The 72,089-nt window shown below is 36.6% G+C and overlaps 4 protein-coding genes and 2 long non-coding RNA genes across 18 annotated transcripts in view; 2 read left to right on the forward strand and 4 right to left on the reverse strand.

The window, feature by feature from the left end:
* Window positions 1-12,599: 12,599 nt before the first annotated feature.
* LOC103441647 (serine/threonine-protein kinase-like protein At3g51990) lies at window positions 12,600-14,582 on the reverse strand. Its single transcript, XM_029107189.2, has one exon. The coding sequence runs from the start codon at window positions 14,255-14,257 to the stop codon at window positions 12,701-12,703; it is 1,557 nt and encodes a 518-aa protein (XP_028963022.2). The 5' UTR covers window positions 14,258-14,582; the 3' UTR covers window positions 12,600-12,700.
* A 10,210-nt stretch (window positions 14,583-24,792) lies between these two features.
* LOC139198115 (uncharacterized) lies at window positions 24,793-25,281 on the forward strand. The gene has a single exon (XM_070826379.1). It carries the CDS (start codon window positions 24,793-24,795, stop codon window positions 25,279-25,281), a length of 489 nt encoding a protein of 162 aa, XP_070682480.1.
* A 10,027-nt stretch (window positions 25,282-35,308) lies between these two features.
* LOC114826598 (uncharacterized) lies at window positions 35,309-38,016 on the forward strand. Of its 2 annotated transcripts, XM_029107190.2 has the most exons (5): window positions 35,309-35,444; window positions 35,742-35,834; window positions 35,983-36,025; window positions 36,366-36,535; window positions 36,878-38,016. In XM_029107190.2, exons 1-5 carry the CDS (start codon window positions 35,442-35,444, stop codon window positions 36,911-36,913), a joined length of 345 nt encoding a protein of 114 aa, XP_028963023.1. In that variant the 5' UTR covers window positions 35,309-35,441; the 3' UTR covers window positions 36,914-38,016. The 2 variants fall into 2 exon arrangements, 1 of the variants encoding a protein (XP_028963023.1); XR_003775552.2 differs by lacking the exon at window positions 35,983-36,025.
* A 7,306-nt stretch (window positions 38,017-45,322) lies between these two features.
* LOC103410902 (uncharacterized) lies at window positions 45,323-46,408 on the reverse strand. The gene is made up of 2 exons (XR_011583490.1): window positions 46,100-46,408; window positions 45,323-45,986 (listed from the first exon to the last, which is right to left on the reverse strand). It is a non-coding gene; the product is annotated as an uncharacterized lncRNA (long non-coding RNA).
* An 11,532-nt stretch (window positions 46,409-57,940) lies between these two features.
* On the reverse strand, window positions 57,941-58,825 carry LOC114826373 (uncharacterized). The gene is made up of 2 exons (XR_011583491.1): window positions 58,524-58,825; window positions 57,941-58,215 (listed from the first exon to the last, which is right to left on the reverse strand). It is a non-coding gene; the product is annotated as an uncharacterized lncRNA (long non-coding RNA).
* A 4,389-nt stretch (window positions 58,826-63,214) lies between these two features.
* Window positions 63,215-72,089, reverse strand: part of LOC103410938 (protein ALTERED SEED GERMINATION 2-like) — an 11,979-nt gene continuing 3,104 nt past the window's right edge. Inside the window, exons 7-21 of one of the 12 annotated variants that reach the window (XR_011584004.1) lie at window positions 71,075-71,190; window positions 70,866-70,983; window positions 70,190-70,295; window positions 69,719-69,864; window positions 69,423-69,590; window positions 69,217-69,327; window positions 68,181-68,292; window positions 67,155-67,507; window positions 66,286-66,376; window positions 65,031-65,126; window positions 64,870-64,940; window positions 64,643-64,770; window positions 64,141-64,245; window positions 63,538-63,568; window positions 63,215-63,247 (exon numbers count right to left, since the gene is read on the reverse strand). Coding sequence is in view for 6 of the 12 variants with exons in the window: in XM_029107192.2 (XP_028963025.1) it covers window positions 64,164-64,251; window positions 64,643-64,770; window positions 64,870-64,940; window positions 65,031-65,126; window positions 66,286-66,376; window positions 67,155-67,507; window positions 68,181-68,292; window positions 69,217-69,327; window positions 69,423-69,590; window positions 69,719-69,864; window positions 70,190-70,295; window positions 70,866-70,983; window positions 71,075-71,190 (1,704 nt within the window). In the remaining 6 variants the exon portion in view is untranslated. Of the gene's footprint in view, window positions 63,569-64,140; window positions 64,252-64,642; window positions 64,771-64,869; window positions 64,941-65,030; window positions 65,127-66,285; window positions 66,377-67,154; window positions 67,508-68,180; window positions 68,293-69,216; window positions 69,328-69,422; window positions 69,591-69,718; window positions 69,865-70,189; window positions 70,296-70,865; window positions 70,984-71,074; window positions 71,191-72,089 lie in introns of all 12 variants that reach the window. The other 11 variants (XR_011584003.1, XR_003775554.2, XR_003775553.2 and 8 more) reach the window with 11 other exon arrangements.

The following is a 72,089-nucleotide window of genomic DNA, read 5'->3' on the forward strand; positions in this document are numbered from 1 at the left end:
TGGATAAGTATGTAAATGGATAGGGACAAGGAAGCAAACACAAGATGTACGTGGTTCACCCAGATTGGCTACGTCCACGGAGTAGAGGAGTTCTCATTAATTGTGAAGGGTTTACATAAGTACATAGGTTCAAGCTCTCCTTTAGTGAGTACTAGTGAATGATTTAGTACAAATGACATTAGGAAATATTGTGAGAGAATGATCTCTATTTATAGAAGAGAGTTTCTAGTTTCATTCTGACATTGACACGTGTCGTGTTGTGATTGGCTTCTGATGTTGACATGTGTCGCGCTATGATTGGCTTCTGATGTCGACACGTGTCGCACTGTGATTTGCCTCTTGGTTGGAGGGAAACTCTTCTGGGTCCTTGACGGTATAACGTTGACCGGTGCTCAATAGTTTCAGAATTGGTCAAGTATGGTACAAACACAGTTAAAGTTCTACAAAACTCTAAACCGAGAAGTACTTTTATTTTGGTTACTATATATATATGTATATATTTATAAGTATTATTATTTTATTAGTTATCGTTAGAATTATGGGAAAAAGAAAGATGAAGGCGTCGGGAGGAAGGAAAAACAGAAGATAGAAAGGGATTGGGCAAAGCTGCCCAATCTAGGAAAAATAAGGGAGAGGCCGAATGAGGAGAGGAGAAAGGAAGGTGAGTGACCAACCAGGAGAAGGAAATAAGGGAAATGAGGGAGAAGGAAAAGAGAGGATCGACTCGGATATCTCTTAGACCCATGCGCCAGCCCGATTTCTGGGCAGAGAAATCCGACGAAATTCTGATGAATTTCTGGAAAATTAAGTCGAGTTATCACATAGAAATCTTTCACTATCAGTCTGCCTTCCTTTATCATTCAAAAATGAGGTTGTTTGGCCTCGGTTTTGGAAGAATCGAAGTCGTAGGTTTAAAGGACACCCGACGGCAATCCGCCATTTTCTGCAACCATTGTACTAATCTCCACCACCATTAGACTTCCCTAGAACCCAGGAACAAAGCCTAGGCAGTGGTGGAGGCTTTGGAGCAAGTTTGGAGGTCAAATCGAATCACACCCAATTCTAGGATTCTGACAGGTTTGAGCAAAAATTGGAGCTCTTTTCGCCCAAATTGGCCTTGGTCACAGGCGACGATAGTTCATGATGTCTCAACATTCGTGCGAGGGAATCGTAGCGCGGACCTAAGGTGAGTAGGTCTTTTCTCTTCTATCATGTATATATATATATAAAAGATTGCCATCTCCTCAAACGTTCATAAATTGAATATTTCATAAATTACTGTCAATGTCTTGAAGTACTAATGTGAACTACGAATGGCTTGATCCCTGTTTAGGGTATGTAGGTAGTCTAACAAGACGCTAAATGTAACCATATAATAAATAAGACTAAATAATTGGGATAATAGCCTTGTTTGGGGAATTGAACAATGTGAGGGACATTGGTGGAAAATGTGAGAATTAACCTTATGATTTGGTAGTTAATTGTTGTTCATAAATCAATGTGTGAAGAATCAAGGAATTGAAGTAAGGAAACGTAAGTAATGTTAGTTAATTAAACTAATGTCTAATTTGGCTTATCACCAATAATTATTCCCAAAAGTAAATGGTTCAAGAGTGGGGTGTTATAGTTATTGCATTTTAAGCCATTGGTTTATGTGTTTATATATCTGGAAATATTATGATATGGTTGAAATTCAGATTTACATCCTGATATATCCATATGTATATTCCTTGCACATAATTATTGTGAACGTTCTAGAGTGCAAGAATGAACGCAGAACACACAATTAAGTTCAGGTAAGTATACGGTATTAGTTGAATTGATGGGGTTATGGTATGACTACATTTATGTTTTAAGTAACTCTGACACGGTCGTACAGGTTGCAATAGTAGGCAACTCCGGCATTGTCGTACAAGTTGCTTATGAGTCGTACATGTGGTATTAGATGCATTTAAAGCTCATAAACCTGCACCCCAGTGTTAGTGCTCCCACTAGTCCACTAGTGGCTAGGGCACAGTCCTTCACATAATGTTCACCTCATGCACCATACGCTCACCTTGAATTCAAGGTAGGTGCACAGGTCTGTCGTACAGACCACTATAGGTGGTTCCGACTTGTAGGTGACTCTTCACGTGATCGTAGCACTTGAGCGTATTCATTTACACCCAGTCCTGTTATACAGACCACTACAGTGGTTTTGACTCGTGTGCAGACGTAGTGCTATATAGGTCACTAAAGGTGACTCCGGCTAGATTGAGATATGAGATATAGACTTAGCCATACAAGCCACAAGAGGTGGATCCGGCTGACATATCATTTGCATATGCGATGAGATACGAATATGTCATACAGGTCACTATAGGTGACTCCAACTTATATGCTAGCAATGATTAATGAAATATATGAGGAAATATGGATAAGTCGTATAAGTCACTAGAGGTGACTTCGACTTATAAGGTAGCATAGGTGATGAATATGTGATGAGCTAGCATATGTGATGAGTATATGATGAGCTAGCATATGTGATGAGTATGTGATGAGCTAGCATATGTGATGAGTATGTGATGAGCTAGCATATGTGATGAATATGTGATGAGCTAGCATATGTGATGAATATGGGATAAGCTAGTAGATGTGATGAATATGTGATGAGCTAGCACTAGCATATGTGATGAATATGTGATAAGCTAGCAGATGTGATGAATATGTGATGAGCTAGCATATGTGATGAATATGCAATAAGCTAGCAGATGTGATGAATATGTGATGAGCTAGCAGATGTGATGAATATGTGATGAGCTAGCATATGTGATGAATATGCGATAAGCTAGCATATGTGATGAAATATGTGATGAACTAGTATATGTGATTAGATATGGGTAAGTCGTACAGGTCACCATAGGTGACTCCGACTTGCGTACTAGTATGAGTTATTAATCACATGATTATTTGATATTGCTGACGAGATGCTGTATTGTGGTATATTTATGATATTTTCTAGAAATTATACAGGTGTTGTTAGCAAGAGGTTATAATGTTTTATATGGGTTCTATTAAAATTTTATTTACCGGGCCACTCACCTTTGTCTTGTCTTCACCCTTCAGGTCTTATTAGCTGAGCTTTCGTATCGTCGAAGATTCGTGCCAATTCTTAGTATTGGAGATTACTTCGAGGGTACGATTCTTAATTCACTCTTCTGTACTTGCTTATGTTCTAACGTCACGTGTGAAGTGGATTTATTCCCGCTCACCGGTGCACTCTAGTATTTAGGCACTCTTAGGTTTAAATTTATTCACATTTTTCCACATCATCACACTTTATGGCTTCGTCACCTTTCAGGTGTCGGCCAGTACAGCTCGATTCGGAGTCCTAGTGGACATTCCGGGTCGGCGTGTGTCAAATAGGATGCCACCACGTGTAGGGTAAAACCCTAACACTATGGTCGGCCTTATCCCTATAAATACTTCATATTCTACCAAATTTCAGTAGATTTTGCTACCCTAAAAAAACCCTAAACACTTTATTCTCCTCAAACAAATTGACTTAGGCATCGAAGATCCATTGGCCTAATCCCCCCCCCCCCCAAACCTCGTGGGCGCGTGAAGCTTAGGTCCTTGATCAAATGTGTTAATTGCTTTGCAGGTGCATTGGCAGAAATTTACATCGACAATCACTATATTCGATTTTAATTTAACGACGAAACAGGAAATACAATAATAAAAGTTTAATAACTATCTATCGTTAATTGAACAATGAATGACTACAAGATCTAGAAAAATAGTGCTTTAGTGAGATGAAATATCAATGACATGTTATTTTCGTAAGTTTTTGGATTTTTAGCCTGTAACCCGTTTCCTGTTTGTCTATGATTTTGAGCAAATGCTCTGCACATTTTTCTTTTTTAACGTTTTGGACATTTCGTATGTAAAAATAAGTTTTTTATGCTTTTATAAGATGGTTATATATATATGAGCGCCTTATTAAATTACTAATTGGTTAACTCTTGAGCATTCATATATATATATATATATATATATATATATATATATATATATATATATTATAGTTGACATTATTTGGTAGTATATTTATATTTTGGAGTTCTATTGACATAATAATTTTACAATAACTAGTAGAAGAGAGAACAAGGTAGATCCTTAATGTTGAATGAGAATTAGTTTGTTTATCATGTCTCTTTGCTTGCGCTTGCGTAATCTACATGCATGTTTACATGTTAAATTTTGAATTCTCAAGCATGAATCGTCCTATGAGATGGATAAATTTTCTTGAAAAGAAAATTTTAAGAATGAGTTTTGGTTCACGTATCAGGACACCATAAGTATAGCAACCTGAGTGTCAATTTATGATAATTTCTCATAACACGAACACATTAAAATACAACACGTTGCTAGGCCTAACATAGGTTATCTTCCTAAGTTATTCTTTGTACACTCAAATTTTGTCTTTGGACACTCCTCAATTTATTTAAAAGAAAATGACTCTTATACCTGTAAAGAAAATTACCATAAAGGACTTTAGTGATTTCTTTAGAACAATAATTATTTTCTATGGGCACCCATATGGTTTTGGAAAAAAAAATTTAAAAAAAAATGTTGTATGCCTATTTAAGTGAGCTATTCTAAGGGTATAGAGAGAGGGAGGCCGGCGGCAACAAGAGAGAAAAGAAAGATTTAATTGTTAGATGTGTGTTGTATCACCCCATAGGTTATCTTCCTGAGTTATTCTTTGTACACTCAAATTTTGTCTTTGGACACTCCTCAATTTATTTAAAAGAAAATTACTCTTATACCTGTAAAGAAAATTACCATAAAGGACTTTAGTGATTTCTTTAGAACAATAATTATTTTCTATGGACACCCATATGGTTTTGGAAAAAAAAATTAAAAAAAAAATGTTGTATGCCTATTTAAGTGAGCTATTCTAAGGGGATAGAGAGAGGGAGGCCGGCGGCAACAAGAGAGAAAAGAAAGATTTAATTGTTAGATATGTGTTATATCACCCCATTGTACCTTTATTTATAATAGTATGATAGGTTAAATCATTATACTTTTAGGATTACAACTCTAATAGGATATTAACTACTAAAGGAAATATTCAAAGATATCCTTAGATATACTAGGATTTACACAATCACATTTCTATTCGAAATATAACTACAACAAAATCATTATTTTTAAAACCAAAAAAAAACATTTTTTTAACAAGAAAAAATGATTTCCAAGCTCTTCCTTCTTCCCTGATCGTCACCGCCGTATCTCCCTAACCAAAGTTGTGATAATCTAAAATATCCAGTACCCATCCACCCACTTAAATCAAAATTCACAGCTTTGGCAACTCCTCGAAGATCTAATCGGAGGTTGGCGCTGTAACGAGGCCGTCTTTGACTCGAGAGGTTGCAGAACTTTGACCTTCAGAACCACCGCGTGGGTCTGGTAGCTCCTTCCGACATTGTCGATTCCGGTAGCAGACTGACATCCATGTTCTTTGCATTTCGGTAAGCTAAAGTTGAGGCTTGGAACTCGCATCCACGAAGATGTCTTGGCAGGGCCAGCCCAGGCCCAGTGCAGGAGGGTCGACCGTCCAGGGCCCAAAAAAATTAGGGGCACCAAAATTATTAGGACGGTATATTTATATATGTTTTTTTAAGAGTATAAATTTATAAAATTTGATTCAAAGACACAGAAATTTAACTAGAAGTTGTGGTTTGTCATTTGAAAATAATAAGGAGGTCTTGGGTTCAAAACACCATGTGTCCTTATTTACATTCCTTTTTTTTACAAATTTCTTTTTATAAGAGTATAAATTTAGAAAATTTGGTTAAAGGATCAAGAAGTTTAATTAGAAACAATGATTTTTGTTGTTTAAAATTAACAAGAGGTCCTAAGTTCGAAATGCTATGTGCATGTTTATTCTTTTCAATTTTTACAAATTTTTGGTTGGTTGGTAATTTATTTTTAGTTACTATCTAGTAGCTATGTGAGTTGTTATTTTTAAATATTCGTTTTAATTTAAGTCTAATCTTCAACAAAGAATAATACGTAGACCAAATTTGCAAATTATATGACGTGTCATCAAAATGTTTAATTTAGTGCCCATTCATTAATAATACATATCAATTAAAGACTCGAAAACATCATTATTTTTTAGTCGCATGTTGACAAGGTTAGTAAATAAGAAAAAAACACCTCACGATTTATTCAAAAACACATTCAAAGTTCAAATGGAAAACAAAACTCATCATCTATCTACTTGTAAGCCTGAAGTTTTTTTGTTTCCCTCTCTCAAAACAAAATAAATTAGTCTTTCTGTGTTTCTAAATTATTGAGTTTGAAGTGTTTTTCTAAGTATAATTTTGTTGATATCTTATGTGTGAAAATAAATAATTTTCTTACATAAAGTTAGGGCACTTTTTTTTAGGTCGCCCCGGGCCTCAAAAATCTCTGGACCGGCCCTGTGTCTTGGTATTCACATACACGAAGAAGGCTTGTATATGCAAGCAAAGTGGAAGGAATACGATCACTCCACATTCGAATTGCCAAATGGGTTTATTAGAAACCAAATCTAGCTTTGACCCTAAAAATTATAAAGTCTATGTAACGCGCACGCCAAGTAGTGAGGAGCTAATTGCGACCTTTGGTAACTTAAATGTTGATACAGTAGGTCGAATAACTTGAATGCACTGCTGACTTCTAAATCGAGTGAGTTCAGGCGAGAAATAAACATTCTCGGTCTTCACTTTAAGACATGAAGAAAATGCTATGCAACTCACTACGAAGTTCTAGATCTTGTAAACTAGATTCAACAGCCTTAACTAAATTGGTAAAAATATCAGTCCACCAAGAAGGTACCAAATTATATGGCAAAGATATTCAAAGAAGATTAATGTTTTAATCATAAAAATAGTTCTACTATCTGTATGCCGAACTCTAAATGTGACCTGAGAGTAACCAATCATAGAACACCTCACTTTTCCAAGAAGGCTGATGAAGTGACATCTTTCAGCGAAAAAATTAAAGACTTTTCAGCGACTGAGGCTTAGGATAAATAGTTAGCCATAGACTTAGAGAGAATCTTCATCTATACAGTTGGTTGAGACTCCTAAGACAAACTGACTCTAAAGCTCTGGCCTTATCTATCCATCGGTTGCCTTTACTAGTTGCTTTTGGAAAATTCTGTCTATCTAGTCGGTCATCATCTATGGGATGCCAACCCAAACCTGTACCCAGTCGAAATTTGTGCTGACAGTTAGTGAATCAGTTAGTTTTTACAAAAGGGTTTCGCATAGAACATTAATTTGTGTGTTGAGTAAAAAGTCATTTTATGGTTACCAATAGTCTTGTATTTATAACACATTACTTGATGTTCAAGTTGTAAAGTTTTAATAGTACTGCAACTCCTCGGCATATTATCTGAATACACTTGAAATTATCTTCACAAATTCTTCTTAAACTTTATCACTACCGAGCCTCTCCTTCTCCGACTCAAAACAAGATTTTGAACCTAGTTCTATTATGTGATCAATTCAGAATTTATCTGGGTCTTGATCCTTAGGCAATTACTCAAACGTTATCACAAAACGATTCTAATCCTCAATTAGTCCTATTTCGTCCAGGACTCGGCCACGCTACCAGCAATACATTACTGGCCAAGACTTGCAGCCTCATTTCTAGGTTGTCAACCAACTCAGCCCAAACCCAGGTAATTTTATAAAAAAATTTGTCTCTTGGACTTTGGTCCTACCAAAGGGAATTTTCCGGTTCATTCTTGTATATATGAAAATTAGTGAGATTGATGTCTGACGAGGAGGTGGAGATTATCTGCAATTTTTTGGAATTTTTTTTTTAATTAATTTTGGCGGGTGCTAATGAGATTCCTGAGGCTCCAGACCAAAACCAGGTCTAACCTGAGGCTCGGCGAGTCGTTGAACGGTGAGGCCGAGAATGTGGTGCTGGTGGTCGAAACTCAACGACAAAATGGGTGTCCAGAGAAACATAAATTGATAAATAGTAAAAGAAGGTATTCTTGTAAGTTTAGTAAATTATTTTGGATGTACAAAGAGATGTGTGAGAATAAATTGGGTGTTCAGAGACGAAACTTGGATTTTACATAGAACAACTTTGCACATTTGTCAACCCATTCTCTTTCCAATTCTACCTTATTATTGGGCCTTGCTATTGGATTTAAATGTGTTGTTCATGTAAAAGTTGAGGTATTATTTTTTTTTTTTTATGTTTTTTTATTATAAGTGATGTTATTATTCTAAATTACACAAATGACAGAGAGAGAGTTTGAATTCAAAATATAATGGATTAAAAAGAAATACCATATCCAACAGAACAACATAACACCTGCATCAAAGCATTATTTAATCATTGTAACGGGAGTGAGTGCCTTCAAGACCAAATGAAATTTCTGTTTTACCCTAAAAAAAAAAAGAGTTTGGGGTTTTGCCCATGCAGAGCACCCCCAGTTCTGCATAACCTAAAGCTTTAACCTCGACAATTATTGAGAATACTTAAAGGCCACAATATGACGGCAGCCTCATCCTGTCACCCAGTTTTGGTCAGTCAGTCCCAGTTAAGAGTTCACATTTTATGACAAATATTAATGCCTTTTCTATTTCAATGTCTACACTACACTGACTGAGCTGCTCAAATAAAGGCAACTAGACTCAACTCCATTCATAATATACAACCCTGTCTCAAGTACACATTTCGCTGGAGTTCATTGATCGTGTACTTCTCCATGTCAGTAAATGATTATTTATCCTGTGGCTTCAAATCACATATAATTCTGTGCATATAATAATCAGTCGTAAAGGATAAGAAGGATTATTTATCCTGTCTTGCACAACCTGAAATAACTTCAACAGAAGAACAGCAAAATCACGGAAAGAAATACCAAGGCATGTGTGATGGAAATGTATCCCTACTCCCTAAGGAAGATAAAGAAATTAATGGTGTGGTGTGGGGAAGTTTTTAAGATTAGGACGGGCTCGAGACTTAGATACAACAAGATATACTAGCATAAAATTTCATTAACTGGATAAAGGGCGGCACATAAACATTCATGAACTATTCAACCCCAAAATGATCTTTGTAAACTAGATTTAAAAAATATTACAATGAAGCATGACTAATTGCAAAGTAATAAGCAGACTTCAAGCACTTCGTTGAAAATTGAGCTTACCATAAACTACAAGATTACAAAGATCAGTATATATAATCGTTAAATCTAATGTTCCATGAAGATCATGTGAGAACAAAAACTTTCATATTGTATTAGGATATGGAGTACGATGCCCACATGTCTAACCACATCACCTAATCACCTCCATGACCTCATGAAGTAGATGCATCAAATCAGATAGCTCCACCCCTTCACACATAGTTTTGAACTGAAAAATTAAAAAGAAAAAATCTCCTAAGAGAAAAATCAAAACCGGCAACCTCCTAGCAAGAATGTGAAATTATTAAACGTAATCAAAATTTAAAAACTAAACACTTTCGGCAAAAAAAATTATTTTTTTAATTATTTTTTTATTTTTTATTAATAAAACAGCAAATAGAAAGAAAAATAAAATCACTACACAAATAAAAAAATAGAAATCGAAAAATAAAATTTAGTAAAGAGCAATCAACAAGCCAAATTGGGATTAAGGGGCAATCCCCAGCAACAGCGTCAAAAACTTAATGTAAATTTAAACTAATCTAAATAATAAATTAATTTAAACCAAATTAAACTCGCAAGCACACAAATCAATTGTAGTAATTTATGCAAATACGAAGTCGATCCCATAGGGATTGCTTTAACACCAATTTAACCGATTAATCAAGCTAGACTTAATTAAACAAACAAGGGATAGATTGAATTGAATAATTGATTAAGACTATAATTAACAAGAAAAAGAAAAGACAATTAATTAAAATAAACACACAACACAAAAAGAAATTGAGAAACAATGGAAGTCTAAGGTTATGAATCCACCAACAACAATCCTATTTACTTTTCCTAGAGCCAACTATGATCCAATTACCATGCCAATGTTACATGTGGTTCTTTCTAAGATATGAATTAATCCGTGGTCAAACATCAACTCTTGTATCTCTACATGATAATCATATCCTATTGGTTAGGCATACAATTAAACACATAAAAACCCATTAAGCATAGAAGAATCATGTCAACCAAGTAGGACTAGCTTGATATTGGTCATCCTCACTAGTTTGTCTACTCTTCTTAATCTTAGTTCCAATAAACCTAATTGATATTGGTCATCCTCATAGATTTATCTAATTAATTAGATCCAAAATTCCTAAAGGTGATCAATCATTAGAAACTCGAACCTAGAATAAAATACCCACAAAGATTAATAATATAACATGGCATATAATCGGATAATAATTAACAAAGTACTTCGTAAATATTCATGTCATGGCTTCATCATAAACCTTAGAAAATAACTTAGTTACACATAGAAATAAAAATAAAAGAAAGATAGAAACCGGAGTCCATGGCAAAGCACGTCCCTAAGCTCTTCTTCACAAATTGCGGAGATGGTGAATGGTAGTACGGTAATATGGGTATGCGGGGGTGGATGGATGCGGTGTGAATGGATCTCTTAGAGAGAGCTTAGGGCACCTTATTTATGCTAGAAAAAAAAAAAAAAAAAAAAAAAAAAAACCTTAAAAGTCTGGGAGAAACTCTCCTAAACAATTAATGACACAAACTAGGAAAGAATCCTTCTTGGCTTGGGAAACACGGAATCTGTCTTGCACGCTAGTTTTGGGGTCGATTTATCTTCTGGAAAATTCTGTAAAAATATGGAAAACGTAGCTTTATCTCTTATCTTTCCAAGCATATATCGCATGCCACTAGGAAAAATCAGGAAAGCCTCAAAACCTTCATTCTTCCACAACCACGCAATTCTGACGGAAAAACAACTTCTGCGGGATTGATTCGTAAAACTGGAATGAATGGCTTCATGAAAAATTATGAAATTCAGACACAACAATCTTCAACCTCTTAGCTTCCTTCTTCAATTGGCCTTGCATCAAAACTCCTCCGACAAGTCGAATTATCACTAAAAACGTTTTAAGTGTGCAGAATGGCTGAAACTGAGAAAAGGAAAGTAATAAGGCTCTTTTATAATCAATTCCTTAACAAAACTTAGGGATAATTAATATGAAAATATGATAAATAATGCACCTATCAAATACCCCCAAACTAAGTTTTTGCTAGTCCTTGAGCAAAACAAAATAAAAGACAACAATGAAACAATAGACCTTCCATAAATTAGACTCAATGCAACCGAGTGATGGTCACCAAACTTAAGAGAATTAAACATTTTTTAAAATCAAATTAACCAAACCTTACACAACATTCTCAAGCGTAATAAGTGAAATAACCAATATCAATTAACTTACTCAACCCGGATAGGTATATGCAAACCAAAGCTTCCACTTCAAATCATCTACCATGAATATCACTCAGAAAGAAATCACACATTAAAGGCTAGAGTGTTTCACTCAAAACATGATAAGCAATATAAAACCCCATAAGCTTGCTCTTCATATCATGTCTCCACTAATGTAAATCAATGTAACACCAAAGATCAAAGGTCTTTACAAAGGTTGTCCAAAAGCAGGGATATGGGTTATCTAAGATTCCGCTTTCAAAGACCGACCTAATCCAGTTACCAAACAGTCAATCTTTCTTGGTTCGACGAATGCTGCTATCAGCTGGCTGATTTACGCATACGATGCATGGGCTTATGTATGCTCAAGGTTCGCACTCGGATCTAGGATTGTAACATGATTTCAATATAAAAGTTTTAAAAATAAAATTAGAAGAAAAATAATATTAAGAAATTAAACGATAAACTACAATTTTTATTTATAATATATTTATTGTCAAATTTGAAATACATTTTTTATTTTTGTGTAGAAAATACTACGCAAAAATATGGTTTAACTTTATTTATGGCTTTTATAAATGTACAATATTTATTAATAAGATGGTATCCGTACGAGAGAGAGTATCGTGAATAGAGTGGTCTCATTAAACCATAGTTAGAGATTTGAATTCAGTTAGAAAGTAAAAAAGTACAACACCAATACTGTAACTAAACTACTTACAACAACTAAACTAAATTGTTTTCTCATACACACACATATATATACACAGCTCACATTAAATTCAAGTTTGACAAACCAGTTGACATTTTAGTACAAATCTTTGACGTTTCAAGTTCGACGTTTTAAGTGTCCACACATGCATCATCTTCAACTAATTCAATCACATGAATTTTCACTATTTTTCTAATATCGAAACATTCAATATTTTAGAGCGGGTAATGTTAGAAAATTAAATTTTATAAATTAAATGATGTGGTTATTGATGATTAGATTGTTACTCAAATGTTAATTAATATACATTTTTCATTGAGCACACATCATCTATTGCAAATTTGGTTTAAAATTTCGGTCTCTCTAACATTATGTTTTTTTTAGCACCATAAAATTTTCATGAAATCCTAATACAAAAATGCAATAATTTTTTTAAAAAATAATAAATGTGGCATAATTCTAATTAATTCTAATTCTTTTCCTCGATCATAATAAAGTACAAACATACAACATGTTGAGTAAACAACACAATAATCCCAAATTAATTCAACTAGTCAGATAGAAACCAGTGGTTTTGGAGCATTTTCTTGTCAGATTTCTCACTTCTATCCAAACTAATCATCCACTTTGACATATCCAGTTCCACCGAATCAACCTCCCTCCCTCCAAATTCAAACACAAACCCTCTTTTCTGATGACGCACCACCCTCGGACTACTCAAATTCAACACCCCCGTTGACCTCGACTTGTTCAACCTCACCACTGACGGCGCCACCCTCACCGCCACCCCTCCTCCTGCTCCCTTCCGCACCTCATTCCCTCCCCCGGCTGCTTTAATCTCATTCACCGACCCAATTGACTTTGACCTCCTCACGCGCCCACCAATCATCGCCTCGCTCTCACCCTCGCACTCTGCGCCCATCACACTCGCTACCTTCCCGTTCAACCTCCTCCTACTCCCTCCTCTCACGCTCTTCACGTTTACAACCTCTTCGTACTCGGGTTGGTGAATCTGATGATGATTGTTTTTATCCTCCACCCTCTTCATGTTCACGCGCCGTTTGAAGCTGCTCCAGATCGGCGTTGCGTGAATTTTCTTCCTCGCGAGCTTCAGACGCTCAACGACCTCAGCCATTGTGGGCCGCCTCTCGGCAGACGACCGCACGCACTTCGCGGCCAACAACGCCACACGGCGGATGACGGCGTGGTCCGACGGCGGTCCGATTCTCGGGTCCAGAATCCCGGCGATGTCTCCGTGCTTTATGATCGGCACGGCCCAGTCCACCACCGACGGCGGACTGTAATTCACGTCTATGGCGTTTCTCCCGCTTAAAATCTCCAACATGAGTATTCCGAAGCTGAAGACGTCGCTCTTGGCGCTTAGATCCCCCGGCGCAAGATAGCCCGGGTCGAGGTACCCTAACGTCCCCGCCGGCGGCGTACACTTAACTAGAACATCCTCCACGTGTCCCCTCAACGCCAGCCCTAAGTCGCCGAGCCGCGCGTTCCGGTCCTTGTCGATTAATACGTTGGAGGACTTAATGTCGCGGTGGATGACGGGAGGGTTCGACGAGTGGAGCGCCTGAACCGCTTTCGCCACGTGCAAACCGAACTGGACCCTCCGGGACCAACCCGGAGGTCGGGAGTTTAAGTGGAGGAGGTCGTTGAGGGAGCCGTTGGGCATGTACTCGACGACGAGCAATTTATTGTTGTTTCTTCCATCAGCGCTGAACCCGATTAGATTGACGAGCCTGGGGTGGTGGACTCTCGAGAGGATCTCGATCTCGTTCTCCACATTGTGAAGACTCGCCGACGAGGACGGCGCCGTTTGCGATGGTTTCGTGGTTTTCGTTTTCTTAACGGCGGCAACGAGGCTCCCGCCGTCGAGAATGGCCTTGTAGACGCTTCCGTGGCTTCCTTTGCCCAGAAATCTGTCGGCGGCGAAACCATTGGTGGCGGCGACGAGGTCGTCGTAGTAAAAGTGTCTGATCTTGATGGGCTTGTTATTGGGTTTGGGTTTGCGGGTTCTAGGTTTTCTCTTGCGGTCCCAGTTGAAGGGATCGCAGGTGGCGATTGCCGACTCTGCTTTGCACAAGAAGTAACCCATGCTGTTAATCTTTCAGTGGATTTTTCGAGGAAGTGAGGAGGATGAGAGGGAGGTGATAAAGGTAAAGGTGGGAGGGGAGGGAGGAGGTGGTGTGAAGCTGCAAAAGCCACTAATAATATTCATGTATTCATTTTTACTTCACACTATTTTTTAATTTTTAATTTTGACAATTGATTTTTCTAGAAATTAAAAAAAGTATTTAAAATAAAAATAAATGTGTGAGTAACACTATATAATGCATATAGAGAGGGGAGGTTTGTTGTGAGAGGTTAGAGCACAAGAGTAATATTTAGCTCTAAATTACAAAATTTAATTTTTAATGAGATATATTTAGTTTAGGTTAAAATAGTTCATTACTTTTTCAGGCTCCACAGCTCTTACCCAGGATCAATTTAGAAGGAAACTCATAGCCAATAGAAGTTAGCCATCTAACAAACTTTTTACCTTAACCTCTCACAATATTAGAAAAACAAAAATTTAAAGAGCTAAATTTCATGAATAAATAAAGCCTCTACCCCTTAGCACTTTCCCTTTCTAGTAGGAATATGTTATCCACACACTCTATTTTACTTCTCACACATCCCTTGATAATTTATGTCCGTTGATCTTCTTCAATTCATTTGATTTGACGGTAGAAAATTAAAAAGATATGTAAGAAGTAAAATGAGATGTGTAGATGTCACACCCCTTATACTAAACTGGCTCCTAAAGTCTTTGAATATGGTAATGTGTTGCACAGCTTTTGGTTTTGGGGTAAAGAAAGGGGAAGATGTGAAAAAAATTCAAAAGAGGTGTGCTGCAAATTTTGAACTTTGGCAAAGGTAGGTTTGCATTATTTCTAATGTTTTTTACATGCAAAAGTATGCAGCTTTGAGAGGAATTTCTTGGGGTTGTTGGTCTTTAACGATTTAAAAGGTAATACTAAGAAGATCAAGTTTTTAAATTTAATTTTCAAATCAAATGATGTGTTACTAATAAAAAAATAAACACATTAATCAGTACTTAAGTAATAATTCATCATCAACAATCACATCATTTGATTTATAAAATTTGATTAAAATTTTGTTCTACCACAATACCCTTTAAAGAGAGAAGTTGGGGCCTTGTGGGACATGAATTTTTGCTTCATCTATTTTTCCTAAAGACACCTCATGATGAACTCAAATTTTAAGCTTAATTATTGCCATTGTACATGTAACTTGATCTTTAGTCTCAATTCCCTTAAAATTCAATTGGTTTCATTTTCTTACAGGATTGAATTTCCGTTTCATATATTATTTGGATTTTACCTTTTCTACTAAACTTTCTTAGGTAGCAATAATATAGTAAGCACAGCAACAGGTAGGTCTCGCTCATGCTACATAAGCAAAATTAACAAACATTTAACGAACTTGACACAATCTAAACAATATGGGAAGAAAATTAAGTTTCTGAGAGAAAGTGGAACAAATTTAGTTTTAGTAAGAGAATGAGACCAAAATAAAGTTTCTGGTCTTTCCAAGAAAGAAAGAAAAATTCGAATTATAGTAAGCATTGCAAAATATAATACTAATTTTGGCCTAATGTGAATTCAAATTTCCTAGACGATAATTGTTAAATAAAAAAGAGAAAACACATTGAAATGCTTTTTTTTTAGCTTATATTGAACTATAACTTTCTATGATTCAACAAATAATTTTTTTTTTTCCTTTTTAAAAGGGGGACAATTGGTGCCAAGTGACAATTATTCACTCCTTATGAGGATTGGAAAGATTTACAAACGCATTTCAGCATCCCTTGCCCACATGTCTGGCTTCCACACCAACAACGGGTTTCGAACCCAAGACCGCCAGTTTTTTATTTGAAGAAAGTCTCGCAATCCGGCTTTTAGCCACTAGCTCAAGGTGGATTCAACAAATAATTTGATTGATAATCCATCTTACACCTTTTTTTTTTTTTTTTGCTATATTTTCTTAAACCACCACTCATAAAAATTCAAAGTTCGAACAAATGAAGCTATCACTTCCATTTCAGCATGTTAATTACTTAATTTGGTTTCATTATCTGCTTTTGTATATACTTGATAGCGTTATAGGCAGCAGTCAAGGATAATTTTGGAACCTGCTGAAAAAAAAATTAAGGAACTGTTATTGGCTCTTTAAATTTTGTATTGTGCATTACTCATAAGTGTTTTATTCTTTCTAAATATAGAAAATTTGGAGTGCACATTAGAATTTTAGAGTGCTAATAACAATTCTCAAAATTAATTAAACTTCTAAACTGTTGTTGCCTATACTTAACTGACAAGGAGAGGGGGCCGGCGGCACAGAGAAAATATAGAGAGATATGTGTTTGTAGGGTTGTGTATAGTATTTGTTATTCTCCCTACGCAGTACCTGAAAGAGAAGAAATCCTTCTCCTCCAAGGAATACAAGTCCTAATAGGAAAAAATACTAGAATCAAATTTAATCTAGGATTTACACAATCACACTTAATAAGAAGTTTATAACACTCCCCCTTGAGTTTGTAAATACTTAAGTCGATTCGACATCATGTAGAGTTGCGGAAGTCGACTCGTCGGCACTGATTTTGGGAACACGCTATTCTCAAATAAGGTAGGAACTTGCATAAGATAGTAATCTCACAAAAAACCCTAAGGCTATGACAAAAAATCGAGTAGGGACAAAATCCATAGTCTAAGGAAAAATGTATGAGTAATGCAAAGTCAAATGAAACGTCTACGGGACGTCATCAGGGATAAGATCAATCCAAGGTGGGTGCCTCGTCAAAACCTCGTTAGGTATCAAAAACCCAGTGGGAAAAATGCTCCTAATTGTAGGGACAAAGAGTACATTTCAAGAAAGTATACTTCAGGATACTCCCCATGAGTTTGACATAACTCCAAAGAGAACTAGCAATGTTACAACTCAGAAAGTTTACGCATACCAATTCCTTGAACAAGTTTCTAAAACGTCCCCTTCAGTAGTGATTTGGTGAAAAGATCAGCTAGTTGTCTTGTGAATGGATTTGTGTGACTTTAATTTTCTGATGCTCTTGTTATTGATGTGAGAAGAAGAACTTCGACGCAATGTACTTGGTGTTGTCTCCTTTGATGTAACCCTTCTTAAGTTGTTTGATGCATGCTCCGTTGTCTTCATAGATCATTGTCGGGACATCAACGACGAGGTAAAGATCACAGAAGCTTCAAATATGGCCCATAATTGCTCGATGCCAAAAACATTCATGAGTTACTTCGTGAAAGACAAGAATTTTAGCATGGTTAGACAAAGTGCAACTAAGGTTTGTTTAGCTAACCTCGAAAAGACATAACCCGTTTAAGAACGAACCTTGTGCGGATCAGATAAGAATCATGTGTCGGCATAACCAACAAGGCGATAATCAACTCAAGATAAATGGGTGCGGCATCACTCGAAGATCCGTAGGGATATAACAAGCCCAGATCTGTAGTACCCTTAAGGTAATGGAATATGTCTTTAACACCAGTTCAATGTCTGCGTGTTGGTGCATTATTGTATCTTGCCAAAAGATTAACAGTGAAGGAGATGTCGAGTCTCGTGCATTGAGCTAAGTACAATAAAGGGCCGATCGCACTTAGATAAGGAACTTCAGGCTCCAAAATCTCTTCATCATCCTCTTTTAGACAGAAAGGATCTCGTTTTGCATCTAGCGATCAAATGATCATAGGAGTACTCGAAGGCTTCGCTTTATCCTGGTTAAAATGGCGCAACACTTTTTGGGTGTAGTTCGATTAATGTACTAAGATTTCATTCGAACAGTGCTCTATCTCAAGATCGAGACAGTATCGAGTCTTTCTTAGATCTTTCATCTCAAATTTTGACTTCAGGTGCACGGCAGTTCTTGCAAGCTCTTCAGGAATTCCAATGAGATTCATGTCGTCGACATAAACGTCAACAATCGCAAAATCGAAAGCACACAAGGGCATAGTTCACTGTTCACATATCCCTGACTAGTCAAATACTCACTCAAACGGTTATACCACATTCTTTTGGATTGTTTTAAACTATAAAGTGAACGCCTAAGCCGAATTGAGAGCATGTTTCGGAGTTTGGAAATATTTGATCCAGTCAATGTAAGTCCTTCGGGAACTTTGATATAAATTTCCATAAAGACACGCAATTACTACATCCATCAGCTGCATACTCAGTTTTTCAAAAACTACCAAACTGATAAGGTAGCAAAAAGTAATCACATCCATGACAGGTGAATAACTTTTGTCATAGTCAATCCCAGGGCGTTTGGAGAAGCCTTGTGCAACAAGACAAGCTTTGTAACACACAATTTTGTTCCTCTCATTATGCTTCCAAATGAACTGGTAACCAATGGGCTTCACATGTGGAGGCATATGAGTTACAGGTCCAAACACCTTACGTTTTGTAACCGAATCGAGTTCGACTTAGATTGCTTGTTCACAGTTTGACCAATCAGTTCTACATCGATATTCATCAACAGAATGGGGTTCAATGTCATCGCTCAACATGATCTCAATAGCTACTGTATATGCTAGTACATCGTCGACGATCATCTCATTTCGACACCAAACATCATCCAAGCTAGCATAACGGACCAAAATTTCACGATTCTCGGGGTGTGGTTTCATCTCTTCAAGGACGCTTCTGTAATCTAGAATTTCCTCATGAGTTGGCAACAGTCGAATTCACGGTAGGCTCTTTAGGTGCCTATGTCTTAGATTTCCTCTTCCGGGAGTGTAAATCCTTTGAACCAAGTGGTATGCCACATTTATGTGTAAGGGCAGAGGATTGGCTAGCTATTAATTTATGTGGATCGGCTAAAATGGTGTCCCGGGCCTCCAGGAGGGAAGTATGTCGTACATTTGGTACATCCATCTTCGTAGGCACATTCACAACTGGAATATGTGATCTTGTCACTCGCACTAGATCGGTGAAAGCATTTGGCATGCTCTGAGCTACTCTATGAAGATCTAATATGCAATGCACTTCAGTCTTAGACTGGGCGCTGCGGGGATCTAAATGAGACAAAGTGGGAGTCGTCCACGATAATTCGGGTCATTCTTCAGGAACGTTGACATTTTTATCTCCCCTAACGACGGGATACTATCTCATAGAAGTGACAATCCATGAAACGAACGGTAAACAAATAGTCTGTCAAAGGTTCTAAGTAACTAATAATCAAAGGAAAATCATATCCGACATAGATTCACATCCTTCATTGAGGCCTCATTTTTGTACGTAATGGTGACGAAATTGGCACATAGATCGCACAACCAAAAATATGTAGATGCGATATGTCGAGTTTGTATCCAATGACCAACTGAATAACGTTATATGGTTCGGTCGCAACGGGTTTCAAGCGAAGGCAGCGTGCATTATTGCATGGCCCCAAGCAGCAATCGGGAGCTTGGTACGTATGACCAATGATCAAGCAATCATTTGTAAACTCTTAATGAATGCCTCTGTCGAACCATTGTGGGTATGAACATGGGGTACTGGATGTTCAACTTCAACCCCAATCGACATGTAATAGTCATCAAAAGTTTTAGATGTGAATTCTCCAACATTAGCCAATCAAATGGATTTGATTGGATAATCATAGTGGTGAGCCCTGAGCTTGTTAATCTGAGCCACCAGTGTGGAGAATGCAGCATTCTTTTTTGACAACAAGCACACATGTGACCAACGTGTAGGAGTGTCAACCAAAACCATAAAGTATCTAAATGGTCTGCAGAGAGGTTGAATCGGTCCACAAATGTTCCCCTGAATCATTTATAGAAAAATCAGAGGATTCAAGCATAAGAAGGCTTAATAATAAGTTTTCCCAAAGAACAGGTTTGACATGTGATTCCTTGAATCGAACATAAACTTCGGGTTACTGGATGCCCGTGTGAAGATTTAAAGATACAGCACATCACCGTTCGTCCAAGGTGTCCCAAACAATCATGCCAAAGTGTAATTTCGTGTGCGGTCTCTAAAGGTAGGGTCGTCCACATAGTGGCTTTCAATAGGGCGTACAGTCATAGTATACAGACCACTTAGGATACACTCTATCTTCTCAAGAATACTCTTTTTGGCCATATATTCATACGAAGTTATGCACAGAAATTCAACTCCATTTTCTACATAGGTTTTAGCTTTGTAATTATTGTCTAATTATTGTCTCAAATATCTTTAATGCTCAACAAAATTCTTTCGTAACGTGGAGAATAAAGTACCTCTTGAATAGTCAAAATAGTGCCATTGGACAACATTATACAGGTCTTTCCATATCCTTCAATCAGGTTAGATGAACCTGAGAGGGTTGTCAGAGGTGCATTCTTTGGTATGAAGTTAGTGAAATAGATACGTTCACGCAAAACGGTGTTCGTGGTTGCACTATCTGTTAGACAACTAACTGTCTCACTAGTCATACTTAGAATAAAATTAATTGAACCAATCACATGCATAAAAGTTTGAAAACTTAAATCCATTCAATTAATTTTGTCGAGAAAAATTTATAAACTTCAGGTTCATAGAACCTACAAACAAACTCATATATATACAGAAATATGTAACAAAAAAGTATGCAAATAGAACTTCAGGTCTAGAATTATAATTGAATTAATTATTTGGACTTCGGGCCAAAATTAAAGTGCGGGAGAAAAATTATGAAACCCAAATTATTTAAAAAAAATGCAATTAAAACTCAAGGCCCAAAAATTTTTTGGACCAAAGCCCACAGGTAGGCTGAATGAACTGGTGTCGTGAGATCCAGGCCCAAAACTGGGCTAGGGTAAGCATGGGTCTAGCATGTAGGCAAGCCCAGCATCACAGAAAATAGGCTGCAGGTGTAAGCCCAAAGACAGAGGCCCAAATAAGCTCTGATCTGGTGTTTCGCGGACATGGGTGCACCAGCGCATAGGCTGGGATTCGATGCAACGCAGTGCATGGAAACCGTAAAGCCACATGAGCTGTGATCCTCTGTGGTGTGAGACATGGGAACACCGTGGCCAAAGGGCTGGTGCTCATCGAGAATGGGCCAAGCCCAAGTGAGTTTAGGATTTGGACCAGACACCCAGTGTTAGCTGGGTCAACTTACAAAAGAAGATGACCAGCACCACTGCTTCAGGAGGACATGTCGTGGTGCAAAAATCACGGCAAAAAAAACATGGGTTCAACGACGACCCATAAAGGTAAACGGAGAGTGGAAACTCTTAACATTTTTAGAAACCCTAGGAAAATTGACTCGAAATTTTGAAAAAAAATCGATGAGATTCGAATAAATCTTGGTCAAAAAACCTATCGGGCGGGGGGACGATCTTCAGGTCACCGGGATAAGGACCTAAGGTCAGGATTGGGCTGCAGGCCCACCTGCAATGGTGGAGACACCATGGAAGGTGTCGGGTTTTCTGGGTTTCAGACCAGGAGCCCATGACTTCAGCTTCGTGGTCTCGCAACTCAGCCAGCCACACAAGCTGCAGGCCTGGGGCTAGTGGTTCGTCAGCTTGGCAGCTCGCCAGCCGTGGCTCACACAATGGAGGGGTTTAGAACAAAACCCTAATCCATATTTTAATATATTTTTTTTCAATTTTCAGATTCATTCAATGCATATTCAAATATAATTTAATGCATGAGTAGATATTTGATGCAATTCATGGGAATATCAAATTCACATAATTCATATATAATTTATGTAGAATATAAAATTTGAAAAACGTAAAGTTGGGTCATGCATTATGGTGAATGTTCATAATATCAGGGCTACAAAAAATATTGAGATAAAAACCATTGTTTTGAAAGAACCTAATTGTATGATGATATTCGTGAACTGGTTTAATGCAAAAAACTTCCACATCAGATTCCTAAGCGCAGCGGTATGAATGTGTTGATAATGTGTTGTAACCTATATTTAACTAACAAAGAGAGGGGGCCGGCGACATAGAGAAAATATAGAGAAAGATGTGTTTGCAAGGTTATGTAAAGGATGTGTTATTTCCCCTACGCATTGCCTTTATTTATAGTAACAAGAGAGAGAAGAAATTCTTCTCCTCCAAGGAATACAAGTCCTAATAGGAAAGAATAACTAGAATCAAATCTATATAGGATTTACACAATCACACTTAAATAAGAAGTTTATAACACAAACAAATATGTTGTGATAATGCTACTATTTCTATCAAGGTGGTGTTATCCTCACACATTTTTATATTCCACATACCCCACATCCCTCTCAATTTTCTGTCGTCGGATGAATGAATTGAAGAAGATCTAATGACATAAATTAACAAGAGGTGTATAGAAAGTAAAAATGGATATATGGATAGCACCACCCTTTTCAAAATTAATTAAACTTCCAAACAAATATGTTGTAATAATGATATTATTACTCTATTTCCATCTGATGAGCTAGGATAGGAGAGATTTTTTTTAGTGTGTTAGGAATACGGCTCGTACACAAGGTATAATAATACAAGGGGGTGTGCTATTCACACACCCCTTTTTACTTTTCACACACCCTTTGTTAATTTTTGCCCTTTGATTTTCTTTAAATTAGTCGATCCGACGGCCGCAAATTAAGAGGGTGTGTATGAAGTAAAAAGGGGTGTGTGGATAGCACATCCCTAATACAAGTGGTTAAATACTTGAAAATATTTTTTTTCTACTACTTGTATTATATGACACTTAGTATACCAAACGGTTTTTCCAACAATTAAAAAATTTCTTCAAGAATAGATAGATGAACAGTGGGCCCCATATGTTTGTTGTGCATGATTGGTGAGACAAACACATGGTGATAAATATTGTTTGTGGATTTTGAACATGATATGCATGACAGCATGAGTGGTGGGTGAAGGGAATAAGTTAGGGAAAGGGACAAAACGAGGTAATTGACCCACTAACCATGTTTTAAATGCACAATCTATGTACGAGTAGCTCATTAATCCCCTACCAACGAGTTTAAAAGTGTAGTTCTATTATGAGATACATTTTTCTTTAGAGAGTTTTAACGAAACACTTCCGGTACTGTTTATTTTTAACAAAAATGATATTTTTATTCTAAAAAGTCATTCCTAATACTATTCACTTACAACACATTTTTGTCATTTTGATTAAAACTCAAAATTTTCAAGTCATTTTCATTAGTTTTCCTTTTTCTTTAAGGTATTTGATAATTTACAGGTATGCTTTAATGATGTAGTTATAAATAAATAAAATTCATAGTGAGCTATCCTATAAACAAATGAATTGATACCAACACAATTAAATTTAGATTTATTTCAAGGGAATTTTAATGAAAAGCTCACAGTATTGTTCACTTTAACGAAAAATAAAATCACATTTTTACACTAAAGTCAATCATGGTACTATTCACTTTACCCTTTATTTTGTCTGTATCGTTAAAACTCAAAGTTTTCAAGTCATTTTCATTAGTTTTCCTTTATTTTCAAAACGTGAGTATCATGTATTTAGAGCAATTTGGAATTGCTGCACTTTTTTAACAAATTGTTTCTGCTGTCCTTTGAGAATAGTCAGCTACAAAATAAATTGCTTTAAAAATAAACTGTAAATTTTATTTTTACCAAATACCTTTTTATTGCTTAACTTTAAAAGGAAGCAATTTTTGGCAAAAAAAAAACAATAACAAACTAGGCCTTAATCAATCAAAATGAGCGTTCATATGTAATAATATGCCAATGCCAAATAAATCGAATTAAATTATTTGTAAATTTCTTTTGTCACATACTTCACTTGGCTTTTTAAATGCCCAATATGAAAGAATTAGGAGTCGTTTAATAACAATTTTGTTTTTAATTTTTAGTTTTTGTTTCTATTTTGTTGAAAACTTAAAAAATGAAAACTTATTTGGTAACTACTTTTACTTTTCTAAAAACAAAAAAACCAAAAACTTAAAACTGTTGCAATCATATTTAGAATAGGAATATGATTGTGTAAATCCTAGTATATATAGGAATGTATCTTATATTCCTATTAGGAGTTGATTACCTATTAAATGTTGAAATCCTAAAAGGAAAGGTTTTTACCTATTCTACTACTATAAATAAAAACACAATGGGGTGATACAAACACACCTCACAATTAAATCACTCTCTCCTCTCTCTAATTGCCGCCGGCCCCCTCTCTCTCTCTCTAAACCCTAAAGATTGTTCAATCAAATAGGCCTACAACAAAAACTACTGTTTAAGTTTTCAAAATTTTGCTTTGTGTTTTCACTTTTTGATTCCTAATTTTCACTTTTTACCCCTTCGTTGATGTCCCGAAGAAACTCAAACCCACTATATTTAAATTAGTATATTGCATTCTGCGTTTCTTGCAGGAACCTCTCCTTATGAACTAATTGTTCATAAAAACTAAATTGCACATGTAGTTTCAAATTTAGTGCCTTTGAAACATGAAGTTTTCATTCAAAACATACCACATGAAACCTGTAGTTTTCAGGCATAAATTAAACCAATACATATCTATAGAACCTATATGTTCTACGATATATGTCTATGGCTTACCATATGACTAATCACATTTTTTTCCCTCCATTTTAGGGACATGTCGAACTTGAACAAGCTCGATTTCTCCACTCTAGAAGTCTCCGGAAGAAACTATCTGAAGTGGGTTCAAGACGTGAAGCTCCATCTGACTGCAAAGGGTATTAGAGCCACCATTGAGGCATCTGTTTACAACAAACTTGTTGACAAAGCTCAGAAGGCTACTGCAATGATCTTCATTCGAAGACACATCCATGACGCACTGCGGACTGAGTACTTTGCTGAAGAGGACCCACGCACCCTCTGGCTTGCTCTGGCCGACCGTTTCGATCACCAGAACGACATATACTTGCCTGAAGCAAGACACGATTGGCAGCACCTTAGCTTCCAGGAGTTTAAGTCCATGAATGAATACAACTCTGAAGTTTATAAAATCTGTTCACTGTTGAAATTCTGCATAGTGGAACTAACCGAATCATATCTCATGGAGAATACCTATTCGACCTTCCATGCGACCAATATTGTCCTGCAACAACAATATAGGGCATAGAAATTCACCAAGTTTTCGGATTTGATCTTTGTTTTACTTCTCGCTGAAAAGCAGAACCAGCTTTTGATGAAGAATCATCAAGCTTGACCCACTAGCTCGAACACCGCCCCTGAAGCGCATGCTACCAATTCTAACAGCCATAAACGACGAAAGAACTGTCATGGCCATGGCAATGAGCGGCAAGCCCAACCACCGGCTCAAGGTCAATAGAGTGCCACACCTAAGGGAGGAAAGGTGACCCTGCAGAATCCACCACTTGCCCATAAAGCCCCAAACTTCAAGAATAAGGGCAAAGCTCCCGTTCAGCCTGCTTCTATTAAACTGGACATGTGTTACCGTTTTGGATCAAATGATCATTGGTCACGCGTATGCCGAGCTTCCCCCGTGGCTATTACCAAGTATTATTCCCGTCGTGTCGTGAGTCTAACTTTACACATATGGATCATCCGAAATATGCTACTACATCAATGGAGATATCAAATTTTCAGGAGGCATCAACCCCTCTGGATGAATAAATTAGACATGTTTTTAGGGTGTTTACCCCTAGTGGCCTAACCCACTAGGAGTGGCCAACCCTTCCCCCCCTATTTTTCTAGGTTTATGGTTTAATTTTGAACAATTTTTCTAAGTATTTGGAATAATTTGTTTGGTTTTGGTTTGTTTTGAATTATGGATTGTTATTTTGAATGGATATTATTTTCTTGAATTGCTTAATTGAATGAATGGACTTATATTTATGCATGTGACCAAATCAATCAATTTATTTTTAGGTATGTTTAGTAGGGAAGTTAGTTGTCTGGCAGATAGTGCAACCACACATACCATCTTGCGTGAATGACACTATTTTACTGACTTAATACCCAAGAAAGCTCATTTGACAATTCTCTTAGGCCCATCCAACTTGATTGAAGGATACGAAAGGGCCCGTATCATGTTGTCTAATGGTACTATCTTAACCATTAAGGAGGCACTCTATTCTCCATGTTCCATATCAACGTTGATGGGTTTTAGAGATATTCAAGATAATCAATATCATATTGAAACCACTGAAGATAATGGTTCTGAATTTCTTTGTATCACTTCGTACGAATATGGCCAACAGCATATTCAGGAGAAGTTGGAATGTCTATCGAGTAGGTTGTACATGACAACCATTCGCGGCATAAAAGCCCATAGTGTGGCCGGCCCTATACCTGAATTATAGGACACTTTGTTGCTTTAGCATGACCGTTTGGGACATCCTGGACATGACATAATGCACCATATCCTCAAATCATCTCATAGGCATCGGTTACCTCCCTATGTTGGACTTCCGCCATGCAAAAAGTGTTCTTTAGGGAAGTTGAATACACAACCCTTACATACAAAGATCATTCATGACCACCTAAGTTTCTTCAGAGGATTCAAGGGGATATTTGTGGACCTATCTAACCAACATGCGGACCATTTAAATAATTTATGGTATTGGTTGATCCATCGACACCATAGTCACATCTTTGCCTGTTGTCCACGCGCAACGCTACTTTTGCTAAACTCCTAGCTCAAATCATTAAGCTAAAGGCTCACCACCATGATTATCTGATTAAGTCGATACGACTGGATAACGCTAGAAAGTTTACATCACAGAATTTTGACGATTATTGCATGTCAGTAGGGATTGATGAGGGATTGATGTGGAACATTATGTACCCCATGTTCACACCCAAAACGGTATGGCAGAAGCTTTCATAAATCATCTTCAATTGATAGCTCGGACTTTGGTTATGAGAACCAAATTGCCGGTATCTGTCTAAGGCTATATAATATAGCATGCAGCTATGTTGGTCCGTCTGAGGCCCACCGCTACTCAACCACATTCACCATTATAGTTGGTCACTAGATACGAGCATGACGTCTCACATTTATGGGTGTTTGGGTGCGCCATTTATGTGCCAATAGCGCCGCCACTACGTACCAAAATGGGTCCTTAGAGAAAAATAGGAATCTATGTCAGTTATGATTCGCCATCAATTGTTTACTACTTAGAACACTTAACAGGAGATCTCTTTACCGCACGTTTTGTTGATTGTCACTTTGATGAGACAGTCTTCTTGTCGTTATGAGGAGATAAGCATGCTAATGTTTTCATAGAATGCCGCAAATTGTCGTGGTATACTGTCACTATGTCTCATTTAGATCCTCGCACTTCCCAGTCTGAAACTGAGGTGCGATGAATTATAGATCTTCAGAGCATTGCTCAAAGCATGCCAGATGCTTTTAATGATCTAGCAAAGGTAACAAGATCACATATACCCGCTGCAAATGCACCTGCAAAAATAGATGTGCCCCGCGTACGTCCATAACCCGCCTGGGAAGGTCGGACCTTCCCTAAAGGTGGGGAGGCCACACCTTCCACGCGGCAAGGTATATTGGCGGCTAGCCAACCATTTGCTCCGACCCTGAAGCGTGAAAGACCCCTTGGTTCAAAGAATTCACAACCCCGGAAGAGGAAAATGGCACCATCTAGTGACCCTAGTTTGAATCTGACCATCGTTCACTCATCTGTTCCAATGCATGAAGTTATTCTAGATTACAGTGATACTTCAGATGAAACATGTCGGCCTTCCGAGAATCGTGACATTTCGATCCACTATGCAGTATTGGATGAGGTTTGGAATAGGAATGAGATGATCGTCGATGATGCATTTGCTTACTCAGTAGCTACTAACATCATGATTAGCGATGACAATAAACCACGTTCAGTCAATAAATGCCGACGTAGAACTGATCTGTTAAACTGGAAACAAGTAATCCAGGTCAAACTTGTTTCGCTCGTGAAACATAAAGTGTTTGGACCTATCTTTCCTACACCACCACGTGTGAAGCCCATTGGCTACAAGTGGGTTTGCGTGAGGAAGCGTAATGAGAATAATGAAACAGTGCGATACAAAGCACGCCTCATAAAGCAAGGTTTCTCTCAGCACCCTGGGATTGATTATGAGGAGACGTATTCCCCAGCAATGGACGGTAGTTTCTGAAAAACTAAATATGCAGCTTATGGACATGGTAACCGCGTATCTCCATGTGGATCTAGATACGAAAATATACATGAAAGTTCCAGAAGGACTTCCATTGACTGGTTCAAATAGTTCTAGACCATGGAACACTCTCTTAATTAGGTTGAGGAGGTCACTCTATGGATTAAAACAATCCGGGCGGATGTGGTATAACTGTCTGAGCGAATATTTAACAAGTCAGGGTTATGTGAACATTGAATTATGCCCATACGTGTTCATAAAGAAATCACATTCCTGATTTGCAATCGTTGCAGTTTATGTCGATGACATGAACCTCATCGGGACTCCCGTAAAGCTTGAGAAAATTGCTGCACACTTGAAATCGGAATTTGAGATGAAGGATCTTGGGAAAACTCGATATTGTCTCCGTCTGGAGATCGAGCATTGTTTGGATGGAATCCTAGTACATCAATTAAACTACACCCAAAAGGTGTTTAGATGTTTTAATGAGGATAAAGCAAAGCTTTCAAGTACATCCATGGTCGTTCGGACTTTAGATGCTAAACATGATCCCTTCCGTTCAAATGAGGATGAGGAAGAGATTTCAAAACCCGAAGTTCCTTACCTAAGTGCAATTAGGGCTTTATTGTACTTGGTTTAATGCACTAGACCCGACATCTCCTTCGTTGTTAATCTTTTGGCAAGATACAGCAATGCGCCCACACACAGGCACTGGAATGGTGTTAAAGACATTTTCCGCTACCTCAAGGGTACGACAAATTTGGGCTTATTCTATACCCATGAATCTTCGAGGGTTGCCGCCCCCTATGGTCCTCGGATTGATTTTCGTCTTGTTGGTTATGCAGATGCTGAATATCTGTCTGACCCACATAGGGCACGTTCTTAAACAAGCTATGTGTTTACCATTAAAGACATCGTTATATCTTGGAGGTTTACCAAGCAAACGCTAATTGCAACTTCGTCGAACCATGCTGAGATTCTCGCCTTGCATGAAGCATCGCGTGAATGCTTTTGGCTGAGAGAAGTTATGGAACATATTCGAAGCACTAGTGGTCTTACATTAGTCGTTGACCTTCCTACGACGATCTTTAAAGACAATGCAGCATGTATCGAGCAGTTAAAGAAAGGCTACATCAAAGGAGACAACACCAAGCACATAGAGCCAAAGTTCTTTTACTCACACCAGCAGCAGCAGCATCAGAACATTAAAGTCAAACAAATCCATTCCCAAGACAACCTGGCCGATCTCTTCACCAAGTCATTGCCCAAGTCTACTTTTCAGAAGCTTGTCCAAGGGATCGGTATGCATAAATTATCTTAGTTGAATTGCTTGTAGTTCTCTTATGTAGAAGTTATATCTAACTCAAGGGGAGTATCTAGAAGCATACTCACTTGATCTTAATATACTCTTTTTCCTACGATTAGGAACATTTTTCCCACTGGGTTTTTACTACCTAACGATGTTTTAATGAGGCACCCATCCTAGGATGATCATACTCCATTCGGTTCATTACTTTCATCTTGTTTGACATTTGTTTTAGACATTATGCATACTTCTCACTTTTCTCCTTAGTCTATGGGTTTTCCCCATACCCTTGGGTTTTACCATAGTGAGGTTTTGTGAGTTTTACTACAAATGCATACTTTCTTAAATTTGAGACTCGCATTCACCCGTTATGCCGATGACTTCATCAACTATTCTACCTTATTTGCCGAAGATCTTATGCGATGGTTTGTTGAGTATTTACACACTCAACGGGGAGTGTTGCAGTCATATTTAGAATAGGAATGTGATTGTGTAAATCCTAGTAGATATGGGAATGTATCTTATATTACTATTAGGAGTTGATTACCTATTAAATGTTGTAATCCTAAAGAGAAAGGTTTTTACCTTTCCTACTACTATAAATAAAGGCACAATGGGGTGATACAAACACACCTCACAATTAAATCACCATCTCCTCTCTCTAATTGTCGTCGGCCCCCTCTCTCTCTCTAAACCCTAAAGATCGTTCCATCAAATAGGCCTACAACAAAAACTACTTTTTAAGTTTTCAAAATTTCGCTTTGAGTTTTCACTTTTTGACTCCCAGTTTTCCTTTTTTTTAACTAAAAATTAAAGGTAATTACCAAACAAGATCTCAGTTTTCTAAAAGTGAAAACTAAAACAAAAAATCAAGGGTAAATTACACAGTAACCCCTCATGTTTGAGGTCTTGCACAAACCCATACAACATCTTTCAAACATTTCACTTTCATACCTCACGTACCATTTTATTTCAAAATGATACCTCCGTTACATTTTTCATCCATTAATCCGTTAAATGCTGACGTGGTTGCCACGTGGTTGCCAAATGTGTGCCACGTGGCAAAAAAATTAATTTTTTTTAAAAAAAAACCTAAATCTTCTAAATAAATATAAAAAAAATAAAAAATTGAAATAAACCACCCCTGTACCCCCCCTCTACCCCACTCGCGTCCCCCCCAAACCAAAAGCCCATAAATGATAACCCCCCAAACCCCCCCCCACTCGCGTCCCCCACCCTAAAACCAGAAACCCAGAACACCCCCCCAACCCCCGACCCTCCCTCCCCAGATCCCCATTCCTGCAACCAGTTCGTCTTCTCCCCGCACCCGCACTCACCCTCCCTCCCCCTTCTCCTTCCCCTTCTCCTTCCTTTATGTTCATCTTCTTCCCCCGAAACCCCTTCCTGCAACCCGAAAACAAAAAAAAACAACCCAGTTCGTCTTCCCCCCACACCTGCACCCACCCTCACACCCGATTCCACCTCACGAACCCAGTGATGGCAGCGTAGACGCGATCTGGGTTTTTTTTTTTTTTCTCTCCTTCCCGTTCTTTTCTGGGTTGCAAGGGGAAGAAGATGAAGATGGGGGAGAAAGAGAGGAGGAGGGGGAAAGACGAACTGAAGGGGTTTTTTTTTTTCCTTTCTAGGTTGCAGGGAAGAAGATGAAGATGGGGGATATGGGTTTGGGGGTTGCAGGGAGAAGAGAGGAGGATGAGGGAAGGTTTCAATTTTTTTTTTTAATATTTATTTAGAAGATTTAGGTTTTTTTTTTAATTTGCCATGTGGCACACATGTGGCAGCCACGTCAACACTTAACGGATTAATGAATGAAAAATGTAACGGAGATATTATTTTGAAATAAAATGGTACTTGAGATATGAAAGTGAAATGTTTTAAAGATGTTGTATGTGTTTGTGTAAGATTTCAAACCTGATGGGTTACTGTGTAATTTACCCAAAAATCAAAAACTGAAAACAAAATGGTTATTAAACAGCTCCATAAGTACTCAAACAATAATTCATAGGAGTAATCGTGCATTTGACATTCTAACAATATAGTGTACCAAATTATCTGATAAAAAACGCAACAATCAAATTGCTCAATGTATATGTTCTGGTATAGCTAATAACTTTGGTTGCTTCTGGCAACCCAAATTTTTATGGCATGCAGTAACGTTTTTCTACCCGATTTTAACAGAATATACTAAGGAGAAGTAATAAGTGAACTCCCTTTTGATTAGAAATTGGATCTTTTCAAAGAAACATAAGCGTGATGGGAAGGCGGCATGATGTAGTCGGCTTTCACGGCACTCCAAAACGTGGGATAAAACACTTTGCGTTGAGAGGACCTGGGAGTGGAGCCTTCTGCGTTTTGACCATGAATGCCATTTGAATTTCTCCAACCAAACAACGACACTCAGTCGGAATTCCGGTCCCGTCCAAACAACAACAGTATGTTTAATGCTTTATTTATTCGCTTCATGTCATACGTTGGAGCATATCAGATTTGATTTTGTATATTCTAGAAGATTTGATGGTGGGGACCATGACATGCATCATAGACCAAATGGAAAATGCCATGCCATGCCATTCTTTTGTTCAATTTCAACTTTGTCCACTTCAAAGTATTCCACTAGAATAATATTGCTTTGCTTGATTGATTCGCACTTGTAAATCATGATGATTTCACCTAGACCATATTTTCCTCCCAATAATGTTCAAATGATTTTGAGGTTTGATCTTATCATGTGAAAAAAATCGCATCAAGTGTCAACTTCAGAATCAAAATATGCCTACAAAAGTAAACAAATGATAGCAAAAATAAAGAAAAAAATTTGAGAACTTCAAAAGAAATAGTCAGGGTCCTTATGAGATTTATCATATATTATACGGTCAAACAAGAGAAAACCCTAAATCATGTAGCGGGATTTTTTTGATTTGCAATCATCTAATGAGAGATATATATATAAAAAAAATTAAAAAAAAACTATCTGATATGTAACTTTTTCTTCTATTTGGTCACTTAATTGTAATGTCATATATATTTCCACATTTATAGGGTTGTATGTTAAAATTTGTCAACCCAAGTACCATGCTTAACGTGTTTGTCCTATTGTGTATATAATTATGTAGTTTGTTTAACTTTTTTAATTAATGGCACGTAACATTGAGTGGTATACAAAATGAATTATTGAGATTAAAAATAAAAGATCTAAACAGTTGTGAAAATCAAATTTTAACAGCTAAAACATCTGTAGCACTAAATGCTACGGACCATTGAAGTCATAACCTAATTTGTACTATAAACACAACATCAATCGAATGGATACATAATACATGATAATACTCCTTCTACTTGAGCCAAGAAGAATAATAACTTTCATTGTGTTTGAGAGTTTAGTGTAAAACATTTTCAGAAAAATTATAAATACATTTTTTTCTAATCTCTCACATGCTTCTATTTAATAATATTTGTTGTTTTCGTATAATATATTTAATTCAAAGACTAAAAACACAAAAGAGTGTAAAAGGAGAGTGAAAATCTCCTTCCAATTCAAAATTGTGTTCACATTCACCCAGGTAAATATGACCGAAATATTAAGAAAAGCTGCGTGGACGAATTTAATTAGAGCAGCAAACATTTTTAAAAATCAACTGCATGATGGCGCATGGTTATCTACCACTTTTACTCTCAGCCTGTGCTTTTTTTTTGCTTTCTCTTTTTTTTTTAATTTACAAAAACTACATTTTACAGTCTCTACCACACGGTCAGATTACAAAGATCAATACATTGAAAACAAATTTTGTAAGTCTTCTGTTTTTCATTGGGTAAATAAATAGTGGGAAGTCTTTCACCCAACTCAGTACCTCTGCTGGGGCAGTTATTGTAGAAAATGTTCCGTCCATACAATAATTTAGTTGATCAATGTCAATTGTAAGGAGGGCAATGTCATTTGCATACCTTTTTTTTCTTTTCACACTTTTTTTACTTTTCCGTTATAAAATCGAATAAATTGAAGAATATCAAAAGATATAAATTAATAAAAGATGTATGAAAAATAAAAAATTATGTGTGGATAACACAATATATAAGGGATGTCCAAGATTTCAAACAAACACCTTTTAACTCCATGATTCACCTTTGATAAAATGTTTAAGGGACGGAGACGCTAGAATAAGTCACGAGTGCATGCACGACTGATACTACGAGAGTGAATGACTAAGATCAACTCACCTACGTTTGCTCGAAAGATCCTAATATTTCCCTTCAATTTTTAGTGTCTCTCTTTTGAATTTGCGAGGTTACATTTGTGAAACATCTCAACAAAGCCTAATGATAAATGGCCGCTCGCTCCTTATTTGGCCCATTTTTGGGATCCTGGGCTATGAGTCGTGACACTGTCCTCTCCTAAAAACTCAAGTGGAGATTTTGGAGAAGGAAATCAAACTCTTTTGACCAAAAAATAATCTAGTGCAAAATGACTAATTGATTTAACGACACTCACTCTCCATTTTATTCGAAAATACTTAGAATTCAAATCTCATAAACGATACTTATTAATAAAGTGTAAGAATCTAGCGTACCATGAAATATATGTAATGTTTCATTTAAAAGAGTAAATTCCATGTCACAAATATGCGTATAAAAAGTGGCATCTTCATAGAAGAGCAAGTCAGAGCAAAATTGGGAGAAGTCTTGGGCTATGCCAACTGTAATGTATGTGGTCTCAAATTGTTTTGCATATTGAACATTGCGGGCCTTGTTGACCCAAGCGCTAGATTTAAGGCCAACAATAAATTGTACATGTATTTTAAATTTTGGAGTTTAGCTCATTATTTTCAACATTGATATTGTTCACAACTTAATCATCTTCTAGCTCAACAAGTGTGGAGTTTTTCGGAAACTAAATTCTCGATGTGAGATTTTAACATTCTCTAAGTTTTTCGGAAACCAAAAGGTATATGTAGTTTGCTATAAAAATCATATCAGTACTGTTATATTAAGTTTATCAATGTAACTTTTCTGATTTTCATTTTGTTTATTTTTTTGCGATTGGGTTTATGGTAGAGAGATTCTTTGTACATGACGTCATGTCTTTCCTAAAGACAGCATGCATGGGCAGTAGGGGTTGAGTAAACCTCACTTTTACTTAGTTTATCATCAACTATGCTCTCATTTATTGCCATGGTTTATTATTTGAGGTATATAATGGTCATTTAAAGCTTCAATTTAAGGTTTTAAGTAATTAGCCACTTAATATTACGTGCTGGTTGTATTTCTCTTTATATGTAAATGATAGATCTTATGTTCGATTCTCGTCAAAAGCGAATTCGAACCAAATTATTATGGCAAGTCCATTGTAAGTATTCCTTTATTTCTCAGTATAGATAATATCGAATGTATTATAAATAAAGTAATTAATGCCCAAACTTTGAGGCATCATATATACTAAAACTCTGTTTCCCTAACATTGTTCATTAATAGTGTTTTAACGTAATTGCCCTTCATTTGGTAACAATTCTCGACTTCTTTTGTGTATTGTATAGTAAAATCACGAATTTACCTCTTCTGTACGTGTGTCCGCCATCGTAGAAAGGAATGGGATGGGTGACACACTTCTCGTGCTACTCTCAGGTGGGAATTTTCCTTTGGTTTCCATCACCATCACCCAACCAATCCATCAGACTCATCATTACACCCCACTAATTGCTCTCTCACTCTCTCCCACGCCTCATTTACTCTCTCATTACACTTAAATTTGAGATTTTTCAAGAAAGGCAGTCTGTGCTGCCTCTTCCGTTCTGATTTAAGAAGACTTCTCAAGAAGCTATAATTTCATGGTAGGTTGGTTTAAAGCAGTTCTAAAATTTGGGATCGTTTGGGATATTTTTAGTTTTTTCTGATTATTGAAAAACCCATAGTTAAGAGTAAATTCATTATATTTTAATTTTTATTGAATTATGGTAACCATCTTCAGTTTTTCAGTTTGATTTAAAGTAATTTTTTAGTCAAAAAAGCTAGGGCTTTGGGGTTAGTTCTTCGGGTTGTACGTGCGGGTGGTTTTAATTTGTTTAAATTTGGGTTTTTGTGATTTGGGATTTATAAATGGATTGAAATTTACATTTTTCTGATTTCAGTTCCCACTCAGAAGTTTGTACTCCCTCATCATTAGAATTGTTTCCTTCTGCTCTTCTTCTCGAAACAAGGTCACATATCCACAGGCCATCAAGGTATGTCATTTAATTATATATTGTATATGTATTTATTGTATTGTGCATGTGTGTGAATATGTTTTTCTCTGTTAATCTGTATTGGTTTTCTATTCTGATTTAGTTAATCAAGTTTGTTTTTATTTCAACTATTTGGTTCATGCTAAAGTTATTGAACGGTAGAACACCGGAACCAGTGATCTTTCAAAAAGGTTGGTTCTTCTATATATTTGTATCCTTTTGGTCGTTTTGAATGGACTTCTTGTATTCTAAATGAAGCTAAATTGAATAGTTGTTTTTGTATATTGTATTTGCTTTGTTAAATTAGTTCTTTTTTGTTGAAAAATGTTATTTGGTTTTGCAGATCAAAGTTTTTCAGCTAGAAAAATATTTGGCAAATTAAATTGAGATATGAATACTTACATTTATTTAGCATTTTCCATTCGTCTTTACTTTTAGTGCATTGTGGTTGTAAATGTCATTTAGTGCATTGTGGTTGTAAATGTCATTTAGTGCATTGTGGTCTTAATTTAATTGCGTGGTTGGTTTCAGGATTTCTTGAGTCAAATAACAACCTGGGTGATCAAAAGGTAAAAAAGCAGTTGGTCTCTGCTTGCAAGATGACTTCTTTCCATGCCCATCCTCCTTCTAAGTCAACTGAGGATTCAAATCCAGCGAATCCAACTCGAGATATAGATAAAACAATTCCAACTCTTAAAATGGTATAATTTGTTAATCCCCCTTTCCTTGGAGTTAATTTTAGTGATGTGTTTTTAATAGAATTGCATATTTGAGTAGTGAGTTTTTACAATGGTGTTATTTTTTTAACAATTTATAATGCTATTTGTAAAATTTAGTCAGATTTTTTTTAACAACTATAATATAGTTTGATTTCAATTTGTAATTACTTCTTTTGATACATTTAAGCTTAGTTATGTTAGTAAATCTTTATATCTTATGTCCAAATACATGTACAATATAGTATTTGATACATATACATTAGTGTATATGTAAAGTTTTTATATTGTTGCTGACCATTTTCAATGTACGCATTTTGTATGTAGAGTGTGAAAAATGCATTCTTCACAAAGGCAAAATAGAGAACAGATTCTACTTCATATGAAAAGAAGAGGTTAGCTTGATTGTCAGTGCTTTTTTGATATGGTTAAATTCTAAGTTACTTGGCTTACATCTAATTTAATCGTTTGCTTGCCCAAGTTGAAGTCATTCGTTTTATTAATGCTGGTGACCAAAATCAACCTGAGTTAATGTTAAAACAATATCATAATTTTCATTAGTCTTTGATTGCATTAACCCTTTTCTTTCCGTCTTTACCAAAATTTCATGAAATTTTTGCACAAATTTTTTTTTATAGAAATTAAGTTGATTCACTATTTTACTGTCTCTTGGTAGAATTTTTTAATTCATTGTTCAAAATTAGTATTGCAAATTTTAAGTGGTGGAACAGACCCTTTTGAGATTAGCATCTAATATCTTCCTTAACACAAATTTTTATATTATATTATCAAAAGCTGTAATATAACTCCGCTTGTGTAAGTTTATCTTACATTGCCGGTCCCAAGCCCAAATAAAGGAGGAGGGGGAGGGCGTCCGGTGGTCGACATCCGGCACTCCTAGGTTACATCGAATCCTTATGAAAATGAATCCAGAACGAAATTGCGGTAAAGCTAGGGCTTCGCTCTTTTATAGGACGGCAATAAGGCCGGCGATGCTGTATGGCACGAAATGTTGGACGGTGAAGCATCAACACGTACATAAAATGGGTGTAGCAGAGATGAGAGAAAATCGGTTACGGTGGTTTGGACATGTGCAAAGAAGGCCTACTAACGCTCTGGTTAGAAGATGCGACTACAAGACAGAGGTCCAGAGCCGAAGGGGTAAAGGAAGACTTAGGAAAACTTTGGAAGAGACTCTAAGAAAAGACTTAGAGTACTTGGATCGAACAGAGGACATGACACAAAACCGAGCGCAATGGCATTATAGGATTCATATAGCCGACCCCACTTAGTGGGAAAAGGCTTTGTTGTTGTTGTTGTTGTATCAAAAGTTGTAATATCTCCATTTTCTCGTTGTTTTGTAATTTGAAAACAATGTGTTGATGAAACATAAAAAGGAGTCCTTCAACATGGAACATGAAGATGTAATTAAAGTTCACAGAATCTACTATATACTTAATTAACAATGACAATGACAAATCTCTTCACATTGCAAAGCTCATCCCCTCCATTAGCAATCCTAGACAGTTTGAGGTAACATATCGCACAATAATTATCGCACAAACCCAATTAAATTTCAATACAAAACTTGAATTTTGTCTTAATTTTAATAGTTGGAGTTAGTAATATATATCATTGATTTAACATTGTACAACTATTCTTCCATGCTGGTTCCGCAAATCCGTGAACTCCGCACCAGAAACCAATGACTCTGATATATGATGCCTATATGTTAGTTATTGTAAATATCTTTGTAAATAGATTTTCACATGAATATAAATAGTGTTGTATATCGTAGGTATTTAGAACTCTGCATGTTTTAGTTTTAAAACCCGCAACAACGCGCGGGTACCGTTGCTAGTAAAAGCTATAATTGAAGGGATTCACGAATCCAAGACTAAAAAAAACTGAGGTCTAAGACCAAAATAATTTGAGATTTTTCAATTTGTTGGAATATGAGGCGGTATGCCATATGTTATTATACAAGTGAAGAAAATTTCTTTTTACAAGTGTTCCTCTACTTGTATATGACATATAACGTATGTGTCTGTATTTCGAGCACATTAAAAAATATTAGCAAAATGACGATTGTATACCATGATACAATTAACCATAACAGTAATTGAGATTAAAGTTGAAGAAAAGTAAGTAGGAGTAATATTTTCTCGGTGCCTTCTATTTACTTCTTGCACATGGACAATTGTTATGGTTTAGCTTTTAGACTTTACATGAAAAGTAATTAATGGCTAGCTGACATTTTGTAACGACTCGTCCCTAATTATTACGATTTTTATAATTTTAAAAAGTGAATTTACGAAAATACCCTTCGAGACAAAGTGTTGACTTTTGTTGACTACCATGTCGTGTCACGTAAGATTCATTTTCTTGGCGTATCCTCGTAGTACTTATCGCTACGGATGCGTAGGCACAAACGGAGCGCAATTTGGAGTTATGACGAAGGAGGTATTAACGTTTAACGTCAGGGGCATTTTTGTAAATTAATTAGTTTCAGGAAAACACCAGATTTTTTGAGAAAAATATGGATGCCACGTGTGTGGCCTAGATTTAAAGACATAAAAGATGGGCGATGGAGATGAAGTATAAATGAGAGAAAGAAGGGGCGGGATGCCCAATCAGGAAGAGAGAGGAAAATGAAAAGACCAAGGGGAACGGGAGAAAGGAGGGGAAAGGAGAAGGGCGAGGTAACACCCGATCATGACCCTTTCCTCTTTACCCAATTCCAACCCGGACCCTTGAGAGCTTTTCCGTCGCTTCCTCCGGGGATTTTTTGACGAATTTCATCATGCCACCACTTAGGGAACTTCTCACTGGGCCTTCTTCTTTGATTACCCACACAAAACTGACGATATTTAACCCCGTTTCATAGTGTGCAGCGACGGCACCCTCTTGAGTCCCTAGGCGGCAATCCGCCATTTCTGAATGCAATCTCATCGATCTTCACCATCAACCGTGTAAGATCCCACATCGCCTAGGGGAGTGATCCTTATATATATATATATATATATATATATATATATATATATTCTCATCCCTACCTAGCACGAGGCCTTTTAGGAGCTCACTGGCTTCGGGTTCCATCGGAACTCCGAAGTTATTCTTATCCCTACCTAGCACGAGGCATTTTGGGAGCTCACTGGCTTCAGATTCCATAGGAACTCCAAAGTTAAGCGAGTAATGCACGAGAGCACTCCCATGATGGGTGACCCACTAGGAAGTTCTCGTGTGAGCTTCCAGAAACAAAACCGTGAAGGCGTAGTCGGGGCCCAAAGCGGACAATATTGTGCTACGACGGTGGAGTAGGCCCGGGATGTGGTAGACCCCGGGTCGAGATGTGACAAACCGACTTCCCTTGAGCTCAGGAACAATGCCCAATCATTTTTTGGAGCATCAGAGTCGATTTGAGGACGAATTAAACACACCCAAATCTAGGGTTCTGGCGGATTTTCGTGAAATTGGGGCTTTTCCTGGCCAAATTGTCCTTAGTCACAGGTATGAAACTTGTTATACTCGTTGAGATCATCATTCTTGTAAAATTTGAGAATTTTTGCAAATAGTTAAATTTTCCGGCTAGTCAGGGTGGCCGACCGCCACCTGCGGTAGCACATGCGGCGGTGCGTGGGCCGAGACGTCCCCTGACCTTCCTAGGCTAAATTTGAATACCCTGATTCCATTGATGAAGTCTGATTGATGAATTTCCATCATTTGAACGAAGTTCCATTAAGGTCTGTCGCTTGATTATTGTAGCAATCGAAGATTCGACCGTTGGATCGTCACCAAACTTTGATAAGTAATATTTGAGGATATTAGAAACACACGGATCGGGAATCCGACATACGGATCTTCCCAAATAGGATATTTAGTGTTGACCCTAAAAACTACCAAGTCTACGTGGCGCGCAGGCCGAGTAACTAATGAGCTAACTAGGTCCTTCGGTTGTATGCAGGCGTGCCAACTCGTCGGCCGAGGAGTAAAATATGTTGATGTTGCGTTGGGTGCGCTGCTAACTTTTGAATCTCGCAACTGCGGCCAAGAAAGGAACACGTCTCAACCTTCGAGTTCTAGAGCCTGAAGACAAGGCTACTAGTTCTGTGAAGTTCAATATCAAATTCGGCTTTCAATATGCCGAATGTAGTAATTTGTAACACCTCACTTTGCCGAGAAGGCTAATGAGATGACCTCTGCCAATAAGGATTCGAAAATCCTTTTCAACCGAGACTTGGATAGATAACCAGTCTGAAGCTGCTCTATGATCGGCTGATTTTACGGCAACAATGCTGTTTATCTAAACTGAAGATGTTTGCCGGTTGCCTTCACTATGCTGTTTATCCAAACTGAAGATGTGTTGGCGAAAAAGGAAAATAAAAATCTTAAGGTTGTTGAAAGGTTTCGCGTAGAGTGAGGGTTTGCGCAGGGCAGTTTGTATGTTGAATTGGAGGTCCTCTTCCGTTGCACAGCGCCTCTGTATTTATAGGGATGTATCTTTTGCTTGGCATGGCCAAATAATTTTGTAGAGTTCCACTGCAACTTTAATTTGTGGAATTGAAATTGATCCACATCAGAAACCAAGGCATATCCCTCAAACTGAGCCGTGGGATTTGTTCCAAGACTTTTCAAACCTAATAAAAGTCCATCTAGGCTTATCACTTCATAGTTCTAGCCCACCTAGGCTTCTCTTCATCAAAAACCCATCAGTAGCCATGCTTTATCAAAACACCATAGAAAAAAAGCCTAGGCTACTTAGGTTCCTTGTGTCATCATTATCCAAGACCATGACTTCCTTTATCCCATTATTCCACGTGGTTCTGCATGCAAATCCATTCAAATATGCAACTGACGTGTGTATCCCAATATCCCAAATGGTCAAATCAATGGGGATTTAGACAAATATTAGGTTTAAATAATTTAATATATTACTAAGAGATAATATCATGATTCAAATCACAACATTATTTCTCAATAATAATTGAAAATCATTTCAACCACTTTGTCATGCAACAGTTTAAAATTGTGCTCATCCAACGGCCTTGATTACTCGGGCCGACAGTATAATTTTGGATCCAAACAATAAGTTACATGTTCTATTGACAAGAATTCTAAGACATGTTTTGATAATTGTTTTAGGCGCCAATCGTTCGGCACGCCTTGATGTTTGTGCTAGGAAGTTGTAGCGCGGACTTCAGGTGAGTGAGCTTTTGTTTTCTATGTATACGTATATATGCTTTACGAATTCCATAAACTATTTTTAAATGAATTTACGAATTAAATGCCTTGTCAAGGATGCATTATTTCTTAGTATTTGCATTAGTATAGTTTTACATAATATGAAATGATGCTGCGGAGACCCAGGTAAGCTTCAGGTGAGTACATTATGATGATAGTGGTTACATTGTGTATGGTTATGCATAGATGCATTTAGAGCTCATTATCCTGCACCCTAGTGTTAGCGCTCCGCCCAAGACCAGGACCTAGCCTTCACTTGATCGTTCACCTCGTGCACCGTACGCTCACCTTGGATCCAAGGTAGGTGTCAACCTGTCGTACAGACCACATTAGGTGGTTCCGACTCATAGGTGACTTGCGATACTTCGCACAGCCTTCACATGATCGTACTACTTGAGCGTATTTATTTACACCCAGCCTGTCGTACAAACCACATTAGGTGGTTCCAACTTGTGTGCATGAATTGGTTATGAGCGATAGATTCAGCCATATAGGTCACGTTAGGTGACTCCGGCTAATATATCATTTTATATTGATTTACATCACCTGGCTTACATATTTATCATTGATATACTTGACATGGCACATACTTTGATTTTTCATTGCTTTCGAGCCTAATTTCTTTATACGTATGTATTATTATTTTCTGGAAAAATTTACGGGTTTTACGGTGAGGAGTTATTATTTTGGAAAGAAAATGGTTTTAAAAAGCCTTGTTTTTGCCTACTCACGTTTTCTGTTTTGCGCCCCTCTAGGTTTTAGATGTTGAAAGTTCGTATCGATGAGGATTCGTGACGAATCTCGGTATAGGCGGCTACCTTTGAGAGTATGATCCTTACCCACACTACTGTACTGTACTTTACTTATGCTCTGACCTCGCATGTGAAATGGGTTCACTCCCGCTCACAGCACTTTGATCTTTAGGTACTTTTAAGCTTAAATTTATTTACATCTTCCACATCACTATACTTTATGGTTTCGTTTGTCGGCCAACACAGCTCGATTTGGAGTCCTAGTGAACATTCTGGGTCAGGGTGTGTCACATTTGAAACAAAACCTTAAACAAATGAATTTTTTTAACATAAAAACAAATTGGTTTTTTTTTAAAGAACCAAATTATTCTTTCAAATTCCTAACTCATATCTACGTAATTTCTCACATTATTTTTACTTATTCACACTTTCTCATTCACTTCATTCCAGCATTCGTTATCAACCTACATGTGTCAACATTCGCCAAAAAAATTGAGCTAAACTCTTTCGACATATTTAGTTTAAAATTCGACTGAAAGTTTTCTTTCAGGACAAAAATACAATATCTTAAAAGCGGAAGAGCTATTGAAGTTGTGCGAAACCGTCACGACTTGGCTCCAAGTTCCTTGTACCTCAAGTTTTGTATTAAAACTCGGCAAATTGAAAGTATACATAGAACGGTTTTCCAATCACAGATTATGTTCCATGCCTTTTCCCAAGTCAACTTATTCCAAGATTTTTCACCTTACTTTTGAGGATTATATTATATACGTACAAATAATTAGCCAGAAGAACTAATTACATAATATTTTCCAACGTGCTAGCATTCTGATCTTTCTCCGATGGAATCTGTCAAACTTTTCCAATTAAATCCAGAGAGTTCGATATGTTCCTTGTAACTTAGCAATTTGGAATCTCTAGACAAGTAGGTATCCCACTTTGAGTATAAAAGTGTTATGTTCCTTTTTTATTGAACGAGACATTGAGAAATGTAGCTAGGTTTAGGTCTACCTATTAATTTGTTCGTTGGTTGTGGCATTGCCAACGCATTTTTATTTATTTTTACATAGTTGGGAGTTCTAAATTTAGATATTTTTTTACCACATTAGAATATTATATAAAGTGGTAAATAATACGTACAATTAATATTCAATGAGATAAATTCATTAATTGACATGACAAGTATACATCACTTAACAGATCACACATTAATGGTGAACAAAGAGAGACTGAATACCTCTATTAGTCTTCCAACCATTAAAATAGTGGAATGCCATGGCTTCATCACTAAATGATCTCATTCTTTAAAAAAAAAAAAAAAGACAAATTGTAAACCTGTGAGTAACCTTCGAACTTTTGAAAAAGAACCAACTCATCAAGGGTTGAAATCAGATATAGTTGCTTTCTTAGGGTTTTTATTTTCATCTTCCTATAGGTGAACAAAGCTTCAATTTGTTTTTTGGCCAGAACTTGTGTTGTGCTATTATTCTTCTCTTCATAATTGATGACGTTGTCTATGGTCTAAGTGATTTTCGACGGATAGTGATCTAGTTTGCTTGTTCGAGGTGAAGCTAAATGGTTATGGTGTTTCGTCCTTAGTTTTGGCATGCCTCACGGCAGCAAGTGGTGTGGTTTTGTCCTTATAATAATTTTAAAAACGTAGATTGAGTTGTCTGTGTTATATAGTTTTGTTTTGGTCGAGTATGAGTTTTCAAGTGTGCTCTCAGTATAAATTTATTGTGTTATGCCGATTTGCAATTGTATTAAAAGCCATTGTCATATTGGTAGCTGAGTAAGAAGGTTTTATATTGTTGAAATTGATCATACCAGCTCTTATGTTGAAATTGATCGCTAAAAATTATTTACTCATATTTGACATCGAATCCTATAATCTTTGATTTTCAATAATCTTATATTGTTTCTTCTTTTTTTATGGTCGATATATTGTTTCTTCTAAAGCGAAAAAATAAACACACACACGCATACTATGGAGGCTTGTAACGGTCTGATCGTATAGAGCTTGGAGTATTTTTTGGAGTATTCTTTATTCACATAAAGTTCTTTCATTGCGTGACTTATTACGTAATGAGAGAAATAAACAGAACAAAAGTACATGTTCTTTAACTAAAAGGGCAATATTTTTCTCACCATTCTTAAGTGATGGTGATGCTCACCACTTTATTTATTGTGAGATAAGTTTAAATTTCGAAATTTATGTAGTGAATAGATGCAAATATCAAAATTTAAACTCATCTAATTATAATAAGTATAGTGGGGAACATTATCACTATTTGAGGTTGGAGAGTAACAATGGTTCCAACTGAAAAAGAACTCAATTATACACATTTTGTTCACAAAGTCACTCTTATTAGGCTTTTAAGCCAAAATGATCTCTAAAATTGGTATAACATGTCACTTTAGTTCTTGATATTTAAAATCTATAAAGCTGGTTTCTGAGTTTGTCCACCATCAATCATTTTGATAATTCCATGAAAAATTTTCATTAAATAAAGATAAAATGATACAAATATCCTTAATTTTGTTTAATATTTTTTATCATTTATTAAATTAAGAATATTTTTATCATTTGGTCCTAATTTAACAAAGATTTTTCACAAAAAAACCAAAATTGACAGTAGACAAACTTAAGCATAACTTATGTTGATTCTAAATCTTTGAAATCAAAATAAATAGTTATATCAATCTTATTAACCATTTTAACTAAAATACCCTTCTTATTATTTTTCTACCTTAATTGAAAATTACGATATGCTAAAACTAAATTAAACCAGCCACTAGCCTTCTCCATTACATGTAGGTTATGTACATAGACCAAATTTTATCTATATTTATATTACAAACAAAAGAAAAACAAAGAGAGAGAAACAAAAATTGGAATATATAGCTGGTTGTAGTCAACAAGTCATTGACTTGAAACTTCATCCAGAAGCTTGTATCTTCTGACCTTGTTCCTGAAGACTTGCCTTGTGATCCCAATAGTACTAGTGTTGTTTATGTTTGATATGTCCTCTGACCGTGTCCTCCTGGTCCTTTCAGCCTCCTTTTCCCCTTTTGTGATGATCCTCTTTCTGGTAACAACTGGTGCAGATTTTGGAGATGGTGAAGGTGATGGAGATATTGCTGCCGAATGACGATGAAGGTGATGAAGATCAAGTGATCTCTGTTTCTTGATGGGCCCACTCGGTTGCAGCTGCATAGTACCCCGCAGACACCCACCAAATGAAGTATTACTATTTTTTGATGGATTATTTTTTTTCTTGGTGATCTTGGTAATTAGATGGTCTTGATCTTGGGTTTCCTTTTTGCATGAGGAGGAAGAATTTGAGGAGTTTTGGGACTTCTCCTTTGTGTCCTCCTTCTGGGTGAGGCACCAATTGCAAATTCTGCAGGACTCAGCATTTGGGTAAAGATTGCTGCAGTACCTGCACATATGAAATTTTGATTAGGTCATAACCCAGAAATTGAAGGATGAAATTGAATATGTGTATCTAATGAAAAACATAAAAAGAGTACATGGTTTTGTTGAATTGGGGACCTGTGCTGAGATCTGAATTGGCAAACCTTGCAAAGGAAGAGCTCATAGGAGAAGCCGAAATCCCCACACATGCAGCACTCACGGCTGCCTGCTGCTTCCCCTTGGACCACTGATGGTGTGGTGGTGGTGTTTCCTTTGCTGCTTGTTGTCATATTGTTGTTGTTGCAGAGGAGAGAGAGAGAGAGAGAGAAGGGGGATGAGGGATTTTGTTTTTTGGGTTGGCCGACGGCCACACAACAAAAAGCCACAAGACGTGTAGAGTGTTTTATTGTGATATATAATTAAATAAAATATACACATCATTTTCATTGTTGCTATGGCCGTGTGTAAAACGTATTAGAAAAGATGATTTCCACCCACCTCTCACGCTCCTTCTTGGTACGGCAATGAAGAAAAATAATAATGTTTACGTTGCGTTCCTATCAGATTAGGAATGTAATTATGTAAATCTTAGTATATCTAGAAGTAGATATGTAAACGAGTTAGATTTATCGGGTTTGGATCGGGTTCATTCCGACCCGTTAAGTTAACGGATCATCCAAACCCAACCCGTTAAGCTAACGGGTCATCCGAACCCGACCCGTTAAGCTAACGGGTCACTCGTTTCACCCGTTAACACCTATTAACAATTATTATTTTTTTTTTTTTGCATAGAGTTTATTTTTTGTTGTTAAGACTTTACTGAAATTACTAAAATATCATCAACTAACGGATCTAACGGTTTAACCCAAAGTGACCCATTATTTAACGGGTTGTTAACGGGTTCACCTGTTAGCAACCCGACCTGTTAAGCATCCACCCAAATACTAATATTAACGGGTCAGGTCGGGTCCAAAATGCCAGGTCTATCTAGAAGTATCTTGTGGTTAATAGATGTAATCATATAAGGGTAAGGATTCTATCATTCCTACTACTATAAATAAAGGCATAAGGGGGTGATACAACATACACCTCAAAATTAAATCTCTCTCTTTCTCTCTTGTTGCCGCCGGCCCCCTCTCTCTCTATTCCTTAGCTTGCTCAGTTAATTAGGTCTACAACACATTATCAACACGCTCATGCCAGAAGCTGAGGAATTGATGCATTGTAGGAGGAGGCTATCTTCTACAAATTCAAAGGTTTTCAATCGTTTTCTGCCAATTAAGTTCTTCTAAAATAAATTAAGATATTTGAAAAAACCTTGAAATATGAAAACATTCTCCATGATGCATGAACCCCCTATATTTATATTTTCCTTCCAATTATATATATCAATATATGTTCATATATTTTGTCAATATATATAATTGTTCATGCATTACGCATATATGTTATGTGGAATTGTGAGTCAAAGAATCGAAATTAATATAGAAGCACTTAAGGTTTTCAACCCTAGAATTCGAAAAAAAAAACAAAACAAAAAAAAGGAAAATTTTGGGTTTTTTTTTGCAGCACCGCCACAACACCACCGTGGCACCACCACAAGGACCACCGAGCTGGCCTGAAGCCTAGCCGCGAGATGGACCTCAAGACAACATCATTCAACATCTTGGACCTTTGCCGAAGCATTTGGGCTTCGCTGCATACTGTGGACACTAGGCCGTAGGCCTGGTTTGGTTTCACACCACGGGCCTGAAGCCCCGACTCGAGCCAGCGCAAGCTGGGCCTTCGTCTCGGCCCATGCCAGCAGATGTGATGTTAGGCTTAACCACGGCCCACATTCCAATCAACTAGCCCACGAGGCTAGGCTTTCCCTTGTGGCCCAAAATCGAAACCCAGCCTCAGCTGGGGTTTCCTCACCAAACCCATAAGTAGGCCTGGCAATTCCTGACACGACCCGATAACCCGACACGACAAGACACAAAATTAACAGGTGTTCAAGTCGACACGATAACAAATCGGGTCGTTATCGAGTAACCCGATAAACACATGTTAAGATAACGGGTTGGTTCGGGTATACACATGAGTAACACAATACAGGATAAAAAAAATATTAATTTTATAATTTTATAACCCTAAAAAATACTATAATAATTATATATATATATATATATATATATTAATTTAACAATTTTATACCCCTAAAAACTATAATAATTATATATATATATATATATATATTAAATTAAATATTAAAAATTGGTGACCATTGGATCGGCTTAAATATACATACCATTCAATTTCTTAATGTTATATGTACAAAATAAATAAATTTAAATCTACTTAATAAATAAATAAATATATACACACACACACCATTGAACTTGATGGGATACGAATTCTACGAAACTAATTTCAACAATCCAACTGTCAAACTTGTTTGTATATAATTCGAGATCGCATCAGCAAAAAATCGCAAAAAAGCATTCAGAGATCAAGTAACGGACAAAACTTTTCGATGGTTATCAATGAAAAATCATGATTTAATGGTTATTTTAACTCTGATTTTGATGATTTTTTACAGCTACACTCCTTGACCCTATATGAATATAATGAATGAACTTGATCTTCAATTTAAAATATTTACACTAGTGGATACCACAAAATCTTATGTTATACTTAATGAAAGTATAAATAAACTTTTAAGTATTAGTGAATCTATTGTTTTGATGGGATACACATTCTACGAAACTAGTTTCAACGATCCAACCGTCAAACATGTTTGTATATACTTCAAGATCGCATACGCCATAAATTGCAAAAAACAAAGATTCAGAGATCAAGTAACGGAACAAAACTTTTCGACAGTTATAAACGAAAAATCACGATTTAACGGTTATTTTAAATCCAATTTTGATGATTTTTTACAGCAACACTCATTGACCTTATATGAATACAATGAATGAATTCGATTTTCAATTTAAAATATTTACACTAGTGGATACCATAAAATATTATGTTATACTTAATGAAAGTATAAATAAACTCTAAGTGTTAGTGAATCTATCATTTTGATAGGATACGCATTCTACGAAACTAATTTCAAAACAGTCAAACTTGTTTGTATATGCTTCAAGATCGCATACGCCAAAAATCACAAAAAACAAACATTCAGAGATCAAGTAACGAGACAAAACTTTTCGACGGTTATCAACGAAAAATCATGATTTAACGGTTATTTTAACTCCGATTTTGATGATTTTTTACAGCTACACTCCTTGACCCTATATGAATACAATGAATGAATTTGATCTTCAATTTAAAATATTTACACTAGTGGATCTTAGCTTATACTTAATGAAAGTGTGAATAAACTCTTAAGTGTTAGTGAATCTATTGTTTTGATGGGATACGCATTCTACGAAACTAATTTCAACGATCCAACTGTCAAAATTGTTTGTATATACTTCAAGATCACATACGCCAAAAATTGCAAAATACAAACATTCAGAGATCAAATAAAGGAACAAAAATTTTTGACAGTTATCAACGAAAAATCACGATTTAACGGTTATTTTAACTACGATTTGGATGATTTTTTACAGCTACACTCCTTGACCCTATACAAATACAATGAATGAACTCGATCTTCAATTTAAAATATTTACACTAATGGATACCACAAAATCTTATGTTATACTTAATGAAAGTATGAATAAACTTTCAAGTGTTAGTGAATTTATTGTTTTGATGGGATACGCATTCTACGAAACTAGTTTCAATGATCCAATCGTCAAACATGTTTGTATATACTTCGAGATCGCATACGCCAAAAATTGCAAAAAGGAAACATTCAAAGATCAAGTAACGGGACAAAACTTTTCAACGGTTATCAACGAAAAATCACGATTTAACGGTTATTTTAACTCTAATTTTGATGATGTTTTACAGCTACACTTCTTGACCCTATATGAATACAATGAATGAACTCGATCTTCAATTTAAAATATTTACATTAGTGGATACCACAAAATCTTATGTTATACTTAATGAAAGTATGAATAAACTCTTAAGTGTTAGTGAATCTATTGTTTTGATGGGATACGCATTCTACGAAACTAGTTTCAACGATCTAACCGTCAAATATGTTTGTACATACTTCGAGATCGCATATGCCAAAAATTGCAAAAAAAAAACATTCAGAGATCAAGTAAAGAGACAAAACTTTTTTACGGTTATCAATAAAAAATTACGATTTAACGGTTATTTTAACTCCGATTTTGATTATTTTTTACAGGTACACTCCTTGACCCCATATGAATACAATGAATGAATTCGATCTTCAATTTAAAATATTTACACTAGTGAATCTTATGTTATACTTAATGAAAGTATAAATAAACTCAAGTTTTAGTGAATCTATCGTTTTGATGGGATACGCATTCTATGAAACTAATTTCAACAATCCAACCTTCAAACTTATTTGTATATGCTTCAAAATCGCATACGCCAAAAATCACAAAAAACAAACATTCAGAGATCAAGTAACGGGACAAAACTTTTCGACAGTTATCAATGAAAAATCACAATTAATATTTTGTAATAAACTAGTAGTGTATGAATGTTTGTTTATTAGGCTCTTATTTTCGAGTGTAGATATAGTACTTAAACAAAAAAATGTGTTTTAATGTTTTGAAATAATATTTATGTGGCAATGTGTGGTATATACAAATTTAAGAAAAAAAAATATTTTTCTTAACGGGTCATAACAGTTCAGGTCACTTTACCACCTGTTAAGGACCCGTTAAGATAACGGGTGTGACATGACATGACTCGTTAAGATACCAGGTGTTACACGAAAACGATATGAACACGACAAACACTACCCGTTTGCCAGGCCTACCCATAAGCCAGCCTCTGGGCTAGGCTTGTTCCCATGCTGGTCTCGGTCTAAATGCCAACAACCTTGTTGCTAGGCTCCTTTTTTCCTCGGTCCATGGCCTACAGCCAACCCGAGCCCAAAACGCCTATAGAGCCTTGCCCTACTCACGGCACCCATGCCCACCGTGTTTGGGCTCCAGATTTTTGAATCCAATGCTATTTTTTGGCATTCCAAATCATTTTAATCCAAATGTTATAATTATTTTTACTTCTACGATCAACCCCAAATGGTCTCAATCTATTGAATTAATTAAAGTGACCAGCAGTTCACTAATCTAACAATTAATCCAAAATTATTGGCCTGAATCTCACTTTTTGGCATTAACGATTCAATAAATTATTTCGTCTCTTTGAACCATTGACTCTCTTTCGTAGTCCCAAAGCACTCACACTTGTGTTCTTGAAGCAATCTATAAATCCACTACACTTTATTTTATATTGTATTTTGTGTTCTTACAGGTACCCTTGTATATGAACTAAACGTTCATAACTAAATCGAACATGTAGTTTCGAATTTAGTGCATTTGAAACCCGAACTTTTCATTCAAAACTTACCACATGAAACCTGTAGCTTTCATGCATAAATTAAACCAATACATGTTTATAGAACCTGAACGTTCTACAATGTATGTATATGGCTTTCCATATAACTAACCACGTTTTGTTGTACCCTCTATTTAGGGACATGTCGAACTTGAACAAGCTCGATTTCACCTTTCTGGAAGTCTCCAGAAGAAACTACCTGAAGTGGGTTCAAGACGTGAAGCTCCTCATTCCAAAGAGTCTTAGAGCTACCATCGAGGAACCAATTAACAATGCATCCGTCGACGAAGCTCAGAAAGCTACTGCTATGATCTTCATTCAAAGACACATCCATGATGCACTGCAAACAGAGTACCTCGCAGAGGAGGATCCCTGTATCCTCTGGCTCACTCTGGCGAATCGCTTTGATCACCAGAAAGACATCTTCTTGCCTGAAGTAAGACACGACTGGCAACATTTACGCTTCCAAGAGTTTAAGTCTGTGAATGAATACAACTCTAAAGTTTGTAGAATCCGATCACTACTTAAGTTCTGTAACGCGAACTTAAAAGAATAGGATCTCCTGGAGAAGACTTATTCGACCTTCAATGCCTCCAATATTGTCATGCAACAATAATATAAGGCACAGAAGTTCACCAAATTTTTGGATTTGATATATGTTCTACTTCTTGCTGAAAAGTAGAACTAGCTTTTGATGAAGAATCATCAAGCTCAACCTACTGGCTCGAAACGCCACGCTTGAAGTGCACGCGACAACTTCGAATAGCCACAACCGACGAAGATCCTATCGTGGCCATGGGAAATGGTTACAAGCCCTACCACGGACCTAAGTTCCATCGAATAGAGGCCCATCCAAGAGAGGAAACTTGACCCAAAAGTGCCAACCCCTTGCCCCGAAGGCCCCAAACTTCAAGAATACGGGAAAAGCTATCGTTCAATCTGATTCACTGAACTGGACATGTACTACCGCTGTGAATCAAGGAATCATTGCTCACGTGTATGCCGAGCTACCCCCGAGGCCATTGCCAAGTATCATTTTTGTCGTAAGTCCAACTTTGCGCATGTAGAAATCCCTGAAGCAGCTACTACATCTTTGGAGGCTTCAGATTTTCAAGAGGCATCCGCTCCTATGGAAGAATAAATTTAGACATGTTTTTTAGGGCGTTTAACCCCTAGTAGCCGAACCCCCCCTCTAATTTCTAGGTTTATGGTTTAATTTTGAACAATTTTTTCTAAGTCTTTGGAATTATTTGTTTGGTTTGGTTTGTTTTGAACTTTGGATATTATTTTATGGATATTATTTCTCGAATTGATTAATTGAATGAATAAAATTATATTTACGATTCAATTAATTTATTTCTAGGTATAACTAGTAGGGAAGTTAGTTATATGGCTAATAGTACAACCACACACACCATATTACGTGAAAAACATTATTTTACTAACTTCGTACCCAAGAATGCACCTCTGACAACCTCTCAAGCTCATCCAACATGATAAAAGGATACGGTAAGGCCCTATAAATTTGTCCAATGGTATTGAATTAACCATTAAAGAGGCACTCTATTCTCCCCATTCCGGAAGAACGTTGCTGAGTTTTAGAGACATTCGAGATAATCAACATTATGTTAAAACCACTGAAGAGAATGGTTCTGAATTTCTTTGTATCATTTCTTACGAATATGGCCGGAAGCATATTCATGATAAGCTAGAACGTCTCCCGATTGGGTTGTACATAACAACCATTCAAGTTGTAGAGACACACCATGTGGTCGGCCCTAGTGCTGGGTTTCAGGACACTTTATTGCTTTGGCATGATCTAATGGGACACCCCGGACAAGTTATGATGCGCCATATCTTCAAAGCATTTCATGGACATCACTTGAAATCTTATCCTGGCCATCCGCTTTGCAAAGCATGTTCCTTGGGGAAGTTGAACATTCAACCCTCAATTACAAAGATTATTCACGACCTCCCTAAGTTTTTTCAGAGGATTCAAGGGGATTTTGTATACCTATCCAACCTCATGCGGACCAATTAGATACTTTATGGGGTTGGTCGATGCATCAACACGATGGTCACATGTCTGCTTATTGTCCACATGCAATGCTGCATTTGCGAAACTCCTAACATAAATTATTAAGCTTAAGGCTCACCACCCTGATTATCCAATCAAGTCGATTCGACTGGATAATGCTGGAAAGTTTACGTCACAAACCTTTGACGATTATTGCATGTCTGTTGAGATTGAAGTTGAACATCATGTCCCCCATGTTCACACCCAAAATGACCTGGTAGAAGCTTTCATAAAGCGCCTTCAAAAGATAGCTCGGACTTTGGTTATGAAAACCAATTTGTCGATATCTGCCTAGGGTCACGCAATATTGCACGCAGCTATGTTGGTCTGCATGAGGCACATCGTTACCCAACCTCATTCACCGTTACAGTTGGTTACTGGATACGAGCCTGACCTCTCACATTTACGTGTGTTTGGGTGTGCAGTCTACATGCCAATAACGCCGCCACTACATACCCAAATGGGTCCTCAGAGAAAAATGAGAATCTATGTCGGTTATGATTCGCCATCGATTATACGCTACTTAGAACCATTGACAGAAGATCTCTTTACCACACATTTTGTGGATTGTCACTTCGATGAGAGTCTTCACATCGTTAGCAAGAAATAAGATCACTAACGTTACTGTGAAAAGCCACGAATTGTCGTGGATTACTCTCACTATGTCTCATTTAGATCCCTGCACGCCTTAGTCTGAAACTGAAGTGTGACGCATTCTAGATCTTCAAAGCATTGCTCAAAGCATGTCAGATGCTTTTACTGATCTAGCGAATGTGACAAGATCACATATACCCGTTGAAAACGCACCTGCAAGGATGGACATACCGATCGTACGTCATAACACCGTCGTGGAAGGCCGAACCATCCCCGAGGGTGGGGCGGCCGCACCTCCCACACGGCAAGGTATAATAGAGGCTAGCCAATCACCTGCTCTTACCCTGAAGCGTGGCAAGCCTCCTGGTTCAAATGATTCATAACCCCGAAAAAGGAAAACAGCACAAACTAGTGAACCCAGTCTGAATCCGACCATTGCTTACTCATCCGTTCCAACGCATGAGGTTATTCTAGATTACGGTAATGCTTCAGATGAAACATGTTGGCCTCTCGAGAATCGTGAGATTTCAGTCCATTACACCGTATTGGATGAGCTTTGGAATCGAAATGAGGTGATAGTTGATGATGCATTCTCGTATACCATTGCTTCCGATATCATATTTAGCGATGACATTGAACCACACTCTGATGATGAATGTCGACATAGAATGGATTTGTCAAACTTGAAACAAGCAATCCAGATCGAACTCGATTCACTCGCGAAACGAAAGGTGTTTGGGCAAGTAGCTCCTACTCCACCACATATGATGCTCATAGGCTACAAGTAGGTTTTCGTGAAGAAGCATAATGAGAAGAATGAAATATTGTGATACAAAGCACGCCTCGTAGCGTAAGGCTTCTCTCAATTCCCTGGGATTGATTACGAGGAAATGTATTCCCTCGTAATGGACATCATAACGTTCCACTACCTTATCAGTTTAGTGGTTTTTGAAAAAACTGAATATGCAGCTTATGGACGTGGTAACCACATATCTTTATGAGGATTTAGATACAGAAATGTACATGAAAGTTCCAGAAAGACTTCCATTGACTGGTTCAAATAGTTTTAGACCACGGAACACTTTCTCAATTAGATTGAGAAGGTCACTCTATGGATTGAAACAATCGGGGCAGATGTGGTATAACCTTATGAGTGAATATTTGACAAGTCAGGGTTATGTGAACAACGAACTATGCCCATGCATGTTCATTAAGAAATCACATTTCGGATTTGTGATTGTTGCAGTTTATGTTAACGATATGAACCTCATTGGAACTCCCGCAGAGTTTGGGGAAATTGCCACGCACTTGAAATCGAAATTTGAGATGAAAGATCTTAGGAAAACTCGATATTGTCTCGGCCTGGAGATCGAGCATTATTCGGATGGAATCCTAGTACATTAATTGAAATACACGCAGAAGGTGTTGCGACGTTTTAATAAGGATAAAGCAAAGCCTTCAAATACTCATATGGTCGTTCGGACTCTAGATGCTAAACGAGATCTCTTCCGTCCAAAGGAGGATGAGGAAGAGATTTTAAAGCCTGAAGTTCCATACCTAAGTGCAATTGGTGCTTTATTGTACTTGGCTCAATGCACTAGACCCGACATCTCCTTCGTTGTTATTCTTTTGGCTAGATACATCAATGCCCTTACACGCAGACATTGGAATAGTGTTAAAGACATTTTCCACTACCTCAAAGGTACGATGGATTTAGGCTTGTTCTACACCAACGAATCCTCAAGAGGAGCCGCCACCATCCTCGGTCCTCGAGTTAATTCTTGCCTCGTTTTTTACGCAGATACTGGTTATCTGTCTAACCTTCATAGGGCACTTCTCAAACGGGTTATGTCTTTACCATTTGAGACACCGCTATATCTTGGAGGACTACCAAGAAAACGCTAATTGCGACTTCTTTGAACCACCCTGAGATTCTCGCCCTACATGAAGCCTCGCAATAGTGCTTTTGGCTTAAAGCAGTTATGGAACATATTCGAAGCACTAGTGGTTTTTCTTCTGTCGTTGACCTTCCTACGACGATCTTTGAAGACAGTGCAGCATGTATCGAGTAGTTAAAGTAAGGATACATCAAGGGAGACAACACCAAGCACATAGCGCCGAAGTTCTTTTACTCTCACCAACAACAACTACATCAGAACATTAAAGTCAAGCAAATTCGTTCCCAAGACAACCTAACTGACCTTTTCACGAAGTCACTGCCCAAGTCTACTTTTCAGAAGCTCATCCACAGAAACGATATGCGTAAATTATCTAAATTGGATCGCTTGTAGTCTTATTTGTAAGTTATGTCTAACTCAAGGGGAGTATCATGAAGCATACTTACTTAATTTTAATGTACTTTTTTTCCTACGATTAGGAGTATTTTTCCCACTGGGTTTTTGCTACCTAACGAGGTTTTAACGAGGCACCCATCCTGGAATGATCATACTCCGTTGAGTTCACTACTTTCGTCCAGTTTGACTTTTGTTTTAGACATTATGCATACTTCTCACCTTTTCTCCTTAGTCTATTGGTTTTCCCCATGCCTTGGATTTTACCATAGAGAGGTTTTGTGAGTTTTACTACCAATGCATACTTACATTACTTGTGTTTGAGAGTCGCGTTCACCCTTTATGCCAACGACTTCATCAATTGTTCTACCCCATATGTTGAAGACCTAATTCGACGTTTTTTTTAGTATTTACACACTAAAGAGGGAGTGTTGCAGTCCTATCGGATTAGGAATGTGATTGTGTAAATCCTAGTATATCTAGGAGTATCTTGTAGTTACCTATTAAGAGATGTAATCGTATAAAGGTAAGGATTCTATCATTCCTACTACTATAAATAAAGGCATAAGGGGGTGATATAACACACACCTCAGAATTAAATTTCTCTCTTTCTCTCTTGTTGCCATTGACCCCCTCGCTCTCTATTCCTTAGATCACTCAGTTAATTAGGCCTACAACAATTTATGCATTTTTATGTGAATTTAATCTCTATTAAATATTATTTTTTGAACAACTAATTATTTAATTCATTCACGATATTGCTCTTCTCAAAAGAGTATTATTTTAGTCAAGAAAAAAGTTTTACCTTTTACAAGGCTGTCACAAAGGAGGGATAAACCAATAATTGTCCTTTTCTATTGCGCCTAAAATTTATCAATTACTTGCGTCCACAATAAAAAACAAGCCTCTGCAGGCATCGGTTACATTCGATGAATTAACACAGTTTTTCATAATTCTTTTTTATTTCTTTATGGTATAACCGTATAAGTGGCCAATTCGAATTTGTAATCGTTTGAAAATAATAAAGTTACATAGATTTTGTTTCGTCACAAAGAAGGATAATAATTCTAGATATTATGGTTCGTCATACATGCCTTTGGGCGATGTATCTATATCTCTACTAATTAATAAAACACTCATTGTCAATTAAAATTTTATAAAATTACCAGTTTAACCTTCTAATTAAAATAGAATATGAATAAGAAATATCATTTTACACAACCAAATTTGTTGTTTTTTTTTTTGGGAGCATTTTTGCTCACCATCATAAACTATGATGTATGCTCACCATACACCTAATCAATTGACACGTGTCATTTCACTTAGTTAACTTTCACATTAAATGTTAGTTTTTCAATTTTGAAAAAAATTAACCAAGATTAAGTGAAATGACACGTGACAATTGATTAGGTGTATGGTGAGCATACATCTTAGTTTATGGTGATGAGCAAAAATGCTCCCTTTTTTTTTTCAAAGTCTCACCTACATATAATCCTAAAATATCTCTAATTAAAAATAAATAAAAAATATATAAAATTTTAAAAAAAAATTCCCACTGGGTTTGATTCGGTTCGGTTTCGGCCCAGTTTCGGTTTTTTTTATTTTTTATTTTCCTTCTTCTTCAACAATAAGAAAATAGCCAGATTAATCACTAAGGGGATCAAACCACTATGGACTAAAAGGAAACCGACCAGGAAACAGAAACAGAACTCGAATGAGTAGCAGAAACAATAGCTTGAAGGCAATTAAATGGCCATAGTAAGCAGCGTATGCAAGCAGGTTCTACCATTCAGGGAATCAAACATCAATACCTGATAAATATCCCACATCAAATTGATAGTTAATATTTGGAAATAAAAACCAAATTTTCAAATCTAAGAAAAAATAGTTCGGATTTTCACATGCATTTGCTCCTGCATCAAGAAGCTTTTGGATGCAGGAGATCTTGCCATGCATTACAGCCAACATCAATGGAATCTAAACAATTTTCGACCAAACAAATCAGGAGATAATTAGAACAAGAAAAAAAACAGAAACACCCTTTTGCCCAAAATCCAGAAAAAAACTCAGAACAATCACTGATTTGATGAAATCCCAATGAAGCAAATGAAGAACCTACCTCGATCGGGCCATTAGCGACGGCAATATGAAGAGTAGAGTGTCGATTGTAGACGAAGGCAACATTGCACACAGATGTAGCATAACCCAATCAGAACCTATTTGAATAGATAAACAGAATAGAAAATTAAACATAGAGAAGTGAGAGTGTGAGACTAACCTTTTGCGACAAAGAGACAACGAGTTTGAGAGAGTGAGAGACAAAGAGTTAGAGACTTGAGAGAGCGATTGAATTTGAAGACCAAGTGAGAGAGGGGGTTCAGAGGTTGCGCGAACTAAGAAAATGGGAAAGACTCTCTGCGTAGGGTAGAGTTAGTCTACGGGGTAGATGGGAATTAATTTGTATAAATATGCTACTGATAATGGTATTACCAAGAAACAACCTGCTGTCAAAATGGTTTAAGGGAAATGCACTCAAAGAAGGGGGAAGGGGTTCAAACCCCTTGGCTATAAATTTTTTTGTGTTTTTTATAATTAAATATATTTCGGCTCAGTTCAGTTTGACAGTTTTGGTTCAGTTTTTTTTGCCTCTATCTGGTTTTTTGTGTTTTTTATAATTAAATATATTTCGGCTCAGTTCAGTTTGACAGTTTTGGTTCAGTTTTTTTTGCCTCTATCTGGTTTTTAGTCTGATTTTTTTCGGTTTTCGGTTTTTTGAACTCACCCCATATTCTCTATCACTCTTTTCCTCTCTCTTTCTATTTCAAAAAACAAAAATAAAAAAATTTCTCGCACACTTTGTGTGTGCCCATATGCTAGTATTGATTAAATAAATCACAATATTTAGTCCACTCAAATAAGGGTATTTGATTGTGAAAATATCTCAATTACTTTTGTTATAATTAAAGAAAATTGGGAAAAATCCCTAAAGAAATATTCTCAAGATTTTTGGGGCATATCTGTCATTCTACTCTCTCCCCAACTGCTAGTTAAGGAGGGTTTGGAGAAGGAAGAAGACACTAAGAAAAAAAAAGCATTATGTCAGTATTAGACAAGAGAGATAAAGCTCTCTACTCTTATAGTTCATATTTTTTTTAGTTTAATCTCTAAGGTTATCATCTCAACCCAAGGGCTTAGGAGGCGAAAATTCTAAAAGACAACTCCTTTTTGTAGCTAACCTGACGATCCGCGAGGTTCTGGACGTGCAAGAAAGATCATTGCTTGTGATAAGGGCATTATTTCTCATATTACCATATCAATTATCATTAGGTTTTGTTATGAAAATTGAATTAAAAGAGCCTTATTACTTTGTTTTCTATCTTTTCAACAAATATGCACACTTAATTGACTTTCCGTAGTGGTTTTGATGGAAGGCCAATTGAAGGAGATATCTAAGAGGTTGAAGACCATTGTATCTAAATTTCTTAATTTTCTACGGAGCCAATCATTCTAATTTTGCAAGTCAATCCCGCAGAAGTTGCATTCCCTTCATAATTGCGTAGCTGTAAAAGAATGGATATTTGAAGCCATTCCTGATTTGTTCAAGTAATGTGTGATATATTTCTGGAAAATCAAGCCATAGATCTACAAGTTTCATATCTTCCAGAATTTTCTAGAAGCTGGAACGATCTTAAATTTGGCGTGCAAAATGGCTAATGTGTTTCCCAAGTTAAAAGGAGTTCTTTCCAAGTTTGTTCTCAAGTCTTTAGGATTTTGTTTGTTTTAGGAGAATTTTCCTAGACTTTTTTTAGTAGATTTTTTGTTACTCTACCATATAAGGCATGCCCATGCTCTCTCTACATTACCATATCCCATATTCAATACACAATACTATTGGGAGAAGAGTTTGGGACGTGCATCACCATGGATTCTAGGTTTTATCTTTCTTTTACTTTTAGTTGGAACTAATTTATTTTGTTAGGGCTTAGATGAAGCCCAATATGAATGTACTTTAATTTTAACTGGTGGCCTATTGAGTTTTCATTTATTGTTAAATTCTTAAGCATCGCTTTATAAATCTATTTGCATGATCTTCAAAGCTTAGTAAGTAGATAAATCGATAGGATTGCAGTCACTTAGTCTTATGGTCTAGTGGTATTCTTCTTCACTTGCAAGTGAGAGATCTTAATTTAAACCACATTATTGCTAGCCTATTGTGAGATTAAACTCATCCCTCCCCCTTAGTGTGGATAATATCGATTGATCAAAAAATCGATAGGATTGCATGAGGCTTGACCAAAGAGTAGATGTTTTCCATAGTGTCGTAAGTGCTTAAGCATTGCAGATTTAGGATACGTAAATGCTAAAAAAAGGTGGATATTCTTCTCCTTACCATCCAACTCAACAACCAGCGATTTTTATAACATTGTGTGAAATATCACAGCTTGAACTTGTTGTTCATTGGTGAGGATAATCCTAGTAGATTTCAAATTTGGTACCATCCTAGACATCTTTCTCAAATGTTCAAGGATAGAGTGCTAGGGTCCTTCCTATACACCTTAAATTTCAACACTAGACTTCGCACTCTAGTGGTGAAGGTGCCACGAAAAACAAATTTCAATTGGTCCCACATTTCCTTGGCAATTGAGTAACCTTCATACTCACCAATCAGATCATCATGCATGCTACTTAACATAATAAAGCGCGCATTACAATTTTTCTTGAACCAATCCAACCAAGCATGTTAAGCAACTTACCTCAATGTAAGGTTGCATTAGTTTCATCCTCCATGTCAAGCTAAACCATTGAAACCGTTAAGAACTAGATGAAGAAATCTACATAGATCAACTTGTCGGGTTTAAGGTAATTGAAGAGGATCATTGTGGGTATCTTAAGAAATCTAAAAAATCTATCATTAAGCTTTCTTTGTATGTTGACGACATCCTCATAATAGGAAATGACAAGACTTTCATAGAAACAACAAAAGGGGAGGAGCCTCGTTACTTGGGCTTCCAGACATTGAGCCCATGATTTATGTAAAAGGGGAGGAGCCCTTAGTCTATAAAAGAGACTCCTCACCCTCACAATCCTCAAGCCTCACATCCCCAAACAGAGGCTCTCATATTCAGAGCAACCCTCTCACAAAGAAACTCTCTCAAACTCTCTCTTTCTCTAGGGGACTCCCCCTCACACTTGTAATCCATACATTCATACAGAGAAATACAATCAACATCAGTGTAGACGTAGCCCAAACATTGGGGTGAACCACGATACATCCTGTGTTCTTTACTTTCTTGCAGATTCACGGTCGGATTTATGTTGTTCCAAGACCCCTTCGGTTTTGTGCATCAACACATCCAACGATTATGTTGTTTTGGTTCTCATAAAATGGAGCATGATTCTCTTCCCTTTTAGTTTTCATTCTCTTTCTTTTTTTTCTATTTGAACGGTTACAATTAAGTCATGTTAATATTTTGTGTTAAATTTTTAGTAGTCAGAAGAAGATAAAAAAACAATATGTGAGAGGATGAGAGAGAAGATAATGAAAAAAAAATGAGAGAATCCTACTCTTTACAGGAGGTGGATTGTCTGCCCTCCTATTTCCATACTCTTTTCATCCCCTCCTGTTTGTGTGATCACAGTTAAGTTACGTTAACATTTTATATTTATTTTTTTATAAAAATAATAAAATAAAAAATAATAAGAATATAAAATATTGACGTGACTTAACCGTGATCACATAAAATAAGAGGGGATGGAAAGAGTATAGAGATGAGAAAGCAGACAATCCACCTCTCTCTTTACATAACACACCGACAAGTGAACAGTAATCATCTGTCTGTCAGGTTGTACACGTGTTTCTGCTATCAGGCAGGTAGGTGCCTAGGTTGAATCGGGTAGGTAGGTAGGTATCCGATTCAAGATGGAGTTGGGGCACCGGCTATGTAACAAAAGGGCAGAGAAATTTTTAGATATGGAATGAAAATCTTAACGGTAAAATTATAAATTACAATTCAACTTGCACCCTTAATTCTACTCACTCCATAACATTACAATAATCAAATGGAGAAAATTAAAATATTGGTTCCTAAACTTTGACTCAAATAGGTCTTTGGTCCCTCTATAAAAATATGTATTGGTGCATACACTTGTCACAATGTGTAGCAATCGTACATACTTTCAGGTAACTGTTACAAATTTTATCTAAAGTAAAGGATTTTAAGGGGATAAATAAAGAGAGGAGTTCTAACGGAGTTATCCAAAAAAACCATTGCTCCACATTATAACAACTTCGAGGGCTAATACTAACGAATTTTTAGTTAATGACCCAAAACTCCAATAGCGTAAAAATTCAATGACCAAACTATTTCTAATGAAATTCAGTTTTGGAGACGGAGGTAACATTAGGCAGCCGTGGCTACGTAAACTACAAGCAACACAACGGAAGGTAACCACATCAACTTACGTTTTCTTCTGCTCTCGAACTTGGGTAAAAGAGACGAATACATTGCCCTGACTAAGTAGCCTAATCAACGTCGAATTTTGTTGCCGTGCATATGTTGCTTTTAGTGATTAAACAACACAGAATCAACAAAGCAGTGAACTGGAACTAGACATTAGAACTACAACCTGCTGGTTTTCTTTTATTTGTAAGTGAAGTTTTGAATTTGACTCCCATAGATGGCGAGAACGATTCCACATTATACGGCGAACCTATTGTCGGACTTAACCTACACCCTCCACAATCGTTGCATCCAAAAAAGCCCAAAAAAAATGCAACGACAGAACCATCAAATGTCACATGGAAACGGGTACAGCCAATAGAGGAGCTTTCACTTTCGTATTCTGTACATGAAACAGGAAAGCAAGTGAATACACAAAAATAAAATGAAGGCGTCCTCATTCCTCAACTTCAGAGAGTCCAACAGGTAAAACTTTACAGTTGAAAACCGGATAATAACATCTCTATGTTTTCAACAAATTTAGGGATACGATAATCCTTGTGTAACCTACAAGATTTCTGCCAACACCAATATCGGTTGTATCGGATCAACTTCTGGCATTACTTCGTTTAAAATCCCTACCATAACGCATCTGTAATAACAAAGAAAGATCAGAACCAGAGTCATACGTACCATGTTATGAAATCAGCAACTTCCTCCTCCACTGTCCAAAACAAAAACATCGCAAACTTCAGTATCTATTAGTATCAAAGTGTAGGTCTAAAACCTGCACATTCCTGAAGCAACCACGAAGTATGACGAGAGCCTAGTCTGTATATCCATAACATTTTGCTTATTAAAGAATTGACCGTCAGCGTTAAAATATTGCAGATGTATGCCTTGTAAGTTTAATTTAAAAATTGAGGCAAGCCATACAAACGATTGTCCTATACTTGCATTAAAATTCTACAGGGAAGTTTTAGCGAAAAACTTGGGTTTACATTTAAGATTTGTATTCAAATATGACAGAACCGTAGATGTATGCCTTGTAAGTTTAATTCAAAATTTTGGAAGTTGTTTTATCAATTTACGTTTATGTCTTGTTACTGTGGAGACACATGTGAGTCCCAGGATACCATATCCAAAATATTCTACACTCAAAAGAAAACTGTGACAACATCAAGCCAAAGACATTACACGGAAATTTTAATTCACAATTATCAAATGCTCAATCATGTAAATGGAGTCCGGGAAGAACAAGAAACAAATAGGTTTGACGTAAGACATGATCATTACCTCCATACTTCCACTAGACCTTGTCAGCTCTGAGCGCACTCAAATGGGTGCAAGCTTCCTTCAGCGAACTCGTGCATTCGAAAATGCTCCAAAATTTCAGAACGGCTGTACCTAAGATAAATGGCATTAGTCACTCGAAGAAGAGAGGATTCAAAGCCACAAAATCAACAATGCATATATAATCTAAAATGAAACCATGAATTAGACTAGTAAGAAGATCCAAAATGCCATATGCACAATCATGAATTCATTTTTCCCACTACATGCTTGTATTAATTTTTGGGAGCAGCCTCTCCATAAATGGGGGTAAGGTTAGCCGACATTCACCTCTCCCAGACCCTGCGTAAAGCGGGAGCCTTGTGCACTGGGATGCTTGTATTAATTTCAGTATTTAATGCATCATGTTGAGACTACGTTTGTTAAAATTAAACATAGTTGTCACTAAAGCATGTTTTGTAACAAATGGGATAATCATATAGAGTCGGGGATTTTCACGTCTTACAGGATAGTCTCGCGATTATGGCTTAATCTGTGCTGATTGGATTCTATGACTACCGAAACGTCAGCATTTTCTGGTCCTGCTGCTCCACCAGCTACAATAGATGGGACTGAGGCACTTGGCGTCCAAATCTAGAATAATGAACCATAACAAATTAAATATAATTCTGGAATCCCCACCCCAACCCACCCAAAAAAGAAAGAAAATAGAGTTGACTTCATAATACCCACTTTTATTGTGTTGTCAATTCCACTAGTTGCCACAACACAATCAAACGGATGGCACTGTATACAGTTCACAACTGCAGAGAGAGACAAAAATATGTTACTAAATCATACTACTATAGGAAGTTGGTAACCTCATTATTTTCCGTGGCAGGGGAAAACAATACCGGCTTCATCTCCTTGAAACATTTTTATCAGTCTACCAGTTCGCTTCTCCCAGACAAACCATCTGCCATCATCACTTCCACTAGCAACATATTCTCCTGCAAATCAATAGGGATAACACCATGACCATGAAACCAGTCTTTTTGAAACTCAAGCTTGTCCTTTTAGTTGAGATAAATGGACCAACTGTTAAGTGCACACATATGTTTCACTAAAATAAATAAAATCGCCCATCATGCATGACAATGTCTGTATGCAGGGCATCATGCATGGCAATGTCAGTATGAAACACAAACTTTTATCCTTTAAATCAAGACGAATTATAAGAAGGACATGAAGAGCCATCTATGCTCAACAAATAAGCCAGAATTATTTCTTAGCTCATGACTAACCTCCAATAAAAAAAGTACAAATTAAATTGAAGGGACTGTCACTAGAATGCACAAGGAGAAAGTAATAAAAAGTCCATCCAGTTTAGTCGAAATCATGCAAAGACTGAAAGATATAACAAAGCAGGTATAAAGATAGGACTCTGTATCAACACCTTAGGTCCGCTTGATAACCAGTTCACTTTTCGTTTTAGTTTTCATTTTCATGTTTGAAATAGAGCGGAAATACATAAGAGAAGTGAGGAATATAGAAGAGTGGAGGAACGATGGTGGAAGAGATGTAGAGGAAATGTCCAAGGAAGGACAAAAATAAAGACTAAAATCTTTTTAAGTTGTTTTACATCAGATTTTGCTTTCGTTCATTCTTTATTTCTTCTCCCCATCTCCCATCACCCTTCTTGACACCCCCCCAAAAAAACCCCCCAACCGGCCCCCACACCACCCCCCAAACACCATACTTTCTTCATATCTCAAGCACAAAAAGTGAACTAAACACTACAAATGAAATGGTTACCATATGGGCCCTTAACACTTGAGACCTACAAACCACCCTGTCAAGTAACAAAAATGAAACTGAATAATATCAATGTGACTAAGATCAAATCCAAAACACAAATATATTTGAGGATGCCACGTAGCATTTGTATGACGAGCCATTGAGGCAACTCTGCTATGTAGATTCATCTAAAGGAAGTAACCACACACTACCACAGCTCATGAATATAGAAAAAAGGATAACATTTCACAAAACGATGCAGATTTTTTACCTGTAATACTATCATTCAATACCAACAATGACCGAGTACTAATAATTTCACGACTCAATAGCATCGTATTCTTAAGTAAGATCAACAGCAAACCAAATTACCTCGCTGCCCAAGAAAGCTGGCCTGTTTTATGTCAGTTCCAACATTACAATGGCCAACATATCTCTGTTTCATATCAATCGCTGCCTCAGGCTGAAATGTAAATTTGAGAAGAAAACAAGAATGTATTAAATTAAAGAAATTATTTTATTGACGCTAAAGAAAAAACAAGAGGATCGTATTTGGAGCTGATCCAGCACAAAGTTAATGCTATTCAACCAATAAAATAAAAGAATCAGTGCATAAAAATTGGACTTTTCTGAATGGTGATGTAAAAATAAGAACAGAGAAAATTAAGATAGAAATAAAATTAAACTAAGAACAACTTCCATTCTAATCTTTATATCGGCAATCTCATATCCAACATTTCCTCATATAATAGAAAGGCAATCTCATATACCAACATGTCCTCATATAACAGGAAACCTAAATTAAATAGTAAAAAGCCAAGTTATCATAATTACATTTAAACATATAGTTAACCTCTACATTAATTTTCTAAGCTTGTGCGTAAGCCATAAAAAACAAATTTTCTTCTTGCTTCATTAAGGGGTGTATGAAGACTTATCACAGAAAAGGGCATAGAAAGAATCAGTGGCTGGGCAATGAATACCTAGAATGAGGAATAAATTATAGAACAGATCACATAAAAGTCAACAACGTTTTTATACCATCCAACACAGTGAACCTATACTTGGACCAATTTCAAGAACAATCAAAAAAGAAATCATGATCAATCCTCGACAGGTAAACAAAGAAGGAATGCAATAAGATAAAAATCAGCAAAATGGCATATAAGATAAGGCTGACAACAGCATTGCATGTCATCAATCTGAAAACACCAGAGTTGCATCAGAAGTATGAAAGCAACCTGATATGTTAGTCTTTCATTTTGAGACGACAAAGAAGGGGATCCAGATGAGCCGTTTGCACCACCAACTTCTCTAGCAGAATCACTTCTTCGATGAATTCTCAAGTTTAAGCTTCCTTGTAGAATATTGGGCTCGATGTCATGCTCTTCATCACCTGAGATCGACGTTTCAAAGTCCAACTCCAATTCCTCATCATAATCAGAATCTTCTCTTTCAGATCTTGGACCATCTTGTGAAACATCACTATTACCCTCTGATCGGTAGAGTAGTTCACTCAGTGATAGTACTCTTTCACCTCGAGGTTCAGACCTGGGTGCTCCATCATTTGGCTTACCATTTCTTTCAGATTCAGCTAGACATTAAAACAAACAATTAGAACTGCACAACAAAGAATCAATACAAAAGATGCCATAAATATTATCCTTACAAATCATGTCAATTTACAACGCATTCATTTTATAGGATGATTGGCATTTGGCTCACCAATCCAACTACCATCAGCGAAGTACATTGAATCTCAGAGTCACTAATTTCTGGCCCTTAATTCTTCTTTGATTAGTTAAATTAATGGCTAGAAATCAATCCCCAATTCACATTATTCATTTAGAATAAATGAAGAAATGAAGGTGTTGAACTGTTAAAGATTTAGTGAGAAAACTACAACAGTTCTTATATTGTCAATTATTTTAATTTTTCCAAATATGGTTTTCCCAAGTAACAACAAAAAATGCCTTTGTGCAGATGAAAAAGGAAAAAAAAAAAAGTAAAAACGTCGAGATTTTGGAAGTTGGCATGTCAAAGACCCATGTATGCGTCCACAAATTATACATCATATCGAATTATTAAAAAAAATTGTTGTCATTCCAGTATGCTGTAGTTATTCAAAAAACAGGAACAATAGGTTAAGAGGGAAACATCAAATGTTTTAGTTCTAGTCCACTTAAAATGGTCCAGCCAACACTACTGTACTGAATAAAATTAAAAGCTGATCAATTGAAAAACTATTTGGGGACCAAGTCACAAACCTGCAGCAAGATCCCTTTTTACATGCTCCAATCGTTCTGCTACTTTAGAATTTGATGGAGCCAAAGATTGGGCTGCGATAGCAAATTCCAGAGCTTCTTTATGTTTAGCCAACTACAAGGAAACAGCAATTACCAACCAATAAGTCACAAACACAAACAAAAAGACAGGTACAAGCTCATCGCATTTCCCTGTTTCAGTCATAAACTAACAAACAGTTTCTCAGCATTGTAGGAGTAAAATTTAAGCCCTCAAGAGAACAACATAAATGAATGGTCTACAATAACTTTCACAAGTAAATTATAAACCCAGGCCGACAAAGGTTTACAGTCTAAGAACCATGCCAATTATACCCCCTTTATGTTAAACATGTATGATCATAGATTTCTTTTCAAAGAAAGTATAACCACAGATTTAAAAACTAAGGTTAATATAATATTTTATAATAATTACGCTCAACTTCTATCTACCAATTTCTCTCTTCCCCGCCCTATTTTATTTCTCCTGTGCAACTTTCAATATATTGCAGTGACTCCCATCACTGGAGTGACATAACCTAGTGTATATAAATTGCACTTGTTGTCAAAGCATATTGGGGACCAATAATTTATAGGTGATACATAAACAAACAACAGAAACTGGTGTACACACCCATAAATTTGAAAATCAGATTACAATCCTAGCAAGGATACCACGACTATATAGGAAAAGGCAACAAGTTTAAACACATTCCAATAAATAAATAAAAAAAGGTTGTATTGCAATATTGCATCTTCTGTAACACACGTTAACCTGGTAAAAATTTGATCCTCTTAATCTCAATCCGTCCTGTCCTACAGGAAGACTATACAGTGACATGAAATAATTTGTAGAACATTACAATGACTCGACCTAACAAAAAGAGAAAAAAAATGTAAAATGGCCAATTGGGAAAATCGAAATGATGGTAATAAAGGCTTGATTAGTCACAACACTTAGTGACAGCAATGTAATTACTAACCAAAATCAGTCAACTGCAGGAAGCACTACAAAATTTACCTGCGATAAAGCATCAGACATATAGTAATGAGCACTGAAAGAGGAGCTATTGAGCCTCCTAGCATTATAACAATCTCTTATAGCCATATGAACATCATTTTTCCACTTGCGCTGGAAAAGGAAAAAAAAAGGGAAAATCGAGTGCCAGAAATCTTCAACTAATGAATATGTTTCCAACCAAGTAACTTCACACAATAAAAAATTACCTTAAGCAACAATCCCGCACGAATACAAAGGCAATCATGCTTTAGTGTAGGCCCAATACCACAACTGTTTCCATCCAACACCTCATTGCACGCTTCAATGCCATAAAAATAATCTGTCCCCTCCAAGGATCTTTCAGCAATTTGAATTAGATTCCTGCACTTCTCAAACTGAAACAACTATATCATATTAGATACGCCACAAATGGATTTGCAAGAGAATACCAGCTACTACCAATTCCCTTCAGACAAAATAAAAATGATAAGGATGCAACAACTAAATAAGAAAAGACGCACACCCTAGCAGCAATGTTGCCTCTTTTAGGAACACCATTTCTGAACACAATGGATGCTGGTTGATGCAGTTCAGCACCATTGAGTAGAGGACTGAAGCTCGTTAGTTTCGAAACATCTCCAGGAGTATACTGCATAACACTCTCACCAGCTGGAATTGCAAAACCAATCTATATTTTTTAGCTGGAATTTACTAATATGATACAACCAGATGAAAAAAAAAATGACGAATAACGGAATAAGAAAGTGAAATCTAAGATTTTTGTTGTCAACACTTTCCGTAAAAAAAAAATATATATATATATATATATATATATATTTGTTGTCATAAATAGTCCAAGCATAATTGGATCTTCATCTGAATCAATGATAAATTAACCAACAATATTTTCATCCTATAATAAACTACACCTTTGCTATGTAAATCACAACATTTAACTGCATAAGCAATATGGTTTGAAGGATAATTAATATACCATGATTTACATTCATCAAATATACGTGCTCTCCACTATAACTAAGTAGAACCTCTTCTCCATCTGGACTAAATGCAACATGAGTCAAATGCAAGCTAGCACGTCCCTGAAAAAATATACAAGTTTCTTCAATATATATGTGATAAACAAATTGGTTATACATTAAACTCAGGCATACTAATCAAACATCCAAAACTTCCATCAACAACTTCTTCTTGCCTGCCCTAGAAGAGGTTGTAAGTGGAGGGAAGATAATGAGGATAGCATGAAAGAGTTTATCCGTTAGAAGGTAAAAGGATAAATAACAACTAAAAGAGTCAAAATGTTCTGGGGTCAGAGACATGAAAGAGTTTATCTGTTAAAAGGTAAAAGGATAAATAACAACTAAAAGAGTCAAAATGTTCTAGGGCCAGAGAAAATAAGTTACAATTGAAAGAAAATGATGCTCCAAAGCATATCCACAAAAACCTGAGCAAGATTTACATAAATTTTCCTGCTAAACGCTGTAACATCTCTGACTTAAACTGTAATCCATAAAAGAAAGAACAAAACATCCAAACATTGTATCAAATAGTTTCATGCAAGCACAACCAGCATACATTTTACCAAACAAAAACTAGAATCTGAGTTCTTATGAAGACAGGATGCGAAGGAGTATTAAGAACTTTGAACTAACACGGTCAGAGAGATGCATTGGACAAAAATAGTTAACACAAGGAGGTGGCGCTGTCCGTTTCCGACAGGATGTCAGTGGTGGCAGCATCCTTCTATCATATAAACGTGCAAATGCATCACTGCAAACATTAAAGACGAGATTCAGTTGAAATTGAAGCAGAAGGAAGTTAAATAAACTCATTGCATTAAGAACCAACAACAGCAAAGTACCTCCCGCCAACTAGGAGTAAATGAGGTCTAGTGGAACTGATATCACAAGATTTTAAAGAAAAATTTTGTTTGGGGGGATCAGCCAGTGACTTCTTTGCTCCACACCGCAAGTCAAGCTGCCATTAAGAATATATTTGTAAACAATGATTTCCAAAGAATTAGGACAGAGGGAAATAGAAAGCACCGAAAGTTCCAGGCTGCAAAAGAATGGTTAACTATCAAATCTACACAAGTTTTTTTGCTAAAGTAAATTTTTAATGTGACTCAATGGAGAAAGTTCATCAATACTGTATTGTAAATACATTTTGAGAGTATTAGAGAGAAGAAAACAAATATTCACCGACATGAAGATTTTAAATAGAAGTTCATCAACCTAGACAAATTACCAGTCAATCATGGACATGGCACATTTGAGAAACAAACTCCCAATTAAAAGAAAGATTACACATCTAAGTTCCTACCCTGGTGCCAGGTAAAGATTGCTACTACCATGTATTGAAAATTTGGAAATAAAATTTAGTTTTTACACAAATATACACAGAATACTAAGTCCTACTTAGCAGTAAGTAATGGAACTCGCGTAAATCTTCATAGGTACAAGGACACATTAGGAATTTATACATATCTATTCCTTGTAAATTGTAATACAGAGTAGTCTAGATAAAGTTGGATTCTACAGCTTGCCAATAGCTTTATTTACTGGTCAAGTATCAATTCAAGATGAAATCCCTTAAGAACATTAATCTTCACTATTATAACTTCCTTCTCTGTGGCTGCTTGACAAGATGTAACGAATAATTTACAAGAAGTTTGATGAAATTGTCACAAAATAATGAAGTGCCATATTTCCTTGACAACATTAGTTAGATATCTTCTCAAGAAATCTTCACTATAGGAAAATGTTATAAGGAGCATGATCAATTAACACGAACATAAAACTAATGATTTTTATTCCTTATAAAATAAAAAGAAAAAAGCTAACGAGTTTTACATCACGGAATGACTTTTTAATAAA

Source organism: Malus domestica, chromosome 08 (assembly GCF_042453785.1).
Source record: "Malus domestica chromosome 08, GDT2T_hap1".
In the NCBI taxonomy this organism is placed as follows: domain Eukaryota; kingdom Viridiplantae; phylum Streptophyta; class Magnoliopsida; order Rosales; family Rosaceae; genus Malus; species Malus domestica.

Excerpts from the sequence above, each read along its gene's own strand:
- LOC103441647 (XM_029107189.2), bottom strand. The coding sequence starts at position 14,257 with ATGGGTTACTTCTTGTGCAAAGCAGAGTCGGCAATCGCCACCTGCGAT.
- LOC139198115 (XM_070826379.1), top strand. The coding sequence starts at position 24,793 with ATGTCGAACTTGAACAAGCTCGATTTCTCCACTCTAGAAGTCTCCGGA.
- LOC114826598 (XM_029107190.2), top strand. Across the intron at positions 35,835-35,982 it reads CATATCCACAGGCCATCAAG|TTATTGAACGGTAGAACACC; the intron begins GTATGTCATTTA and ends TTCATGCTAAAG. Across the intron at positions 36,026-36,365 it reads ACCAGTGATCTTTCAAAAAG|GATTTCTTGAGTCAAATAAC; the intron begins GTTGGTTCTTCT and ends GGTTGGTTTCAG.